The sequence below is a fragment of the Adiantum capillus-veneris genome, chromosome 6, assembly GCF_014529385.1.
Source record: "Adiantum capillus-veneris isolate H3 chromosome 6, ASM1452938v2, whole genome shotgun sequence".
Lineage (NCBI taxonomy): Eukaryota > Viridiplantae > Streptophyta > Polypodiopsida > Polypodiales > Pteridaceae > Adiantum > Adiantum capillus-veneris.
Genome location: NC_140936.1, coordinates 160,790,497 through 160,862,585, shown reverse-complemented (window position 1 = coordinate 160,862,585; position 72,089 = coordinate 160,790,497).

The window sequence follows — 72,089 nt, the reverse complement described above, 5'->3', positions numbered from 1 at the left end:
TCATTCTTTGCAAGCTACTAAGCAGAGCTATCTTTGGCACTTGAGTAGGATCAATAACTGTACAAAGCACACTACAATGTTTCTCTCGATCAATGGATAATCTCTCTTTAATAGCAACCATCCAAGCGATCGTTCTATGATTACCCTCCCAAACGTAGAATATTTTATTAGAGAGAACTTGAAGATTTGATCTTTTAGAAAGCTCAATTTTGAACTCATTATGTATATCAACCCATATTGGGTCCCATGAAGTAAGAAGGTCCTCTGCAAAAGATAATCATAGGCAGAAAAGCACACTCGACTACTATTTATGAGAACAACAAAAAACACCATAGAAACAGACAGTAGGAAAGACCAAAGCAAAGAAATGAAATACCTTTCACATAAGCTTCCTCCTTCTTGCAATCCCAAAGTAAAACAATAAAAGCTCCTTTTTCTTGCATGTAGCCCTCCTTTGCAAAAGCAACTTTCAATCCACTAACATCATCTCATAAGCCTCTCACCCTTGCATAAGGGATCAATCAACATAAAGGAATTGGTGGACAATCAAAACAACTAAACATGTGATTACATTGAAGAATATCTTGTCCTCTATGCATGTAAAGTTTGTGCTCTTCCCCTGTCTCAGTCTCTACTGCTACTTCATCTCTTACGACATAAGGCACTATTTGAAAACATGCCTCTTGTGGGGGCAAGAGATTCATCAACTTCATTTATGGAGCCAAGCCCCAAGTCCTGACTTTGCATCTCCTCCTCCTGTGTCTCCAAACCATCTGTCATATCTGTGACAGAGACTGCACTTATTTGATCACTGTTCTCAAAGATACTGGAAGCTTGAGTTGAAGAAAGTCGTCTCCCTCTGCGACCTCGTCCATGAATTGAAGGACTTGCAAAACAAAACCAAAAAAAATTTATTTACTTCACCAAAATTCCCTCTAGGTGTCCATGCCGACGCAGATGCCTAGAGGCAGTTCAAAGAATCAAAACTTTATCTTATCGGTCTCCACCTAAGCATCCATGTCGGCGTGGATTGCTAGAGGGGAGCTAACAGTTTTAAAAAAGGCATGATCAATTATAAAATTTTATCTTGAGAAATTCCCTCTAGACATCCATGTCGGCGTGGATAGCTTGAGGGAGCTTACTGAGTTTCATAAAACATGATTAAATTCAATGCGAGAATGAATCACTACCCCTAAACCAATGTCGCAAGAAACTCCTTCTAGCCATCCACGCCGGCGTGGATGGCTTCAGTTAGTTTTAAGAGAAGCTATGCAGCTCTGAAGATTTCTAGAGAGAGCTTATAAATAGGTAGATTTTCACATTCAAAACTCCTTCTAGCCATCCACGCGGCATGGATGGCTACAGTTAGTTTAGGCTTAGAATCACAATGATAAGAAATCCACATAGAAGTTTAGTTAATCCTTCTGTAGTGGTTTGGTTTATCCTGCTGCAATGTTAGAAAGCTTTACACAGAGCGTTACAGAAGGCTTCTGTATTCTTTAAAAGTGTCAATAATTTTAATTAAAACATTAGCCTTACAAACATTATCTAAAACATTGAAAAAAAAAACTACATGTAGCCATCCACGCCGGCGTAGATGGCTATAGGTAGTTTACAAAGGTACCTGGCAGGAGGTTTTCGGGCCAAGGTAGACTCCCTCCTCCCCATGGCGGAGGCAATATCAAAGAATTCGAGCTTGGTTCGATTTGTACTGCCGAACGGAGAGGGCTTGAGAGATTAGACAAAGATTAACTCATTCAGAGAGATATTGAAAGAGATTACCTAATATTAGCTAACACAGTAGGTCGGCCTCAGATGGCACCATCCAAGAAAGCCTCAATGGGCGCAAGTATGTAAGCAAGGTTGAAAGGGCACAGGCAAGGAGCGTGAAAGGGTGCAGGGAAGGAGCACTTGAGAGCAAGGAGCTTGAAAGGGCGCAAGGACTCTATCAATTCATTGCGTAGGAAAAAGGCCTGAGAGAGAGGCGCAACAGATGCGTTAAAAAATATATTAGGGGCCTGCTTGCATTAAAAAAATAGAGTAGGGGCCTACAGGCCCTTTTGACATAATGAAATCACGACCACTTCTTGGCCGGTTGGCAACCACGACCACCAGACGACCGGTTTTTGAGTTCTTAGCATGTAATTTGTCACAAATTACCTTGCAAAAAGGGCAATTATATCTAAAAATAATGAAGAAATTCATCTCCAAAGCCTATGTAACATACCTAAATTCTAGTTTTAGCATCTTGTATTGATAGACAGTCAGTCTTCTTATGAAAAGCTACAATTTTTTTTGCCCTTCAAGAAATTTAATCTCACGACCAAGGGTACTTTGAGAATTTTGGAAAACTTGAAGGGCACTTTTGGAATTTGTGACAAAATATTGGGGGTGATTTGGGAATTTTTGCAAATTATAGGGGTATTTTGGTAATTTTCCCTTTTATTAACTAAGAGCAGCCTTTTTGTTTCTGGCGCTAATTTTTGGTCAGCAATGGTCTAGTGATAGTCTCTTATACTTTTATTTTATTAACTAAGAGCACAACACAGATCCTCCTGATCCATCGTCACCCTATCACACTCGCTGGTCTCCATCTTATCAGACCTCAACATGAATGCCTATTACAATGGTGCAAATGGCAGCCATAAACTGACACACCCCCATCCCTCAAAGCTAAGCTCTTGTCGCATGCTCCGTCTATCGATCCCCCCATAGTACCGTGGTGTGGCTCCTTTTAATTGTATTGGTGACCTCTCTAACAAACTCAATAGGCAACCACTCTTTTTAGCACACAAAAACTTGTCTTAGAATTTAATAAACCAAAAACACTCAGCAGTGTGTAGACACCCTTAAATTTGGCATGGGATATTGTGCATGGGACATTTAACTCGGTAGGTGAAGTTCGGTTGTCATTAATATGCTCGATTGACTGAAAATCGTAAAACTCAAAGAGCTAAAAGCAGGCTCGCTTTTTCAGTGTTTTAAAAATTAAAAGCAGGCTCATTTTTTTAGTGTTTTTAAAACTAAAACAGGTTCTTTCTTAGTGTTTTTAAAACTAAAAGCAGACTCATTTTTTAAGCACTTTATATTTCATGTTGTGACTATATTACATAGTGAATTATTATTTCTAATATATATTTTATAAAATAGTAATTGTTGTTTGTGGGAACACGAAAGTGCAATATTTCTGGCGGCTTGTGGTTATGGATAGAATTTTAAGGATATCAATCTATTATATTTACACCCGCTGTATAAATCAGAACCATGCCACTGCTCTTTGATATTCTTACCTTCTACTAAACACACTATTAACCCATGGGGAGATGCATTACAGTTTTTGGTCCAGGGCGTGGACATAAGCTAGTGCTTATGTTTGATACCAGGATTTATTCTTTGACAGTTGCTTCTTTGCAAGAACATTTTGAACTTCATGATGCTAATTTCTGTCTTCGTTCACTAACATTATCTGGACCGTAAGTCAACGTAGAAGCTACTATATCATCAGATGGTGAGCAAACTTTTATGCTTGATCATGAACAACACCAGTTCTACAAGGTGGATATGAGAAGTGAGGATCAGATTGATTCTGGCATTGGAAGAGTTTCTCAAGACATGAAAGACAAGAAAGTACCTCTCTCTGAGATCAATGCGAGTGTTATTGACATGATTAAGTGCATGCCATTGCAAAGCAATTTATATATTGCCCTCTATCAAGCCAAGAAAGTGGTATGTACTGATGAGCTCCCAGCTCATTATGATGGTATATTGCTTTTGAATTACCGCGAGCTGGTAATTCTTCAGGTATGAGTGGTAGGAGCAAAGACATGATAGTCACATGTGGATAAAGTATGTCACTTGTAGCAGTGATAGTTTTAATGGCATTGCCAGATTTAGTAGATGCTCTGGGAATTTTCCCTGCATCAACATTGATTGTTCATTTTATTTGCGCTCAAATATGTTCAATGAGTCTCAATGGAGGGTCGGCTTGTTAAATCTAGTCCTAAAGGATTGATCTCTTCTCAGTATGGCACACTGGTATGCACTCATTGTGGACAAATTCCCGAATGTGTATCTATATGTCTTGCAATTATTTACTATTGTTTGCCTAGAGATAAGCATAATTGTACTAGGTGTGCTTTGCATCTTGGAGAACATAATCATCCATGTGCAGAAGAGAGGAGTCGGATGGTTGAAAGTCACATAGATGAAATGTTGCTTGATCGAGCAATTCGGGACCCTTTGGTGACTGCGAAACAATTGGAGTGGGCCACCACTCATGACCTTATCATGGAAAAGCTTATTGGAGCAGGTTCAGAGCAGGTTCAACTGCAAGTGCTATGATTGAAAATTTGGAATTTGATGAATTCTTTGACAACATGATTCCCCTGTCAAATAAAAGGAGAGTTGAACGAAGTTTGGAGTCTGCAAAAAGATCAAAGAATATCAATTCAAAAGGTCTTGAGGCAGTGCTTGACTTAAAAAGCAAGTGCAAATATCCTTTTATCCATAGTATTCTTTTTCCAGGCCAATTGGGTGATAAAGTACAACCTCATGTATTTCAAATGTCAATTAAGGGACCATGCAATGGAGTTGATTTGGTGAATCGCATGCGTCCTGGAAGTAATTTGGAGCGAATGTGGGTGCACTTTGATCATGTTCACCATGTTCAAGGATGGCCGACTATGTCAACGCATGTCTATGACCCTTATGTACGAGAGCTACTCACCATTGCAACTATTGAGTTTAGGATGGAAAATAAATATGCTCAGATTGAATTTTGGAAGATGCCGAACAATGTGGTTAAGCAACAGGGGTTTGATAAGCCAAAGTTCAGGGGATTTATGGCAGATGAAGCTAGTGCCAATTGGATTGCTGTGCGTACTGTTTATTTTGGAGGAGCAAAGAAGTCTACTCCAAACAAAGAGAGATCATGTTTGTTTCATTGGGAGCAAAGTATGGTTCGACATACTGTCAAGTGCATCCGTCCAGCATTTCAAGAGGAGCACAAGATTTTGTGTCGCAAGTGGAGAACTGCACCTACAGAGAATGCGGCTGAGCATTGTAAGGGAGAGCTTAGAAGATTTTGGAAAACAGGAATGGCCATTGAAGGGGAATTGCTTCATTGGAGACATGGTTGGCTTGGTGGGATGTACGAGTGCCTCATTGGGGGGAAAGATTTGTATCACAAGATGCTGCAGGTATCTTTGTCCCTAACACAAAATTCAAAACATGCTAGTATGTGTGCCTCGGTTGGTTACAAGGATCACATAAGTTTGTATGAGGCAGCATGTGCAGATATGGCTTTAGCTGTGCTTCAAAGTGTGAAATATAATGTCTATTTGAAAGGTGTTGGGAGCTCCACCGGTCTCGGAATTAAAGATTTGGCAGATCGCTTCATGAACCGACCTTCATCTACTATCGCGGCAGCTGGAAAGAAACTAGTTGACCTCACACATTCTTCAATGCATGAAATGGGTGTCAATAGTCCTGAAATGAATAGAAATATACTCCAAGAAAAGAGTATTAGAAAAAAGAGGCCAATTTTTGTTGATGCAAATATTGTCTTGGAGGAGGATAGCCATAGGCCAGAGTATGTTACGATGATAACTTCAATTGGTGGGCTTCAACACAAAAAAAATCTTCAAAGGATGTCCCATATCCTGAAGTAAATGTAGCAAAGTTAGTTGGGCAATAAGGAGAACAGAACCTGGGTGAAAGATGACTTGTTTTGGTGTGGTGTCAAAAGATGGAGATCGATGTGGGCGGTTCATTAATGACTGTTCAACGGATGCCAAAATAGGGGTGCCAGCTCCTTGTTTTTGGGGTCGCAAGAAATATCCTCCATCTGGTTCACAATTGGGAGGCCTTGTGTAAGGGTTCATTTGGTTTTGTAACTCCAATAACATGCACACATGGAAGGTTCACAACATAGTTGAAGGGCCACCAGGTCCAGCTCCCGGTGTGTGGGTGGTCGCAAAGGGTACAAATTTGCAACCTCAAGAGGTAACGCAATTGCAAGCCAATGGTTTTGTTTTGCAAGCAGGAGTTACATCAACATCAAGAATGCATGAAACGGTTCCATTGAACCAAAGAGTTGCTAGCAGCATCCGTCCCAAATTTAGAGATGGAAAGACTGTGAAATGGAGTCACGATTAACAAAGGAGTTTCATGGCAAGATTGAAGTGGGTAGAACCATGGCAGCAGAGTTGGTGCGAGAGGTCATTGTGGTTTGCAATGAAACACATTTTTTCTATGTTAATACTGTGGGGTCAAGTGCAAAGGGAGTGACATACTCTGTGACAATGTCAGATTTTCCTAGATGTACTTGCAAGGATTTTCAAAAGCGGAAAAGCAAGCGCCTTGAGTATATGCCATGTAAGCACATTTACTTCATATTTCTGCAAGTACTTGGACTTGACCCTCATGCTCATGAGTTCATGCATCAGGAGGCTTTAACGAAATTCGAGTTACTCCAAGCTTGGAGGTTCACGGGTGTTGATGCAGCCTTAAAGGTTTGTGGACCTTGCTATGGTTTTATAGAAGTAGATTTTTCGTTGATATGTGCTTATGGCTATTAAATTTTGCCCCAAATATTCTAGTGCGGCAGTATTTTTTTTGTTGCACTCTCCATTTTGATTTGTAGATGCAATATACCTCTTTGGTTAATTTCAATGTTGATGATAGGTTTTTGGCATGTGTTAGAGATGGAACAATTTAAAATTATTTTTATAGGTAAAGAAACTAAGTAGGGAGTATCTCTAACCAACAAAAATCCAAGATATTGTGGTGTGTGGTCGACTTTGCCTGCATGACCGAACCAAGTGTGCCTCTCTCTCATCCGGCACCTCCTTATATTACCATCAAGCAGTTACAACCATAACATGTCTGACCACACTAGGTGGCTGGACTCTACCTACACAACCACACACCACAATATATGCAACTAATATATTGCACAAGGATATAAAAAACATTGTAAGTTTTGCAAAGTTTATGGTTTGCTTAATTTTGTGTCAAAAAAAGTTGTTAGTTTTGCTCAGTTTATGGTTTGCTCGATTTTATTGGCTCAGATTTTGGGATTCCCCAGAACATGCTATACAGGAGATACAAAAGGTTAGGTTAGGGTTAATAGGCAACAAAGACTTCACTAGTTTGAATAATTACAAAAAATGAGGCTAAAAATGAATCCCATAATCATTTACTGCTAGTGAAGAAAATAAGAGTAATAGTAAGTGAGTGGCAGTAGCTAGTTTAGACTTTTTAGACTTAAGCCGAAGCAAGCTTCACAAAACTTCTTATGAGGTAAGGACTCCGACATCAGACGAATAATTACCAATATTACTGAAATTTTATACGAGACTAATACCAGTCAGATGGCCAAATAGGTATGTTCCAAGGGGAAACATATGTCATGAAAAAAAGAAGAGTTGCAATGTTACAGTATTCAAGAAGTGTGGGCACATAAGGAGGGTATTTAGTACAAATAGCAACAAAAAGAGGTTGCAATGAGGGTCTATATAAGACAGGCATATTCTACCACCGAATGCACTGTAACCGACTTGGGCACTCCTTATCACACTAACAGCTTGCAAGTTTCTTCCTTAGCTTGTCTTTAGTTTTGTCTTTATACTACATTAGCTATGGATTATATTCAAGAACAGGCATTAGCGATATCTCTTGCTCATCTGCAGCAGTCAAGACAGTCCATCCGAGAGACCACCATACTCTGTTATGAGCGTCTTCTATTCCCTCAATTTGGAACATGAGTTGCGCAAAAAAAATGGTGGACATATCAAAAGAGAGTGACACGGGTGATCCTTTGGGGTCGAGAACACTTCAGGAATAACATCCATTTGGCGATGGTCAAGGAAGCCCTAGGTATAGGGCCACGTTATTATTATGTGGGACACATAATGAAGCGAGGATTTTCTGATTGATTATATTTGCTAGCACATTTTCTACCACATCATAAAATATATTTATATCCCCATTTTGGCCTACCCTTACGGGGATACTTTAACCAAACACCCCATACTAGGGAGTTAGGAGTGATTTTAGTCAATTGTATCTTACCTTTGACTGAGCGTGCAAACCTTTGTTACTATCGTGACATCTGCTTGTGTGATCATGTAATGGATGGGTTAAATGAGATGTAAAGGTGAGAAAAGGAAAAAAGGTTTTATAGACTCAAAGCCTTGCCTTTTCAGTCCAATTTTTTGTAGTGAAGCATGAGTAAGGACCCATGCAATTTTGTGAGTGTGTGTGTGTGTGTGTGTGTGTACCTACCCATTCCCAGGCATCATATTCTAAGAGGTAGTAGACCCATAGAATATGGGCCTACTACCTCGACAAGAGAGAAAAAACTTTCGGAAAAAAAAGGGTTTTCTTTACGAAAATACTTATTGAAGAGTATTTTATTCTAGTTAATGAGACTAATCAAGTTTTGCAGGTCAAACTTAAGGCCGGACCATTTATGCATTTTTAAGAAATTTTAGATACATGGAACAAGGACTTTTTTAGAAAACCCATTATTGATAAACCTGGTAATCAGAGTGTTGATTTCTTCATACGCTGAAAAACTATTTGACGAGGCATACACTATAAGAAACACCATTCGTAGACATGTGTGTAAACAATTTTTAAAGGGTCTATTGCTTTTCCTTTTGGTAAATACAGAAGATTTGATTTTGAGATTTTCTCTTTTCCAGAAGAAACGAGTATAAAAACTACCCAAGAATGGGGGAGTTAAAGTAGTCTCGATATTCAAGAAGTGAGTCCTAGAGACAAACCATTTATCAAGCCTCTTTCTTCTATCTGAGAAGGTAGGTTTAATATTAAGACAGGTCGGATAAATCTCTCTAAGTGCCTCTTCAAACATGGGATTGTTCAGGCTACATAGGTCATCCATAAACCTAAATACATGAATAAAGTGTAAAAGTAATGAAGCCCTGCCAGGCTCACTCATGATTTTTAAGAGCCATTGGAATTCAAAGTGACAAAGATAAAGATTACACATAACAGGAGAGCAAGAAAATCTCATTGGGATCCCTAAAATCTGTTTATAGCAAGTATTCCCAATTTGGAGATAGCAATTATTAAGGAGCCAAAAGATATATTTATATAGATCGTCTTCTCTAAAAACGACAGATGTCGTCTTTTTAGATTTTTAAACCCAACCTATATTCTTTTTTGTCGAGATGCAAGTATAACCAAGTGTTACTCTGTAGGAGAAAGCAATGTTTATAAGATTTGATAGGGTATTAAACAGACCAGTAGACCCTGATAGAGGAATATTTTCATAACATTGTGTTATGTCTGCCGTAAAGATAGAGAAAATGTTTTTTGGGAGGTTAATAGAAACCTCGGATGCATTCTTTACAATCCAAAATGGGCAGCAGTCTAGATTCACAAATCATCTTAGATCATTACGCTTGATGGTGCAAATTGCTTCAATTTCTAATAGAATAAAGTTTAAGCAAAAGGTGATGTCGTTTGTAATAGATGAAAACAAGCTATTAGACGCATCAGAGATCCACCTAAAACCTATGTTATGAATTTTATATGTTGGGAAGAGTACAAGTATTTTCTGAGAGATAGGAAAATAGCCAAGTTCTGATAATTCATCATTTAGAAGTGTAGAAGTTCTAAGAGGAGAGGTATCAAGTTAAAAAAAATTCAACTCCATTGAGTCTGGAAAAAGCAGCATCAAATGCAAGTTTTTTACACATAAAGGAAGCAATGTTAGATGCTTTATCTAGGCCTATAATGAACCATCTCTCCTTAATATTAGAAATGGACGTTTTAATACTGGGATTTAGCCAAGAAGACTCAATAATTAATCACTCACGTGGTAAAAGACTATTCTTTTTCTAGAAGATTTCTTTAAGTGTAGTCAGCCAGGCATTCGAGTAGAGCCAAGAAGGCAAGCTGAGGATTTAGCGGAAATGGAGGGATATGATTCAAGCCCTTACCCAGGAGGCTCCTTACATGTGTATCAGCTATGATTTCTAAGTTCGAAGTACACACATGTATGCCAAAGTTAGTAAAAGACTTACAAAACTTAGGATACAAGTGATAAACAAAGACATGAACCTCTTCATTGTGGAGGAAATCATTAGAATAAATAAGATTTTTGATAGGTGGCAAGTACTTCGAACCAATCATAACATGTTTTAGCAATAGATCAGGTCCAAAAACATGTGTAAAGCATTCATTAAAAATAGATTGGGGAGTAAAAAATTCCAAAATCTTGCTAGTAAATAAGCAGTGTGTAAGTATTCTATTACGGAGGTAGGGAAATCCTGCCATAGGTGTTCCTTCGTACCTACACATCACATATCCAAAAGGTTTGGATTGGAAGGTTTCTCCCACGACCTCTAGAAAAGCTTTTAGCTCTCCCTCTACCAAATACAAAATCACTAGATGAGGGAGTCAAGAAAGAGGTGTAAGAAGCCGATGGGGAGACAAGAGTGTAGGGGTGTTTGGATACTTGTGTATTTTCATCATCAATATTCAATTTGATTTGCCCAACCATACCTTTGATTCCTTTATAGCCTCCATAAGTGGTTAACATTGTGCCACAACCTTCAGAGCCTAGCTCTTGGAGGGTGTTGCACATAAAAGATCTGTAATGTATAAAGGCGGTTTGAGCTAAGACCAGATCCCTAGCTTGTCCACCCAACCACGAACAAAATAGGGAAAGATGAAACTCTTCAGCTTTGTCAGGAAAGACATTTGGAAGATTGTTGAGGGCGTTTAGCCGTTAGGTGGTTATCTACGCTCACAGGTCTCTACCCTACAAACCTCGTTGGAGTTCTATGCTAGTTTTGGCGACAAAACATCACATATACATGGAGAGCATAAGGTGCTGACTCTACCTCTCATATCTGGTAGTCGTCGGATGACTGTGCGTGGCGTATCGGCTGCTGAAAGTCTTGTGCGCTCTAGGTGGATAGAGCTCTCTCTCACAAGTGAATAGTAGAAATGAGCTCTAAGTGGAGTGAAAAAATCTTATAATGGGGGTCCCAGAACCATTTTTCATGAAATTTGACATGTGCTCCTAAATTTTCGCGAAACGCGGTTTATACTCAAAAATTTCTCCATTTGGACTCCATTTGCTCTGTTTCTGAGAATTTTGACGATTCGGTCAAAATCTGGCCACAACACGCCTCCCGCTTCATTCTCATAATTGCACCGCCACTGCACTCTGGGTTGTTTTCTAGTCACTGATCATCCCCATCTTTTTTGTTTTTCATTACGATTGCATTTCACTAGCTTTTTGTATTTTTGAAGTTTTTTTGCCAAAAATTAGTAAATTTAAAAGGAAAATAGCAAAATCAACCCAGAAAAACCCCAAAAATCAAAATAAATCAAAAACTTCGTCCCGACACATTATGTACACTCACATGTAATTTCTATGGCCGGATTTCTCTGTTTTACCAATATTTTGCCCAAAAAATGGCTATTTTTATATATATATACATACACTTATCGGCCCCAATTTGGCGTTTGGCCTCATATCTCCGTAGATTAATGTTGTATAAGGGCATATGTACTTTGGTTAGTCTAATAAAATTTCACAATCAAACGTAAACCCCTCAAAAGTAGTCAAAACATGCCCTTTTTGCTGCTTTTTACTGTCATCGAGTCCGCATTGAGAATGCCTCCCCCCCCTCGTAATCGGAGTCCTCCCAGACGACAAGGTATCGCCTCGGGGTATATGATGTGCATGGGTTAAACAAAACGTGCTAATGCATGGCCTTGTAACATGGCCCTACCTGATGCATACGCGGTCAATGCATGGTAAAAGTAATCCTGTGCGAGAGGAGGGAATAAGCAAGACGCTTATTGGCATTCAACGTCGAGGTTTCCTGTTTGTTGTTGATTTGGTTGGTGGATTTTCTTTGCAAGTAAAAGTTGTAATTCTGCCGCTCTTTGTTTGATCGTCTTCTTTGCGAAGGTGCCCTGGTTTTCCGCTACTGTAGGTATGACCGTTGTGGTCTCCATGGAGAGAATTGTTGTGGCTGATGTGGCCGTAATCTTTTTCTCTTTTGCTTGCCATTTGTAGCCTTGTTTTGGATGTGTTTGTAGGTTTGTTGCCTCTTTTTTGGTCTTGGTGGCTTTTCTGTTGATCGTCATCCACACAGATTGATTTGCCGACGTCGTTTGTCTAGCTGCTGGTTTTGCTTGTACTGAAGGGAGTTCCTGTAGCATCACTAGCCTTTGCATCCCTACTGGATTGTCTGGCAACCTTGGCCTCAAAACTACAATTGGAGCAAAAAGTTCAACAGAACTTAGCCCATACACTTGGGGCTATTTTCTCAGCAAAATTGGCAGCTTACCTCAAAGTTGGCTCAGCCTTGAAACTAGTTGGCTCACACGTGAGGTTATGTGTTCACTCTCTAGACTTACTGATCAATGGGTCGTGATTGGGTTGGACAAGGCACTTAATACGGCATCCATTTTGTGTAAACAATTGACTTTTGCATCGGCTACTAATCGGCTCAATGGTAATGAGTTCCATAAACTCTGGGACTCACCTAGTAGGATTTCCACCCTACTCAATGAGGAGCTAAGCGGACTCGGCTATGAGACATGCTCTACAAAAATGCATGTCTTATTCCCACCTATAAAAATCACAAACATAATGGATCTTAGATGCATCCAATGGGGCGTTTACTAATATCACGTTCAATGTTACGGAGTGCTTAAATCTAATACTCCTCGAACTTTAAGCGATCTATGCTACGAAGAGGAGTGACTTAAAACAATTTCAGAATATTGAGTATTTTGTCCGTTTTGACTGGTAAAAAGTTCAGCAGAAGTTTTGATTAATCTACCCCAAGATATCTTTAATATCTTCACTGAGACATAACACAATGTTATGAGAATATACCACTTATTGGTACATTTGACCTTTTGGATGTTCTATGTGAATTAACCTCGCTAGCTTTTGCGCATAGAGCATCTCTTGGCTATAAGATTATTTCGCTTAGCAAAAAAGCATGATGGGTCAGGAACTCTAAGCTTAGGGATCCTCTTAATTTTGATGAAGCGAATCTTTGTCAATATAATACATGGATGGATCATCAATCATTGTTTCATTCAATTGGGTGATACTTGTTACAGGTAGATTATGGGCATCCCTATGGGATTCTCTTGCTCCCCGATCATGGGTAACCTATATCTTTTCTTTTGTGAATAGAAATGGGTATTGAAAATGATGGCTGATTCGGATAAGGTCAAACTACTCTCAAACTTTAATCACACCTTCCGTTTCATGGATGATCTACTTAGTATTAATAATCCTATGTTTTTAGAGTATCTGAGTGACATATAGATCCTTTCTTAAAAATTGAACCAACTCAGTTACAAACGGAACTCGGAAATGATAGGTGGTTTGTCACCCAGACTAACTACTTAAATATTCGTTTTACTCTGTCAACCCCCTTCATGGGTGACTATTCGACCTGCTGCTTTTGGAAACAAGATAATCTGAGTCTACTCGCCTCTGAATTTGTAAAGAAAAAGAGCAATAGACCGTTTAAAAATGCCTTGCACACATGTCTTGGCATGGTTTTTCTTATTGCTTACTCTTATTCTGATGTATTTCTCGCTTATGAGGAGTTGTGCACACTTATGCGTAAATTTTGCAGCAATGGATTTAAAGAAAGGGACTTAATTTCTTGTATTTGCAAATCCTTTTGTCTCACAACAGTGGCCTGGGGTCAAATTTGATCCAGCTACGTTGTGTACTCTAATTAGTAGTAGGCCCATACTCTATGGGCCTACTTCCTAACAGAGTATGGTGCCTCGGAATGGGTGGGTGCGCGCGCGCGCGCACACACACACACACACACACACTAGGTGTGTGACAAGGACCTTATGATATATATCTATATTTATAACTAGCTTTCTTTATTACTAAGCACCAATCAAAATGAAGGAATTGGTTTTTTTTTTAAAGGTGTTTTATCGTGAATGGATTTGTGGAAAGGCAACTATTGAGCATTTTTTTGCTAGAAAACAGGGCCAATTTTCGGAAGACTTGGGCTCGAGATATTTCTATTTGTTTTTATGGTATACCATGTGCTGCTTGTTTTTTATTCTCGTCGTATCACAAATACATGGGCATAATATGCATATGGGGTAGCTGTGCACCGTTGCTGGTTTTTCTGGGAAGGATTTGCATCACCATGTACTGGAGTTTCTTGCTGACGACGATGAAGGGGTGTTATGGGTGCATACGCCACTTGAGGATTGTATCTTTCCTACCATGAGTATCGTGACTCACCCGAGTTTGGTACAGAGTAGGACCCGCGGCTACTTATGAGGTGGCTAGCTGAGAACGAAGGCTGCCACCTTCTTAAACAGGTGAGTCTTTTTTGAAAGACTCACTTAGCTCTATTACTATTGTGCTTTACATTTTTTGATCACACACACACGCTAGGTCTCTGACATGGATCTTATGATATATATCTATGTTTATAACTACGCTTGCTTAATTACTAGCACCAATCAGAATGAAGGATTTGGTTTTTTTTTTTATAAAAGATGCTTTGTCGTGAATGGGTTTGTGGAAAGGCGACTACTGAGCATTTTTTTGGCTAGAAACCAGGGTCAATTTTTGGAAGACTTGGGCTCATGATATTTTTATTTGTTTTTATGGTATGCCATGTGCTGCTTGTTTGTTATTCTTGCCGTATCACAAATACATGGGCATAATACGCAGATGGGGTAGTTATGCATCATCGTTGGTTTTTTGGAAGGATTTGTGTCACCATGCTGGAGTTGCTCGCTGGCGACGATGAAGGGGTGTTATGGGTGTATATGCCACTTGAGGATTGTTTCTTTCCTGCCAGGAGTATGGTGATTCACCCGATTTTGGTATAGAGTAGGACCTACGGCTACTTATGAGGCAGCTAGCTGAGCATGAAGGTTGCTATCTTCTTGAATAGGTGAGTCTTTTTTGAAAGACTCACTTAGCTCCGTTACTGTTGTACTTTGTATTTTTTTAATCTTTTGCACTCTTTGTTCCTGCTCTGAGCAAAGAATATGGCAAAGGGGAAGGACAAATTAGTTGCAGTTGAGCATGCCTTTGCGTCTTCTCAACAGGTATATATGGGCAAAAAACAAACACACAGAATGTTATGGTTTCAATTTATCTGTATAGGTTTTTTCGTATGATCATATATTTCCTGCGTGCCGAACAAGCCTCGGGTGGGTTTATATTGGACTTTGCCAGGCTTATTTTGGTGGTTTACTTTCTTGACTGCTAGTGGATGAGTGTGAATCGAGGGTTTGTGAAAAGCGTACTGCTATTTGGACTGTGCCGATCATTGTTTTGTGAATGATAGCAATTGGTCCTCATCATTGAGGTTATTTTGAGATCTCAAAGTTCTAAGACCTTTCTTGGCTGTCCAAACTTGTTGATGAGTCTGACTGAATTTGTTTGACTACTACCACAACTTACCTCGGTATCAATATTGCTATAAGTAAGGTGTTTTACTTGGTTCATGTGTATCCTATCGCCAGCTAACCATACTCATTAACATGGTATGTTATGGCTGGTCATTGTATACCTTTTGAAGTAGCATAAGCCCTGCTACTACGGGCACCTATTGGAAGGTAACTAGGCTACTCCGTCAACAGAGGTATAGTTTCTAGGTGCGGATTGGTTATCAATTGTTTGGTAGATCTTTAGGTTCTGTTTTGGTGAATACTCTATTGCTTGTATTGTTCTTGACACAGTGGTCTCACACTGTTGTGGTGTTACTAAACAAGGGTCTGATTAATGGCTTATATTGGCTGATGTGATTCTATGTTTTGGAGACTCATACAGGTGGTGAGATAATGGCTGGAGAAGGGGTTTACTCCCATATGAATGACTTTTGGATACTTGTGGGTTCTCTCTGGAGATATACGTGACTAACCCCTAACTGTTGATGTATGCTTGTCTACTCTTTTGATCTATGCCAGCAGATGGTGAAACTCTCAATGCCTATCTATGGTGAATAGGGCATTGGGATTGATTATTACAGATGTGGCTTTATGCTACTCTTCCTAGTTTTTTGATCTTGGTATACTTATTGGTTAATCAATTATGCATTTTACTAGTATGATGAAGCTTGACTTTGTTGGAAATACGCTCATGGCCTTTGGATGGACTATTGTCCTATGCTCTAGCAGGTCCATCTATGCGTCAAGGTACTGGTTGGACTGACAAATCACATGTTTCTAATTTCCACCTAAGATTGTACACTGCGAATGGATGGACGCAATTTTTGTGCGAGCAATTTTTGGCAAGCGCTTTTAAAGAATTGGGCAAGCGGATTCCCAAAAGATTCTTTATCTACCTCTCTCTCTCTCTCTCTCTCTCTCTCTCTCTCTCTCTCTCTCTCTCTCTCTCTCTCCCCCTTTCTATCTCTCTCGGCTATTCCAGAGTCCAGAACCATTAGCTACATGCCTCTCACTCCCTTTTCAACTAAAATGTAATATTGAAGATTGCACGTTCAGAGCCAACTTACATTCAATCAAAAACATGATTTACCACCATGGTTGCATTCAATAGACTATTGATAAGACAAAGACAAGTGCCTTACACAATATGATGGTATATTTGATATAACAAACCCCAAAACTATGTGTTCCATTGCATCAAAAGTAAATACATATGGGGGGGAGGGATACATCATGGGTGAGGTGGACAAAAGAAGGGTGGTGGAGGACCATATGATCCTGGAGGAAACAAAGGTTGTGCCAATGGGGACAATGCACCAAATGATGTGGGAACTCCTCCAAATGGAAGAGGGTAGGAACCATATGTGGGGAGGCCTGTAGGTAGTGTGCGGGGCAATGGATCAACTCTGGGCGGGGCCTCAGATGTGGAGGCACTGAATGCACAGAGGGATGGTCCAGCTGCTGCAGGCCATGCCAAGACTGGGGCCATGAAAGTCGTATGTGGAAGTGCTATTGCCCCCGCGTGACTGCTGAGTGGTGTCGGCAAAGGTGGCTCCAATGGACAAATATACTCTGTCACCTGCTCTGGATGCTCAGTTACATGAGCTCTATCTACCCTACAAAACATCAATGCCGAGCCTAAATCGGAAGGTAGGCGTTGATCCGGCCCTAGAAAAGCACTAAAAACTGACCAATCCTTCTGACAACTGATGCAATGTCTATGTAGCAGTAAACATTGTGCTGCCAATGTCCCCACTCTTGCAAAATAGTCAAGCACAGCATCTCCCATGTTTGTGAAGGTACCTAGTAGCCACCTACAAAGCAACAAAAATCCTTAGAGTTTTTATACCTCTAATTTTTTAGGAACATGAAGTCAAAGCATCCAATAAGATTCTAGCACCTGGCAAACGCTGGACTCCTCTCAACACCTCTATGATAAGGCCTGCCCATATGATCAAGTGTCCATTGTGTGGGATCCGTACCTGGTAGCTTCTCCCACAACATGCTGTCATCTGCAGAGAAGCCACATACATTTGCTGCAATCTCTCCATCCGCTCGATCATACCTTGGAAGTTGACACCCGCCCTCTCTAGGGGTGAAAAAATGACTAGCAACAAAGTACCAACCTATGAATAACATTAACAATAAGATATTTTGAAATCTGAACACCACATATACTCATCAATATCAAAACAAAAATCAACATACCCCCTCTACATAGTCCTGAACAGTCGTGCAGCTAGACTCCAACAGTCGTATGTACAATATCCTCAACAATTGGAAATGAGGTCCCTCTTCTGCCTTCGAAGTGACAATGGACAGATCTTTTGCACGATATGTCGTCACAACCATGCCATCAACCCAAAGAAACTTGGTTGTGAGAAGGAATGCAACATCCACAAGCTCGCTATCCCACTAGTTCCATAAAGGAACTCCACCCGTGCTAGCTGCATGTGGCCTAGTGTGTATGGGAAAGGCCATGTACATCAATTGTATGCCACCCAATCTCAAGTTGGGGTTCATTTGCCCCGTTTTTGCTAGAGATCCCAAGAATCTACATAGTGATTGCATAGATCTGAACAAAAACTTTGCTAGCACTAAAATTGTGGCCATAACTAGGAACGCAAAATAGTGTGGCTTACCTGTCATTGCACAACACATCAGGAATAGCTTTTGCCAAACACTTTATACTTGCATGCACTACAAGGTGGCATGGCTCTACAAGCATATATGTATGCTCAACATAAGATTAAATATATCTTGCATGCGATGCTAAAGAGAACGACGCAAAATTAACCATTTTCACATACCTGGAGGGTTCTCTCCAACCACTCTGGCCATGTCCGATAGGTCCTCTGCAGCCCTCCCCTGTGATGGTGAAGATGGAGGTGACTCCTGGGTGCCCCCTACTGGTCTCAGAGTGAAGAAAAGTGTTGGTACAATGTGGCTCATGGCACCAAGGCTTTGAGCACTATCACTGACCTCTATAGAATGGTCCTCAACTACATGCTCGCTCTCACTATCACTGGAAGCCATAGCTCTCTTCCTTCTCTTCCCACGTTGCCGATCAGCCAAGGAGGCTTGCACGACCGATGTGGAGCTAATATTTGGGTCTTTCTTTGAGGCCAGTTTCTTTGTTTTGTAATGAGAGAGTGCATCCTCTATCACAACGGTTTTCTTTCGTGATGCATTATGCTCCACTATTAATTTAAAAATGAAGGTTATTGTGCCCATGTCATATTGCATGGCAAAGACAAAATCATTGTAAGATGCCTATATAAAGCGCTTCCTCTTTGGGTGGGTACTCCTTATCCGGATAATCCAGCCACCAAGGACACTTTCCCCATGCTCCCTTTGGCCGCAAGTCATCTATACATGCATCCGGATATAAGCCCGTCTCCTCTCTCTCCGACATGCACCATGCATCACTGGGGTGCTCGGGAATGTGGAAGACTAGAGCATCTCTCCACCATCTACAAGACAACAATTAATGTTTTGTGCCACCATGACAACATTAGTGTGTTCTACAAAACATACATAATGTGTCTAGCAAAGATATCCAACCTGTAGAACATGCATTGTGCCCTGCAAGCGAAGTGGGGTTGCTCTTCAGGATCTTGTGTGGACTTGATCCGTGCACTCCATTTATTGAAGGCTTTGCCAAAGTGGTTCCATCTGTATTTCTACAATGTGTGTGTGAGTGTGCAACCATGCCTCTCTTCAGCCTTCTTGTGTAGTTCTGCAACATGTTGATTCTTGCCTTTCATTTTCTCGGCCATCTCAAGCACTCTCCTGTAGCAAATAAAAGGACACAAGTTAGATCACCAACATACTAATTTGAGTTGATCCACCTTTCCAATTGCCACCAATACACGTGATAGCGAAGCCATTGGATCCTTGCCTTCTCCGTTATCCCTATGCCGTTCTCTTTCAAGGTTGCACCACCACCTTGGAGCAAGTCAATTAAGCGGCACTTCCTGGCATAAGAAAAGGGAGTCTTCTTTTTCATTGAAACATAATCAAAAGAGAAAGATATCAATTGACTTACAAACATTTACTTACTCTTGTGGGCTAATGAGTGCCCGCGCAACCTCTGCCACTCTAATGGTGTCATTTTGGTGGTCTTCTTGCCCCAGCCTGTAAATGATATACATTTTTGAAAAAAGTCGTTGCCATTTTTTGGATTTGCAATTGTTGCTATCTCAAGCCCTTTTCACATGAAATACTGCTCTTTTTGAGATATCACAAAAACGATACTTTGCTCGTATGCTTCAGGTGCCAATTCGTAGTCTAAGCTCCCTTTTGATGGCAGCCCTTCAATTTTACTATTGTACATAGCATTGCACTCTTCCTATCATTTGCAAAGGACACAATCCAAACATATATATTAAGAAATTATAATGAAATCACATGCTCATTTAGCATTGCTTTCAAGCATACCTTCCAAACGAGTTGAGCAAGGACAGTCATTGGCAATTTTAGCCACTTTGATTAGTTTGGACCCCTAAAGTTCAAAGCCCTCTCTACTGTCAGTTGCGCTCTTTTCAAAAAAATTTGCCAGAGTGAAGTTGGTCCGCCAGCCCTAGCTTTCTTATCATGAATATAACATGTGCTGTGGTGTGAGAAACTGAAACCCTTGTGGCATTGTTTAACACTCCGATGTAATACACATTGTCAAAAACAATAAGATGCATTTATATTCACAAGAAACAGTTGGATTTACTTGTTTATCATTCCCAAAACTAATAAAAACTCCACTGTCGCATGGGGTTGAAAATCAACAAGCACGCACTCTACCCCCGGTGCCTCCTCCATGGGGAGGTTGTTCTCATTCATCCATTGCATCCATGCCTCCAATCTGTGATTTCCACCCCAAACCACAAAGTACCTCTCAACCATGTGACTAAGCTCGAGGATTAGACGAAGCTCCTCGTCCAAGTCATATGACATTGCAAGATCTCTCGAAGTGTGACCACAACGAGAGAATTGCTTATGATCGTCCCGTGGAATCCGCTCACTTACAATAAATCTTGCCATGGTTGGTTGGTAGCTTTTATTTGCAATGGAGAGTTGCAAATCCACCACATGGTCATCATGCGTGGGGATGGCGGGGTTCGAAAGAAGTCGACATAGAGATAAGCGTGGAAGTTTGCCATCAGAGGGAGCTTTATGAAAATCCACCCAACCCAAATAAATATGCTTGTCGACCACATTTCCAAACGCTTCATTTCCTGTGTCTTTTGTTGTGGTAGCAGTTTCCACATGATGGCTCAATTCTCCACTTGATTGCGTTGTTCCACCCACATCGGTTACAATGGACACAATCCGATCTAGAGAGCTTACGTCTTGAGATTGTTAGCTCTCTTGAGTGCATCGTCGAGGGACTTCTTGCAATGTAGTAGCATAAACTTCATCTACGACACCATTGGTTTTTGATTGATTTCTTGTCCTCATAATTTAGCTAAATAAATAGAGATAAATAGAGAAAGTTATGGCTTATGAAAATTTGAGAGCTTCAAAGAGGAAAAGAGATGAAAAGTTAAGAGCTTGAGAGAAAGCAAGTAAGATCAAGTGAAAGCTTGACACAGACATGAGTTTAAGATACAGAAGTAGAGACAGAAGGATGGAGAGAAATGAGTTTAAGATAGAGAAATAGAGATTGAAGGATGGAGAGAAATGAGCTTAAGATAGAGAAGTAGAGATGGAGAGAACTTGAAAAAGAACTGTGAGATTGGCAAGCCTTTTATAAAGTTTCAAATAAAAAATATATATCTTTTTATTTTTTTAATGCAAGTGTGTGTGTTACGCATGCGTGGATGTGTGTGTGTGTGGCAAGTGCGCACGCATACACACGCGGGTGTGGCGGGTGCATGGATGTGTGTGTGTGTGTTGACACAACACACACACACACACACACACACACACACACACAAAAGCATGTGTGTGTTGGGCGGGATGGGAGGGTGACATGCATGGGCCACATGCTACCACACGGTGGTATGTGGCCCCTTGGCGCATGAGGACCTGCCCATGCGCCAAGGGCCATTGGGCCACGCGCCGCTCAACGGCCAAGTGACAGACCACGTGGCCACGAGGAGGCCACGCAGACCGCCTTGTGGCCACATGTACCGTCGACAATCAACAGTACACGTGCATGGCACGATGGACGCCATGCTGCCACATCGCCGACACGGTGGCCATGTGGCATGTCACATGTATTGCCATTGACGACGGTACACGTGACAGGCCACGTGGCCACGAGGCTGCCTGTGTGGTCGCCCCTTGGCCACGTGGTCTGCCACTCGACCATTGGGCAGCACGTGGCCCTCCAACAGCACTGGGCATCAAGTGTGCGTGGGCCACATGTTGCCACAAGCCACCGCATGGCAGTGTGTGGCCCACGCATGCAACCCGCGTCCTCCCCACACACACACACTCGACCCGTGTGTGTGTGTGTTGTGTCATACACACACACACACACACCCGCGTGCGTGCGTGTGTGTGCACGCGTGCTTGCCACAGGGCCACAAACTGCCACATGCACCAACGGGTGTTGGGCAGCGCGTGGCCCAAGGGTCCATCACTTTTCCTTGGCATATGGGGAAGGGGCCACGCGGGACCACACGCCATCGCGTGGTAGTGGTTGGCCCACGCATGCCACTTCCCCTCCCACACGGACACACACACATCACTTAGTGTGTGTGTGTGTGTGTGTGTGTGTGTGTGTGTGTGTAACACCGAGTGGTGTGTGTGTGTACACACACACACTTGATGTGTGTGTGTGCATGCGCATGTGTGTGTGTGTGTGTACCACATACACGTATGTGTGCACGCACGCTTGCCACACACACACTCATAGTTCCCTTCTTCAAACACACACGTACATATTTGCGTGTGCATTCACACACACACACACACAAATATTAAAAGAGATTTATATATTTTTATAAATTTTTGCTTTAATTTTTTGAAATTATTAAAATATTATTAAATTTAAATTTATAACGGCTATATTATTAGCCTTGAGTATATAAACAATTTGTTAGTTGCTATAATGAGATCTTATGCTTAATTACTTGCTTAGCTCATTAATATGGCGGGTTCTTTATTGTTTCTTTTTTTTTATAGCAAAACTCACAATTGTGAGTGAATTATATTTATCAACCCAAATAATTACAAGGTCTTGTCATGCTCGTGTTGAGCAATGATGTCATCCAGGGACCATAATTACATCGTCTATCAGGGCATCCATCCCACCCAACTCGCCCCCTTCTCCTTGATACATAGGGTCCCTTGTCATGTTCTTCTGAGATCTTTTAATTACCGATAGCCAAGATTTCCCCCCGTCCTAGGCATGCCCTCTGCTGTCAACAAGGCACAAGTAGTCCTAGACCAATCCTCTGAGTGTTGCTTGCGTCCGAGCGTCCATATTAGCACTTTGCTTTCTTGTATAATTTCTGTGAAGCTTGCCACCTCCATACCTCCTTCAAACACACGGCGGTTCCTTGTCTGCCATACATTATGTAAGAAGACGTACCTGACGATTTGAGTGCTGATGAGGATGGCAGGACCACTTGAATTCTTCCCTCCAAGGAAAAGATCAGTCTTGTAAAAACCGGTTTTCCATGTTCTTTGGACCCACTTACATATTTTCCCTGCGAGGCCTTTGATAGTTGGGCAATCCATGAAGAGGTGAGCCAGATCTTCACTAGCCATCCTGCACCCCAAGCATCGATCTAACCCAATCCCTCTTTCCTGAATCTTTACCCCCGTTGGTAGAGCACCCCAAATTACCTTCCACACAAATACCTTCATGTGTTGCGGAACCTTTGGCTTCCAGATGTTCTCCATTACTTGCTCCCACCTTTCCTCCGGCCATTGTTTTTTCCATATCTTGTTAAGGGGGCTAGACCCATTCTTCTTATGCATCATTGTCTTGGTAAACATCTTTAGGATGGGGTTTCCAGAGGAGACTACTTCCGGGCCATTCCAAGCATTCTAGTCAAACTTCGAATCAGAGATAGGCATCACTATATTGTCCAGCTCTTTCCTCACTTTGTGGACCAGCAAGACCTCCAAGCTATTCAGTTGGTACTGGGTAACCAAAAGGTCAATGGTTTTCCAACTCTTGTTGTCATTGTCCCAGAAGTGCCCCAGTCGATTTAGACCCTTATTACTCAGCTTCCTGGCTGTCTCTATCCAATATGGAATTTGTGGCGGATCTACAACTTTGGAAAGCCAGGGGGACAAATGCAAAATGGAGTTCTTGAAGTATTTGGTTTTTTCCCCCACTTTAAGACTCTTGCTGCTCTATTGCATTTTCTTACCAATTCTCCTGCACTGCCCCCAGTCTTAGGGTAGTCCACATCGGGGCTAACAGCTTGTCATGAATCTCCACCCCTCTCCACTTCTCCCTTTTCGAGCCAAGTTTAGCTGCTTCTTTGATCATGATAGCCCAATCTTGATCCTGTTTAGCCAAGGAAACAACAAATTTGGCGCAACAAGCTTCTGCATGGTCCACAGGGTTGAGAGTTCCGAGGCCTCCTTGATTCACCGGCCAAGCAACTGATTCCCAACGGGCCCACTGCCATGGCCTGGAGGATTTCGTGTTGTTTTTCCATAAAAACCTTTTCACTGGTTTTAGGAATTCTTTCCAGTGACACTTAGCCATCTTGAGTATCGGGCTAGTGAAGGCAATATAAGGAATCATAAAGGCATTTATCACTTTTATCCGACTTGGGAATGGGAGAAGAGCATACTCCCACCTACTCATTTTTGTTTTGATTTTTCCAAGCACCCACTCAAATCTTTGCTTGTGAGTTACGTCCACCCCCAAGGGGGCTCCCAGATGTCTGAAGATATTCCCTTTTGTGACAATCTCCCCAGACCAGTCAGAAGGGTCAAATGAGTCATTTTCTAATAGGGAGATCAGCCTTGACTTCTCTATATTACACTGGGACCCCGAAGCTACTGAGAATATTTGTACAATCTCCAGAGCTTTCCTCATGACCTAGGGGCGTGCCTTCAAGAAGAGGAGAGAATCGTCTGCAAAAAGTTTTGCTAGAGTTGGCTATTTCCTGGCAAAGCCAGGCCTTGCAACTCACCTTGTTCCGCACTAGCTTCGAGCTTTGTGATTAGAGGATGTGATCCTATTGTGAAAAGTAGGGGGGCCAGAGGGCATCCCTGCTTAATAGACCTTTTGACCTCAAAAGAGCCCACAAATCTATCGTTGAATAGGAGCTCTGACTGGCTTCCAACTCCCAATACACTAACCAGATGACAGAGGCGCAGCCCAAAGCCCAGAGCTTCCATGACGGCTTCTATATATGTCCATGTTATTCTGTCATAAGCCTTATCCAGGTCCAACTGTAGCAGTACAAACTCTTGCTTTGTGACAGTTGTGTACTCGATGCCCACCATTGCTGCCAAGATGTTATCGTAAATGGACCTTCCTTTGATGAACCCATGTTGATGGGGAGAGATGATCTTGGTTAGTATGGGGGCTAGTCTAAGGGCTACAACTTTAGCTATAATTTTGTAGGCCACCGACATCATCGTTATAGGGCGCCAGTGTTTCAATTGAGAGCAACATATTTGTTTGGGGATGGGTTTGATAAGCCCTCTCTTTACACTTATCTCCAACGACCCTTTGACAATGGCTTTATTGGCCAGCCTTGTGATTGGGACCTTGAGATCGTCCCAAAATTCTCCATAGAATTCCACCGTCATCCCATCCCAACCAGGGGACTTTTCCTTGCCAAGGGCTTGCAATGCTATTGAACATTCGTCTTCAAAAAATGCCCTTTCCAAGAAATTAGCTTCTGAGTGGGGAATCTTCTTCTTGACACTCTGAAGTAAGGACCCTTTGGCTTCTTCCACTTCTTGGGACTGGATCTCTGGCCGTCCAATGATTTGACTAAGATAGCTCAGCATCAAACCAGCCATCTCATCCTAGTTATGAACTGTTGTCCCTTTCTCATCATCGAGCGAGCGGACGTGGCCTCGACTCTTCTTGACTTTTAAAGCCCTAAAAAAAAAGCTTGATTAGAGGCTTCAGGTTGTAGGGAAGTCTCCCTGGAGAGAAGCCTTGCCTTTTTGATATCTTTTAACTGCTCATTAGCAAGGTTAGATTTGGCTTTGAGCCATCACTTGTGCTCATCCTCAGTAGCAAGCCCATTGGCTTTTTTGGAGGTAAGCACATGTACCTCTGTTGTAAGATGCAGAAGGAGTACCTCCCTAGTTTTCTTGATTCGGGGGCCCGAGGTTTTGATTGCTTTCTGGATGCTCCGAGCAAAGAGGTCCCACGCATTGTGTTTGTTGAGGGAGACATCTTTTTTGAGCTTACCTAGTGCTTTCTTGGTTATATTCCTAAGAAGAGGGTGTTTGAATAGGTGTTCCCCTGTTACCAACATATTTTTTTTGCCTCTTGGGGTTTGCTCCTCCCGTGTATTCCTCTTAAAATGTATGTGCAGAGGTATGTGATCTGATAGACTTTTTGTTGGGACTACCTTCATCTCCATCCACGATGGTATCCAGTCCGCTTGGTGTGAGTAATAGCATCTGTCCAGCCTGGAGGCAGTGCGGGCATACTGGAGGCTTGTGTAGGTGAACCCGGGCGTGCTTCTCCATGGGCCAATTTCCCATATATCAATCATCGCCCATTTTTTGCACAAACTTTGCCATTTAGACCTTTCCAAGCCAGCCAGCATACTGGAGGATCCTGTTCTATCCCTGCTCTTTTCTACCATATTGAAGTTGCCAACCAACAACCACTCACCTTCAATAGGAGTGTCTCTAAGATGCATCCATAGTTTAGCTCTGTCTTTTGCATTGCAAGGGCCGTACACATTCACAATGGTGAAGGGAAGCCCTTCCCATCTAATTCTAATCCCTAGGATTCTGCCAGATGGGTGGTTTAGAACCAACTTCGGCTCCAATTCTCTGTCTACAATGCTGAGGACACCACTGAAACCGTTACTTCCTTCTCCATAGAATACTAGTTTCTTTCCAAGCACCTGCTTTCTCTTGCTATGGGAATCTAAGTGGTGTTCTTGGATGGCCCAACAGTTGACTGCCTTCTCCTTTTTAATTCCCTCCCAGAATAGGGTACTCTTCTTACAGGTTTTCAACCCCTTTATGTTCCAAGATTGGATAGTGAGAGACTCCATCATTAATGAGGGGTTCATTGGGAGAGAGGAACGAATTCTTCAGCATCCAAATCATTCCCCCCCCCCCCCTCTCCTTGGTCTTAGGAGAATCCGGGGGTTCGAAGTCTGGGGATTTCTTTTCTTGAAGTGCTACAAATGGATTGTGCAGTGGGACAGTGAACCCCCCTCCTTTCGCCTCAAGTGTTCTCACTGCTTGAAGTACTTTGGAGTCTCTTGCCACTGCCTTCACCCTTTTGGATCTTTTCAGACCAGGGATTAAACAGCCATCACCATTTTCACTGTGATAAATTTCGGGGTAACAGCGGGAGTAATGATCTTATTATTATTGCATGCACCTTTGGAGATTCGTTGTATGGGAATCGATTCCTCCACAATCTTTTCCCGCATTTTTAAATCCATCATACCTTCTTTATCCTTCCCTGCATATTCCCCATTGTTACTATCTCCTTGCTTCTCCAACCCTTCCATTTGGGTTTCCATTTCGCTGGTGGCCTGTGCTGCTGGAGTTGCAATACCATTAGACTTCAAGAGGCAATCCTTGGCGAAGTGTCCAAAGTTGTTGCATTCAAAGCATGCTCCAAAGTATGTTCCAAAGTTGAGTAGAATAGTAACAAGCCCAGCTCCAACATTGATAACCATTCTCTTAGGTGGCGTGTTAGAAACATCCCAGCCTATACAAACCCCGTTTGAGGTTCTGCCAAACCCTCTCTTGCTAGGTATAAATAAGGGAGTGCCCAGTTGACTAGTGAACATCCTGAGATTATCCCACAGCCAGCTAGGCAGTCCCACAAACTCAACCCTAGACCGGATGAAACCCTTGTAGAGATTCAACTAAGTCGAACACTGGCTCCCAAGGCACCACACAGACCGTAGTCCTAATAAATACTAAGGGCCCTTTGTCGAGGATCTTTTCCACATCTGAGGCCTCTTTGAATCTCACTGAACAAAACCCTTTAGCTAGGTAAAAAGTACTTTCAACTGCTCCTCCATGACCAAGAATTTGAGGGCCCTGAAGCCATTGAATCATCTCAAACCTGTTCGGGATTCTTCCATTGAACCCAAATACCAGTGTTAGCTGAGCTTGCCTGGCCAACCGTTTTTTGATAAGTGTTGGTGGAATCGCTACAGTAATAGCCTCGGCAACCTCCACATGCTGTGGCAAAGACTTTCTCAAAGCAGAATAGGCCCGATCTGCCAACCCATCTTCAACCAGCCCACTGTGATCTGCATGGGAGCAATTTCTTTTGTTGTTGTTAGTGCAGGACTCCATCCTTTTGTTGACTTCCATGAGCTCTTGCTGAAGTCTAGCTCTTGTAATCTGCAGTTTTTCGATATCTCCTTCGCTCGACATCCCTTCTGATGATTCTTTTCCATAATCCTTAGGGTTAGGCCCTTTGAGAATGCTAGCAAATGAGATTCTTGGCCTACGAGCTGTAGATGCACTTGACGCCTTATTAACGTTCGTATAGATGGGACCCTGAGGGACCCCGTCTTTGAGGGTATTTACCTCAAATTTGAACCCTTACGCTGAGGCCATTTTTCCCCTTGTTTCCTCAAGAGGTACTTTTTTATCAAGACAGTTTTTTCATTCTTTGGCGAATTGGGACTCGAAATTGTCACATCCTCCAACGGTCTCCACACTGAGCCGTCACCTTCATCCATTGGCACGGCTAGCTCCATTTCGGGTATTTTACCCTCCGCTAGCATCTTTGAAAATTCGACGATATCGGGTTCCATAACCCCCGTTACCTTGGTTAACCTCAAGCTCGTAGGAGCAACGAGGCTTTAAAGCCCTTTATAACCAGACCTTCGGTGGGTGTAATAAGAACTACCACTAACAAGCCCAAGTGCTAAGTAGGAAGTCAAAAGGAAACATAAGCGATTATTAACTTAGGCATTTAGGCAAGACAAGCGATTATTAACTTAGTGAAATTATTAGCTTAGGACAGTTGTGAACACTTCAACAGCGTAGAAGAAGGCTCCCTCTCGTTTCAATTCACATGAGCCAAGCTTTTCGCCTCTCGTTACTCTCTCTCTCTGTTTTGCTTTGGCCAGCGCCCTCTTGATCTCGGCAGCAATCCCTACAGAGAGAAACTCCCTCCCTCCCTCTCTCTCTCTCTCTCTCTCTCTCTCTCTCTCTCTCTCTCTCTCTCTCTCGTTTTGCAGCAGGGCCACAGGGCTTGTCTCCCTAAGGTCCATGAACCAAAACCCAAACCCTGAACACCCAGTGTAGAATCGCGTAGGATGTCTGGTCGAAATTTACAGGTCGTCGTTTCTGAAAACTAGAGTGCCTAATGTGTAGCTCTACTCATTGCGAATGAGTGGATATGCTGAAATGCAAAAATAGACATCATATGCTCATCGAATCACTAGAAATAGCTTGCGGGTCAATTGCGCGAGGTCGGGCCGTACAGGCGCAATGTAAGTGTTGGCGCGTAGCTTTCTCCGAGGGCAACAAGCTGAACTTCTCCGCATTTGATTCCAACCACCAATGTGCGTGTCGCGTCAAGATAAACTCTCACTCTCTCTCGTACACAGAGTACGCTCAACTCACACAGACAAATTTATTAAAAATGACAAAAGGTTTTTTGCATTAAGGTCAAAAGTGTTATAAATACCTTACAATTTCAAACCCTAATGTTATGCAGGACCTGCGCTATGGTCTTAAGCGATGCAGAACCTACGCGATGATTTCCTACTTTATCTACACGATGCCAGTCGTGAGCAAAAATCGACCATTTCTGACAGTGAGCCATTTCACCGGCTTTTCACTACAGATTTGTTATGACAAACTTTCCGGTTCTTTATCAAGGTTCTTTATTGTTTCTTGACAAAGAACTTTCTTATCCTTTTTACAATGGTAAATTTATAATAACTGAATCATTTCTTTTAGAAATAATTTATTCAATGCAATTTACAACTTTAGATGCAGTGATAGAAGTTGGTGATATTGAGATGACTCTGCCTCTTGAAAGGACGTTCAACAATTTGGGTGAAATCATTTATGTACTGGATGATGGCTTTCACGTAAATACAAAGGCAACGTGTCCCATCAAGCACACTATCCAGGCTCACCCAGCACGACTCCCATTGCCATTGTGGATAGTCCGCTAGAGGTGCACTTCGCTCAGAAGGAGATAGTAGATTTTTGCACCCCACCTCAAGTTTTGCCTTCAAATAGCTTCAAAAGGAGTACAAGACAAAAACTTCTACAAGCCGAAAAGACGGGTACATTGACAAAGATTTTAATGCAAGTACAACAAGTGGAACAAGTTAGAGAGATTCCAAGGGCTTACAATGGTCATCTTGTTTTAGAATTTCCACCTACCATGGGGAGGTTGCACCATATGGATGCAACGAGCATAAGTATGATCCTCATTTGTGGCTGAAGCCACAAACGTCCAATATAGTTTTTCCGTGTGTAGTGCATCTTATTCATTGCCTAGTATCTTTGAAGTGCATGAATGAACAATGTGCCTGCTTAGTTAATTATTATATTCCAAATATAATTCATTACAATGGGTACATACAAAAGGCACTTGCACTCGGATAATATTGTAAGATTGGAGATAAGATCCTTACATGCCACTATCGTAAGGAAATTGATTTCTGTACTGCAACATGTGATTGTGTAGTATACTATGTCATGCCATTATATGAGATGGCCACTAGAGTCATGATTCATCCACCTGCCGCAAGGGATGCACAATCTCCTACAAAAGACAAAGGCAATAGATAATGATAAAGCATTCTTGAAGCAATGAGGCCATAAGCTGATGTATCAAGACCTGATATACTCAAAAACTAAACTGCCATTGCGCCTTATATTGCAACATTTCAAGGTGCAGAAGCCGCCCGGATATACAGAACCTTTGTTGCACATGGCCGTGGTAATGGCAATGGGCTTGGCTGAAGGCAGGGTGGTCAGTTGCAATTTTGGCAATTATCTTCTTGACACTATTGTTGTAGCAAACCTGAAAGGGTGTCAAAGAAGCAAAGCTTACATGAACGGCAGACCAATGCTGACATGTATTACCTATCAGGCACTGGCGATGATCGAGGATCTACCACCTGCCGAAGTGTAGATAGATCTGATCCACAGATCTAAAAGAGCTGTAAAACCCATGGCAGGACCCTCCACAAGGCCAAGACCAGAAGTTAAGCAGACAAAGTAGAGTGCACCTTTAAAATATTCTGATAGCAAAAAGATAGAGTCAGATGCTCAAAGCAGCAAAGAAGTGGGGTCCCAGCAGAGAGACACTCCTTCCGAGTACCAATCTTTAGAGGAGGAGCATGACAGCCAATATACGCTTGGATATACATGACTGCGAAAGAAAGTTGTGCATGTGGCTGAGGCTATTCCCATTACACATTCCAGGAGAACAATGGAAGAAGCTCGGGCATTGAGGGAAAGGCTCTGCCAACAAAAACATGATGTAAAATAAACCCAAGGAACAGAAATCGATGACGAGAAAAAGGAGGAAGATGCAAAAAATATTCCACTATTATGCAGGCAAACAACTGCTTTAGAAAGGATCAAGCAATAGAAGAGGCAGGAAGCTGAAGAAAAATGGGAGATTACCAGCGCCATGCGGCAGCAAATTCATAATGAACTCAAGCGAAAAATGGAGCAAAGAGAAAAAGAAGAATCCGAGAAGCCACGCATCGATGACCTAGAATCATTCGACAAAACTAACCGAAGCAAAAAAGAGGGAAATAACTTGCAAGAGGGGGAACAACAAGACACACAGGACCAACAAGGTCAGGACTTTGGTTTGCCCAAGGACACGGGGACACTTGCACAGATTGTGGAAACAAGGGAATATAAAATTGAAGGCTTGCCAGAGCAAGGAGCGGAGGAAAAGCAGACAAGACTAAAACCAGATCAAGAAACGGAGCCCACTACAACCTCCACTACTCTAGAATATCAAAAACAAAGAGGAAAGCAAACGGATGAGGCTGAACAATCGAATCGGGGCCAAAAAAGCCAGCAGAGGCCACGATCGCCTCGATCAGAAGCGGCAATGGAGAAAGGCACAAAGATAGTCAAGTCCTTTAACATTGACACTCACTTAGATCAGATCAAGCTGCAGTTTCAATGTCAAAGGTCTCTTTACAATCTACGAGAGCTGGAGTTAGAAGATACAAAGAAAGAAGCATCTAAGACGGCAGCAATGTCCTTGCAGCTCAAACAAAAAATAGAGACACTAGAGAAGGCACAACTCCACGTACAATCGGAGTTGCAAAGAGAAAAAGAAAATGCAGCCCACTATTACAAGGAGGTGCAACAGTTTAACGAGGCAAACTTCACACTGCAAGTCAAGCAACAACGTCTCAAAAAGGAGCTCACCAAAGAAAGAGAACAAAGTGAGAAGCTAGAAAGCTCGTATGCTGTGGTGAGTAGATCTCTAACTCAGCTTTTGGCCATACAAGAGACCCCCTCCTCCTCAACGACAACTGCAGGATCTGCCTCCTTAAATCAAGAAATCAAAGAATTGAAAGAAGCCCATAATCAAGAAAAATATGACTGACAGATCATGAGGCAGGACATAGGGCCCTATAACAAGCCAAGGACGAGGAAATCAAAGAATTAAAGTAGCAATTGGCTGAGGCAAGAGGGAACTTAGCAACTCTCAGAGCCAATCCAACAAAGCATCAGCAGGTCCCAGTGGAATTTGAGCAGGAGGGAGGATTTGAACCGTCCACGTCTAAGGCTCATCAAACAAAAGTGCCCACTACCTGCACAGGAAAAAGAACGCAGGAATCTGCAGATCCAACCACGACATCCACTTTGGAGTCGGCCAAAGATGAAATTCAGCGCTGGGTCTTAGAAGTTAAAGATCCCTTGCACAAAGCTTATATGCAGTATGAACTGAAAGTGCTAGAGTCAGCTGCCCTCCTCATGATTACTCCAGATGAGGTAGTGAAGAATCTTGGACATGAGATGATCGCCCTACCACTTATGCGGCAAGAGGTTAAATTATGGCAGCAAAAGATGCTCCCCGAACTCAAACCAAATAGCAGAAGGGACTGCAGGGAGGTTCCTATTATGGCACTTCAAATTCAGACAAGCATAGATAATCAACCCCTCTCGCGAAAGAAATGGTTTGATCAAAAGTCAACAGATGAAACCTATTATACAGGAATGCTCCTCAGCATCTTAGGATCGACCCCACTTACTGTCCCATCAACAGATCGCGATCCTGGGATAGTTTTTATATTTGGCAAAGCAAAAGACCGACAGTGCTAAACTACTTGGTAATCACAAAGCCTGTCAATAACAACCCACCATCAGAGCAGTACATGGTTCAAACTCTAAAAGCCGTTTGGAGAGGGGGAATAGGGAACACACCCAGCACACAAAATACTTGCCTCTCTATAGCCCAGGGATTCCACAGTACCCCTAACCTCTCAAATAGCACCTTCAAATTGGCTAATTTGCACCAACAACTCCACTCTAGCATACAAAACAACTACCTCACACCTTACAGAAAAACACCCACAACACAAATGCACCCACACTGCTCAACTCACCCTTTCTGACTCACAAAACACTCCTAATCTGCCCTCTCGGTAGCACATCTCGAGCTGCAGGCAAACCCTCTGCAAGCAATGGCCAATACACGAAGAGCGAGAGAAGAGGAGGGGGATGGGGAGAAGCAACACAAGAGACTGGAGCTAAACAAGTGGTATTATTGCATAGGGAGTAGTACAACCAACGTATGCAGCTTCAATGGCAAGCTTAGCAACACACAAGCTTCAAGCTTCCACTTGCTCACACAGGCAAAAAAGCCAACTGGTCCAAAGACCCTGGTCCAAAAAGACCCTAAAAAATGAACAAAAACCTCCTTTTATAGGGGTGTGCCGAGGAATCCCAAAAAAGAAAAATGGGGTGATCTTCCATGTCGTGCACTTCATTTGGAGTTCCTTTTAGCATTTGATTGCATTGCCAACACTTGGCATAGTTTTATTTTTGGACACCTTTGCATGCTACACCACTTGTCCTTATCCCTTCCATTTTGGCCGGCCGGATTCCCTTGGCCTTTGAATGCTCTTTAACATCCCTTGCCGACAACTCTTCCTATAGCGGGACCCCTCCCTAGTCAAGGAAATAGCGATGTCGCTATTGGGGGGGGGGGGGGGGGGGGGGTTGTACTACCTTCTCCTCAAAATATTTGGCCCCTTGCGGGCGTGGGCACCGCCCTTACTACCTGCCACATCATCATCAACCTCAACCGCCATGCGGCCACCCACAGGCACGCCATCTCCCTTGTACCGTCGGCTCGCCACCAAAATCACAGCCATATGCCACACCGCGCCCCGCGGAGCGCCCGGCAGTCTCGCTCCATCGCCGAGAGCTCACGAGCTCCCCTCACCCTCTTGCATACCAATGGGGGAGTCACGGTGCAGGTTATATAGTCCGGCATCATCGCCCGCCATCTCGCATGTGGGTTTTTTACATGACCGCCACGTGGCGACTCCACATACCTTGATCCTTTTGAACTTAAGAACAAACCCCTTTATTTTTGTAACAAAAAATCCTCTTTAGCCTGCCTTTGCCTGGCTCCCATTTTTTGCTCCCACCTCCTGCTGCCAAGCTGTAAAGCCCTTCTAAAACTCCATTTTCCCGGCTACAACCACACTCTCTATACCGCACTTCGACCCCTCGGCACCTTTAAACCAAGGCCTTCAAAAATGGAAAAAATCATCTGCAACCTGCTTTGGACAAAGACACCCAAACTTCCGAATGCCATATCTTTCTGCTCCGAACTCCGTTTGGCATGCCGTCACTTCCTGCTAGCTCCGTATGATGCACACCGTGCTCTAGAACTTCGTCGAGGCTCAAAATATGCCAGATGGCACATTCTCCAATGCGGCCAAGTGGGCTCAGACCCAGCCCCGAAAAAACTTCAAATGATCATATCTTGCAAACCATGACTCCGATCCGCAATCGAAAAGACGGGTAGGCTCCATGAATCGAGCTCTACACATCTATACCTCAAGTTCCACTTGGATCACCTGTCCCCAGCTGCCCTGTCCGGCAAAAATCTACAAACCACCAAAACTTCAACCTTCAATAAATTGGGCTCCGTAGCTCGGTTTGATGAACCGTCTGGACCTGCTCCTTCTGCACTTCAAGCTCTTCATTCTTGGACCCAAAGGCTACACTTTGCATCTCGCTCATCTGCTACCCAAATTAGCCCCTTATGGAGCCTTCCCTGGCCTATAAGATGCATCATGCATACACTTCCGCTGCCACCTGCTATCCCATGATTTTCCTAGATGCTTCATCCCTTTGCCATGCTTCTGCTTGCCTGTACACATCTGTCCATGCCACCTTCTACAGTCGACACACTTTGGCTGCACCACCATGATCAACATGATGAAGGCGATCCTAGATCTCGCCTGTCAGATGCTTGTAAAGATTGCCAAGATGCTCATCACCTGCATTACAGCTTTTAGTGATATCAAAGCAGTAGAGCATCCCTGGAAAATCTTTGTCGAAGGCACCCGAGGCATTTGCTGGAATATGGAGACAGAAATCCCAAGCAGGAATGTCATCATCGGATTATATGCAAGAGTCATGTTTTTGCCCTCTCATTACATGCAGACCTTTCAGAAGGCTTTCATGACAAGCTTCTTCGAAGTGGACTCTTCCATATTCAATCCCATGACAAAAAAAATTCCAGCCCGCCACATTGCCTACCATAGTACCCTCAGTAATAATCCCTTTAGAGAACTGGACACCAAAGTCGAGATTGAAGCAAGAGCTCATAAGTTCAAAAATCTCACTGCAACACTCGAGAGAAGGCAGTAGACTCGCTCAAAGACAGCTTGCACGAGGACGTGCAATGAATAGGAAGGGGGGAATGTTTGGTGGATACGGTGGATACATGCATATACACACCAAACCATGTAAACACTACTCGATTTTTCGAAGAAAGCCAACCTATGATGATTTGTAATTATGATGTAATCTGACAATACCATCTCAACCTCTCTGAGTCTACACCCTTGTAAGTCACTAGATGGCCGTGGGAAAGCTCCCTTAACTTTTAAGTCAGAACCCTTAGTTTTGAAAAAACGAGATAGCATTAGCTTGAAGATTCAAAAAAAGTGCACTATGGGAGCCTCTTACTGCTACAAATTGTAATCATCTTTTCTCTTGGACTGGTAATCAGAATTCGCTTCCGAATAGCACATTGCATTTCTTGTCTCTTGCTCTACAATCTAACTGTAATCATTTTCAATTTTGTTGTGGTTCGCAACGCTTGTTTGCGAGCTAAATGCATTGATTTGAAGGTTAAAATGGTTGTTTTTTCATGTTTTCACCATGGATAAGTGTTTCTATGCTTAAGGAGGACCTTTCCGAGTACATTTGTTTCAGCTTTCTGCACATTTTTTGTGATAGATCGTGTTTTATGTACCTTCCCAAATGGTGATATAACTTGGTAGGATTGAGCCCTTAAGTGTTGTGATACCTCTCCTTAAGTCTCGTTGCATTCCGAATTTGTTTGGATGCCGAAATGGCGTGATGACCTAGAGTGGTGCGATCGAATGCATACTGATTGTCTGACTAGGAAGTGGTTGATTTGCTTTTGTAGTAGATTGAGTAGCCCTCTTAGTTCACTTTGGTGAGATTGACACTCTCATTAAGTCTCTGTGCCCCATCCTGAGTCGCTTCCCTTGCATATTGACATTATGTTAGTATAAAAGAGCTATGCTGCAGACGTCCATCGTGGCGACCCGCTAACACATAGAATTTTCCATGAGGCTTTGTAATTGATCAACATTCACCTAGATCCCTTCCTTTGGTAGTATTTTCATGCTCTCTAGTATCTTAGCAGTACCCCCATGTTGAAGTATTATTGGCAGTCCTTGGCCCTGACGATTTCTTGCTGAGCTGTTTTCTTCTGTTGATCCACCTCCTTCTGAGCCTGGCCCATGTGTTTCTTCACTTTATTTTTGGTTTTGTCCCATCTTTTTCCTTTGACTCCTAGTTTTCCTTCTCTTGTTTTTATATGTCCCTCCAGCTCCCTCACATGCTCTTCTAGCTGTTTGTTTTTTCGTGCCAGCTTCTCCTTTTCCTCTTGGATTCTGGAGCTGGATGTCCCTCAACAATTATCTTGAATAAATGTTGTGCTTGGAGGATTATAGTGTTTATGGACATCATCATAGCTTTGAGTCGTGCCTCTAGTTCCACACTTGGGTTGGCCTCTTCCTCTTTTAGGGTTACCACTGACATTCTATCAATCTATCAAAGGGTACTATGCCTTGGAGGTCATCCAGTGCTTTGGTTTTGAGATGAGCTTGTGGATTTGGCATTTTGTCATAACATTCATCTTATGTTTTCATTAAGCTCACTCCATTAGGCTGCTCTATCTGTTGTGAAGAGTGTGTGCACGGAGGCATGTGTGCTCGACTTGTTGTGCGAGGAAGGAGAAATTAAAGAGTTTTGGGGATACATGCATTGGGGTATTCAATGTAGCCTTCCCCCTTGCATATTAAAACATTGCAAGGCCCTGTAGATATACATTTTTTGAGACAACTCTAGTCTTCCACATTTTCTATCCCTCATGATAGGCATATTAAGAATGTGACTTGCATATCCCAGATTGCAAATTGCATACTAAGTGACTTCTTCAAGATGGAAATCTTGTCTTTAGACTTCCCAAAAATGAGCATATCATCAACATAAAGTATTAAGATGATAAGTGAACAATTTTTCAACTTCAAGGTATACAAGCAGTGATCTTCCTGGGTCCTTTCATACCCTTGGGATTGCATGTAGTTGTCAAAATTCATGTGCCACTGCCTTGAGCCTTATTTTAGACCATATAATGCCTTATGCAATATACACACCAATTTTGTCCTTCGTAAGCTTCTCAGGTTTGACTTCAAAACCTGTTGGCTATTTCATATACAGATCCTCATTAAGATCCCTATGAAGAAATGTTGTCTTCACATCCATCTAGACTAATTCCATGTCTTCAGTGAGACTACTAGGCCAAGCACGAGATGCAATGTAGTCATCTTGACCACTAGAGAAAATCTTTTATTGAAATCCATGTTTTTTTCCCTTGAAACCCTTAGCAACCAATCTAGCCTTGTACTTAGGCTCATGATCCTCCATCGTGTACTTCTTCTTATACACCCATTTGCAAGGCAAGGCTTGTTTGTCCTCTGGCAAATCTTTTAGTTTCCAAGTTTCATTATCTATAATTAAATTGTACTCATATTACATTGCCTGCTTCGACTTCAAGTTATCTTCTTCCATCTTCATAGCCTCTTGGTAGCAAGTAGGCTCTTCGCAGTCAGTGACCAACAAATAGTCTAAATCTGGCTGAAAATGCTCAAGGGAACGAGAGACATGTGTAGATCTCTTCACTGCTTGATTGCTGGACTCTGTTCTCTCAAGAGAATCACTAGCTCTCTCTAGAGCACTACTAGCGATATGTACATCACTAGTAGACTAAGTTGTTTTTGTAAATTAGACTTGAGGCTATATCCTCAAATCTCACTATGCAATACTCAACCTCTTTCACAGGCTATCTATGCATCTTTGATTCATTAAAGATCACTTATGAGCTGCGAATAACTCTCCAAGGTTAGCAAACTTCATATCAGCATCTGCATCCACTTGTTAATCCACAAAAGCTTGACCAACTTCACCGCTTTGCAAACTTTCTTCATCAACTTCTGAACCCTCGATATTTGCAAACCCTCGATAAGGTTATCGTATTTGGCACCACTAGCTCTCTCTGTTTCCCATAATTGCAATGCTCACACAAACTAAAACTAGAATAATTTAATACAAGGATATAATCAAAATGTCGTAACTACTCCATTCCCTTCTGGCTCATATGACAAAGCCTGCTATGCCACAACTCAGTAGAAGGTAGCTCAACTACATAGATAGAGTTCTCTTTCATAGGCGAGACATACAAGGAATATAATGAGCTAGACTTTTGGCCCTTGAGCATGACCAACTTACCTTTTTTGATAATACAGGAGCCATTTCCAAACATTGTAGTGTATCCAAGATCATCAAGTTGTCCTATTGAAACCAAGCTCTTAGTTAGCTTTGGCACGTGGCTAATACCTCGTAGCATGAACTCGGTACCATTGCGTATATGCAACTTCACATCTCCAATCTTACATATCTCAAGATAATGAGAATCAACCACCTTAATGGAACCATGTGTACAAGCATAACTAGAGAACCACTTCTTATTAGTAACAAGAAAACTAGCACCTAAGTCAATAATCCAATTCTATGCATAGCATTTGTCAAGATCTAACAATGCCTCTAGACTCAAATCAAAAGTGAATTCTAGTACATCTGACGGTTGCGGCACGTCAAGAACAACATACACACATGGAACTCAACAAAATTGAGCTCCTATATCTTCACATTGCTCTTAGGAGGTGAAAAACTTACGACCATTGCTTTATCCTTCTCTATTTGTAGCAAATGACAATCCTTTTTCATGTGTCCTTTCTTGTGACAATGTAGCATTCAATGTTCCTTGTGCCACGTTGAAAGGGGGAAGAGGAAACACACCCAGCACACACATTGTTTGCCTCCCTATAGCCCATGGATTCCGCTGCACGCCTATCCACACAGAATCTTACACACAGACACACACTTTTCTCAAACGAACTTGCAAGTACACCCAAATCAATGCGCACACACTTGCACGGACCACAATCTACCTCACACCGATAAACACATCAATTTCTTGTTTCCCTTGCACACAATCACCTCTCTCTCTCTCTCTCTCTCTCTCTCTCTCTCTCTCTCTCTCTCTCTCTGCACATCACACCCTCAAGGGGGCACACCTGCCTACACACACCCGGAAACACCATGCAACAGAGCAGAAGAGAAGAGAGGGGAGGGGGAACAACATCAAAAGTAACACAACCAGAGCTTGCTTCTTCTTCAATTGATGGGCTATGGTGGAGCATACAACAAACAAAGCTCTCTCCATTTCTGTTTTGTCTGCCCTCCGAAATACAGCAGAGTACAAAAACTTAAATATCTGCTAATCGATCCAAAATTTGCCTATGTGCGTGAGACACAAAAATTGCTCAAAGCGCCGTTTTCGTTGTCCTTCATGGCCTGCCTTTACAAAAAACCAATTTTGCAAAAATTTTACATCAGCCTCCCTCATGTAGAGGTATGAAGTCTCTTGCACACTTTTCTTCTTACCAATGACCACATGTATTCCTCTACCCCAGTTGCCTTGCATGTCCTAAGAGCCTTTTTACATGTAAAAACCTTTTCTTCAAGCATGAAATCTCTATGCTTAGGCCTTCATAACCACATAAATATACACTTCCTGGATCTCCTTGCTTGCAATGGGCCTTTGTATCTGCTTTATCACCCATGCATGCACCTAAAAGCATACACATCATTGTCTGCATCCTCTGCTAGGGTCGACACACTTTGGTTGCACCATCATTGCCCAACCCCTCATTGAACATTTATGTTCAATCAAAAGAAGTCTTTATTCATCTACAAACTGTAAACACTCAAAAACATTGTGAGAACACACTAAAAACCATATATATAGTCTTCTTGTTTATTGTCGTCAACCCTCAAGTGGGTTGCCCAACCCCCGGCATCATAGCAAAGCCTCCACCTGGACCAAAGACGTAACCCTGAGTGCAACCATTCATTTGGAGTAGCCTCTTGTAAAACTGCACCCATGCACATAACCAATGGTGCATATAAAATGCACACATCAGTCCTTCACTGCTCCATGCATCCACAAGCATCTAGTCCACTTCAAATTGAGCACGATTATGCTCACCATCTTGTTCAATAGATGAATCATCCATATTGTCACCCGTCTCAAACCTATTTGGCATACCTTCCTAACATAGAAGATGGAAATCTCCTCTAAGAACTCTTGTACCTGTTGAATAGCCCACTACACAGCTATATCCACAAGCATACTCATCACTTGTGAAGCACATACCACTTTTATAAGCTTTTCCACATCCATAGCCTATGGCTCTTCACTTGGCACAATCAGCAACACCTGCTCTTCACTTGGCACAATCCATAGCCTGTGGCTCTTCACTTGGCACAATCAGCAACACCTGCTCTTCGATCAAAGGCTTCTCTACCTACATCAGCTTCATCTTCTCTTCTATACTTGTAGCAGCCTCAAGCACCTCCTCTTCAGGACCATCCAAGAAAGTAGAGACATACGGCTTCAATAACTCCTCTTGTATGTCATCTTCATGAACCAATTCTTCTAATACATGCTCTACTGTCATATTTAGAGACAAAAAAGAACGAGGCTCACCCCTTAGCATTTCATCATGGAGCATAGCATCAACAGACTCCTCCTTGTAGGAATGGTCATAACCCCTTTGTTCAGCTTCATCACCATCTGTCTCTGCCAAGCTCGAACATGGATCCACTTCATCTTCATCACAAGGTAGATTGGTCACCGTAGTAGCACTCTTCTTAGAAAATCCTCGTACCTATTGCACCACTGTAGCATACTCTATGGCTACCTTCATGAGCACGGCCACCAACATGGTACCGCACACCACTTTCACTCGCATGTCCTCTTTCATAGACTTCGACTCTTCAAATTTCTCTTCATTTACATTTCCAATACACATGACTTCATACACATAGTCAGGAATCTTTACTCTTACCGGCTTGACCTCATCAAAATCAGTTTTCTCTCCATAGGACGTGAAGTCTGCATACATGCTTTCCTCTTTGCTAGTCTCCCAAAACTCGGAGATTGTATCATCATCATCCTTGCCATAGGTTGACTCCATGTCTGGATCTTCATCCTCTTTCTGCTCCATGAAAAGTTGGCCACTGCCTTAGCTTTGCACACACTCTTTGTCCACTTTTGAGCTTTTGGTATCGGCAACCTGACTACCATCTACTACTTTTTCATGCACAATCTCAGTAAGAGCATGCTCCTTTACATCTTTATATTGCTCTAGAAACCCAACATCTACTACCTCTTTAGCACACCGACTCTCTTTGGCAAGAGGCTTATCCTCGTTTACAAGCTCGTCCACCATTGGCAGAGGCACATCATAAACTGGAAACCTCCAAGGAACATAACCAACCATAGGCCTTACCTCAATAGGCTCTATCCACACTTTGAACAATTGGCACCTCCTTTGATTGAACCATAGGACACTTTGCTTATTGTCGCAACATGCACATAATCAGCAAGCTTTAGTGAGCCCAGCTCTAGCTTTCGCTTCACTCTTTTGCTCTTCACTTTGGCCAAATAGACCATATCTTCATAGGTATTGGCTCCACACTCCACCTTGTCCTTGATCTTTGGATGCAAGCAGCTTCAGGTATAGGTTACCTTTGACCCCTAGTAGCAACCTCCAATTGCTTCCAACATGCTTCAAATTGCTCAAGAAAAATGTAAAAGTCTTCACTTACATCCTGACATACCGCCTTCAACCTAGCACCTGCTTCTTCAAGAGAGATCGTTTGCCGAAATCGCTTCAGAAACTGCATTTGTAGCTCTCACCATGAACTTTGATCACCATCACCTAGACAATTGAACCATGTCTTTGCTGGTCCTCGCAGCGATAATGATACCATTTGTAGCTTTTCCGCATCTGTCAATCTACGCATTGATATCATCCACAATTCAAAATCTGATGCCCAATCCTTTGGATCTTCAATATCTGTGAAAATGCGGCCAATGCTTGGCTTTGCCATCTCGATCAATTTGCAACTGCACTCTTTACTTTGACCATTCGCAAATCGTTTGGTGGCTTCAAACTCTTCTTTTAGCTTCTACCAAGGAGCATCAGATAGCTCCTCCGTGGGGGCACCACTGATGGAAAGGGGGGAGAGGGAACACACCCAGCACACACAATGTTTGCCTCTCTATAGTCCAGGGATTCTGTTGTACCCCTATCCACAAAAAATCTTACACACAGACAACACTTTTCTCAAAACGAACTCGCAAGTACACCCAAATCAATGCGCACACACTCGCGTGGACCACAATCTACCTCACACCCATAAACACATCAATTTCTTGATTCCCTTGCACACAATCACCTCTCTCTCTCTCTCTCTCTCTCTCTCTCTCTCTCTCTCTCTCTCTCTCTCTCTCTCTCTCTCTCTCTCTCTCTCTCTCTCTCTCTCTTTGCACATCACACCCTCGGGGGGGGGGGGGGGGGGGGGGGGGGGGGCACACCTGCCTACACACACTCGAAAACACCACGCAACAAAGCAGAAGAGAAGAGAGAGGAGGGGGAACAACACCAAAAGCAACACAACCAGAGCTTGCTTCTTCTTCAATTGATGGGCTATGGTGGCCTGTTTTTACAAAAAACCAGTTTTGCAAAAATTTTACAGACTAAGACATTTTTAGCCTCCCTCATGTAGAGGTGTGAAGTCTGTCACACGCTTTCCTTCTTACCATTGACCACATGTATTCCTCTACCCAAGTTGCCTTGCATGTCCTAAGGGCCTTTTCACATGTAAAAACCTTTTCTTCAAGCATAAAATATCTACGCTTAGGCCTTCATAACCACATAAAACATACACTTCATGTATGTCCTTGCTTGCAATGGGCCTTTGTATCTGCTTTATCACCCATGCATGCACCTAAAAGCATACACATCATTGTCTGCATCCTCTGCTAGGGTTGACACACTTTGGTTGCACCAAGTCCATGGCTCTTGCTACCTGCATTTTTGCAATCCTATGAACGATCAAGAATCTAGCCACTTCTTGTGGTTCTTCCATGAGTAGTAGATAACGTATGGCTAGTGTTTTACTAGCAGCAAATCATCTGGGAATTTTGGTGAAAAAGGCAGGAAGAATATGTGTTGTCATTATTGCAATGCTAATGATCGCTTGATAAAGCAATGTCCTAAGTTGTATGCAAAAGACCCCAAGAAGAGAGAGGTTGGATCTTCTACCAGTGCAGCTATTGTAGAATATTTTGTAAATGGAGATTGGGATGATGAGATGAAGATGCAAAATGGGCATTCACCATAGAGTGTACTTATGATCCTTTTGCCCATGATGCATGTATGTCAATTGCTACAAAGTCACATGTTTGGTACTTTCACAGCGGTGCTATAAAGCACATTACTTTACATCCTGACTTATTAACCTCTCTCAAGGCTGGCCCTCATGGGAATATGTGATGTATCCTATTTATCAGAGCATGTGCATGCTACACTACGAGCTAAGGGAGCTAAGGGATCATGGCCTTGTGTGAGATGGCTCTAAAATATTTGAAAATGGAAAAGTAAGAAGGCCGATTATCAATTAAAAAGAAGTTGTAAGGACCTTCTTTGAAACAAATTTATCAGTATAACTCACTAGAATTTGAAAAAGAAGGTAAAAATTTTGTTATACAAGGTGAGCATGATGTACAGAATAGTCCTTTCATATGTTCTCTTGAGTTGCAAAATCTTGTAAATAAAAGGTCTTGTGATGTATCTATACTTTGGTGTCGATATTTTGTAAATAAGGACTTTGATAAGGAAATGAAAGATTAGGTTTTTTATTCATATTTGTCTTCTTGTAGTGATTAAGTGATTTAAAACTCTTGCTAGAAGAATTTGAAGATGCTTTTCCTATTGATTTGTCAAAAGGTTTACCTCCTAAAAGAGGTGAAATAGATCATGCTATTGATTTAGTTAAAGATGCAAAGCTTGTCTATAAACCACCTTATAGATTAGGCCAAGCACAATAGAAAAGAAATTGCAAGACTATGTAGATGAAGGCTTTATTAAACCCAGCAATCCTCCATGGGGTTCGCCAATCTTATTGGTGAAGGAAAAAGATGGTTCGATGCAATTTTTTGTTGACTATAGAACACTAAATAATCTCACAATTAAGAAAAGGTTCCATATGCCTAGAATGGAAGATTTTTTTCATCGGTTAGATGGAGCCAAGTATTTTACCAATATTGACTTACGATTCGGCTATCATCAAGTTAGAATAAAGGGTGAAGATGTTGCAAAAACAGCCTTTAGAACTAAATATGGGCATTATGAGTTTTTGGTAATGCCTTTTGGACTTACCAATGCATTGACTACCTTTATGAAGCTGATGAATAGTCTTCTATGGCCCTATCAAGGTAAATTTATAATAGTCTTTCTTGATGATATCCTCATGTATAGCCATACTCAAGAGGAGTATTTAGAACATCTCAAAAAAGTATTCCAATTGCTCCAGAGAAAAATCTCTTTATGCAAAGGAATCCAAATGTGAATTCTTTGTTGAAGAAGTGAAATATCTTATTCATATCATTTCTAAAGATGGAATCAGGATGGATCCAAAAAAAGTTCAAGCTCTTTTACAATGGCCTGAACGTAAGAACCTAAAAGAGTTGTAGATATTCTTAGGAATATCTGGATTTTATTGTAGATTCATTAAGGATTATGTTAAGATAGTAGTCCCTATGATTGACCAACTCAAAGGAAAATAAGAAACCTTTGAGTATGCAAAAATCAAAGGTAGCAATAACTACAGCTCCAATTTTATACATAATGGATCTCAATAAACCTTTTGTGGTTGAGATAGATGCTAGTAACTTTGTTGTAGATGTGGTTCTAACTCAAGAGGGTCAACCAATAGCTTTTGAAAGTGAAAGTTTAGACCATGCACAACAAAATTATGCAGTATATGAGAGGGAGTTATATGCTATTGTCCATGTATTGGAAGAAATAGAAGCACTATTTATATGGTTCTAAGGTTATGATAGTGTTTGATCAAGAAATCATTAAATGGATTTCCAATCAAAATAGTATTGAAATGTTGTAAAGCCAGATGGGCTAAAATCGTACAAGAGTTTGATTGTGAGCTTAAGTATTGCAAAGAGAAATATAATGTGGTAGCAAATTCTCTTAGCAAGATGCCTATGATAAATGAATTGAGTTTTACTCGATTCAATAGTGATCTCCTTGAACCATTAAGAGAAATGTAAGGTCGATCCTGCATATTCCAAAACATGGGAAAATATTCAAAAAGGGAATCCAAAACAACAGGTTTCCACCCGATTTTCAATGAGAATGAAGCATCAATGGGTGCTTTAGAAGGACTCGAGTGGAAGAATTTTTCAAGAGATGATGGCTATTTACTCTACAAAGGTAGAGTAAGTGTCCCAAACAATGAAGAGATTAGGTGTGAGATACTCTGTGAGTGTCATGATAGTGATAGTCCAAGTGCGGGACACCCAGGCATAAACATGACTTATAGTCTTGTTAAGAGACAATTTATCATTCTGGAATGTATAAAGAAATCCTAGAATATGTAGTTAAATGTAGTAAATGCTAGATCAAAAAATTTGAAAGACTTAAGATGGGAGAAGTACTCCATCCATTAGACATTCCTTCAGGGAAATGGGAGAGTATTGCCATGGATTTTATAGTTGGATTACCTAGAACATGGAGGGGGCATAGGGGATAGATTAACTAAAATGGCTAGATTTATTCCAACCAAACAGATGTTAAAACTCTTGAATTGGCTAGATTATTTGTAGAAAATCTCTATCAACTATATGGTTTACCAGAAAACATTGTGTCTGATAGAGATAGGAAGTTTAATAGTCATGTTTGCAGAGATGCCTTTAAAAGGTTGGGGACGCTAAACTAAGCATGAGTATTGTTGAGCATCCTCAAATAGATGGTCAAACTTAAAGTGTTGATTAAATCCTAGAAGATATGCTACGAGCATATGTAAGTAAATGGCAAACTAATTGAGAAGAGTACTTACCTATAGTAGAGTTTGCATATAATAGTGCCAAGCACTTTTCCACTGGGTATAGTCCATTCATTCTAATGTATGAGTTTGAGCCTAAAGCTCCTTATGCAATAGGAAGTTTGGGTACCTAAAGGCTTTTTAGAATATATTAATGAAATGCTTAAACTTTCTAAAGATAGTATTCAAAAGGCTAAAGATAGAGCAAGAACATGCATTGATTTTCATAGAAGACCTCATACCTTTGATCAAGGAAGGGGAGCAAGTTTATTTGAAAGTGTCTAGAACGTCTGAAACCATGAAGATAGGATCATGTCCAAAACTATCTCAAAATATTGTGAACCTTTTACAATACTAAAGAGAATTGGAGATATGGCTTACAAACTCCAATTCCCAAAGACAAGCGACATACATCCAGTGTTCCACATTAGCAGACTGAAAAAGTTGGGTTAATCTAATAATCTTATTCAAGATGATCAAATAGTAAATACTCAATCTCTTCCACATGAGTCAGAGAGAATACTAAACACTAGAAAAGAAAGAACTAGAAATACATTTTATATGCTTATTTAAGTGGAAGGATTTTGCAGAAGAAAGTTCAACATGAGAGCGAGTAAACATTATTCAGAAAAGGTTCCCCAACTTCAGGATTATTCCTTCCAATGAAGTTTTTGAGGAAGAAAATTCTTAAAGGGAAGGAATGTGATGCATCCTATTGTTAGGGGCATGCACATATGATACACCATGAGAGCTAAGGGGTCTTGGCCTTGTGTGAGCGGCTCTCAAATATTTAAAAATGGAAAACTGAGAATGTCAAGTGTCAATTAAGAAGGAGTTGGCCAGGCGATCGTCTCAAGCTCATGAGGGGGGGAGAGAGGTGGAAGAGCTCGTACGTGTGTGTGTGTGTGTGTGTGTGTGTGTGTGTGTGTGTGTGTGTGTGTGTGTGTGTGTGTGTGTGTGTGTACCACCTTTTAATGTTTTTTTTTTTAACATGCCTATGAAAAGACTGTAATATGCATTGCCAATATCCCTAGACGCAAAAGGGAATTAAAAAACTAGAGCCACAGACAAAAGTGTGCTCATGTACATGCCTATGATAAGTTAATCATAAATTGAAAGCCTTTCCTAAACCCATAAGGCGAAAAAAACCAGTGTCGTAAAAGGTTCAGTAGAAGTTACCATTCATGTACATATTCCAGCATATGCAAGAGGAATATAACCATAACAACAAGTGAATCACAACACATCCAAACAATTCAAACAATAGTCCATACCAATGCCATAAGTCACCTGAGATTGAGTCGGAGAAGCCAGCTCCATAGTAGCCTGCTTATCCTTGCCTTTTTCCTTAGAGCCGACAACTTAACACTACACCCTTTGCGGGTAAAACCCTCACAATCCCAATGTACAGACAACTACTCACAAGTACACACGCACACCACAGAAGCACATAGTACCAATGCTAAGTGAGCATGGAAGCTCACCTTTTATAGAGTTTGAAGCTAGTGGCCTCATTCCTCCAAAGCAATATGGCGGGCCCAACATCATGAGGGTAGAGAATACAGCAGCGCCGCCATGTACACACACACACACACACACACAGTGCTTAGAGAGCGTTGTAACGCATACCTGTCAGGGGGGAGCCACCGTGATATTAAGCAGAAGAGGACAAGTTTACAAAGCCAAGAAACCCACTCAATGCTCATAACCCCTTTTAAGTACAAGGGTTAGGTACCATTAAGGTACCACCCACTAATATCCTTTTAGAAATTTTCAGTGAATTCAAGCCATTATTCACCCCAAGGTTCTCCAGTCTTAGCTAATTATACCAAGTAAATAGCAACATGCCACTCCTATAAATAGGAAGGTATTTTGTATAACTAACCATGTGTGTGTGTGTGTGTGTGTAGGGATAAATTTTTAAGACATACACCCTATAGTAGGGATCAATTTTTAACAGCTATCCTATTTCAAAGCACCTCCTAAAGACCCAGATTTTATCTCAATCACAGAGCCTAAAGGCCTCTGTAGCATTTTAGAGAAATCCAAGCCATAACCTAGCTGTTTTTTTTTTTGAAGAACTTTCTAATGTGATGTCTTTAATGAATAAGGACATAGTAAGGTAGAGGACTCCGGTAACCAGCAGAACGACCAGAGGAGTCTCAACCCATATGTTTGGATTTGGAAACTTTCCCCTATTTGAGATATAAACAGACTTAATCATCTCAACTGACATCATCATTTACAGTTGTCTCTCTTCAAATGTCATGGCCGACATATATTTTCACAAAGCCAGTAATCATATTCCAGTTTTATTCCTTGCTAAAAAAAGAATATACCAATTCCATCATGTGCTACCAGAAATTAAAAAGAAGGAGCAAATTTATTCTTCTCGGTATGGAAATCAAAAAGGCAAGAAAAGTATGTTTTGATAGTGTAGGCCAAAGTGTTATACTCAGAATCACAACCAGACCAACTGGGAAATTCTAAGCCCCCAAGAGAAGCATTAAGCCAAAACCAAAACAGTAATAGCCAGAGATTAGTAAGAGTACAACTAAAACACCAAAGAGCAACAACAGCATAGTCCAAAGACCAACTCTCGCGCTAGAGAGTACCCATTTTGCCATAAACCCACTTTAGATATCTAATCCCTAGTTGGAGATATCAAGTTTCATATTCTTTGTAACAGCATTATGCGGGTAAATTTGTAATGAAATCATCCTACTACTACCTGATATGATATGAAATGAGAGCAAATAAGGGCAAGTTCAATAGAGCAAAGCTTAGATTATTTTAAAGCAGGGGAACTAAACCATAACCAGGCAAGATATATCAAACTACCACATGTCAGCAATACTTTCAAGATGCAAATGGGGAGCAACCAATCTAGGTAGTGTAGTAAAAAGACCAGATATCTTTTGGGTATGTGATGAATGTTGGCAAATGTATTCAAGTTCAAAAAGAAAACAAGACATCATCAGGGTATCGGGATCTTTTCATTTTTCTAAAAATCTTTTCAAGATCTGGCAGCACCTTAGTACCCAGTAATTATACGACAGTGAGATTCCCATTTTTTTCAACAAAGATTTTAGTGCAAAAACAGCCCAGAATCAAAGCATACCATGACTAATCTGTCCAATTAGCAGGAATTGTAAATACAAAGAATACTATCTACTCAGGTTTATCACAACATCTTAACCAAACCAGCGCAGCCCTATCTAAAGGCTAGATGAGTGAAGAACACCACCAGATTAGATATAAAAATTAAATGACCTATAGATTCGGAGAAGATGATGACTCCACCACAGCTTTCTCCTTACTTTTAGGCATGTTGCAGTCTTACAAGTTTGAATGCACGGGCTGAAAACAGAGAACAAAGATGCTAAGTGAGTGTAGTACTCACCTATTCCAAATTAGTGAGGGTTTTATAGAGGTCGATGCCCAGCCGTAGCTTATGGGACCTAAAATTTGCCAGAATTTCTCGCAATCGAGGTAGCTCTTAAAGCCATGTCTCTTGGGATTTCATTAGCGCAAGCTTCTAGAGCATAGCGTGTGTCGAATCGTGAGTGTTGTAACCACGTACCTGTGAACACTCCATACTTGTGCAGAGGGTAACGTGTGATAGAGAAGATGTACGAGAATTTTTAATGTTTGTAGAGGGTTTACAACAGGTAGTAACGCTATACAGGTGTTTAATAAAGTAAGGCAATTTGAAAGTTAGGGTTTCTAGGCAGCAAATAAAAACTAGTCGAATAATTTCTAAAAAGAGGCTTCAAAACAATCACCTCTTATTTTACTGCCAGTAGTGAAATTTTGAGGACAAGTAATTTTGTAGCAGTAGCCAGTTGAACATATCATACTATTTTTGCTAAGTCAATACGTGGATCAAAACATTTTTATGAGGTATAATCTCCAAATTTGGATGGTCGCAGATGAAAAAATACTCATTGTACCGATGTTTCAAGAGAGACTATTATAGGTAGGACGGCCAGTTGGGTAAGTTTCTAGGAGAAACATATGTCAAGGAAACAACGATGAGTTACTGTGTTACAGGATTCAATAAGAGTTGGCAAGTAAAGTGGGCTTTTAGTACGGATAGTCATTGGGTAGAGGTTGCTATCTGGGTCTATATAAAACAAGCCTATTATACTTCAGAGTTCACTGTAACAGACTTGAGCAATTTTTAAGAGTTTAAATCAACAGTTTAAAAGTTTCTTCAATAACTTGTCTTAAGTCAAGTGAGTCCATCAGGAGAACCACCATACTCCGTTATGAGTGTCTTCTATTCCCTCTATTAAGAACATCGGTTGCGCAGACGAAATGGTGGACATATCAAAATAGAGTGACAGAGGTGACCCTTTGGGGTCAAGAACACTTCACGAACAATATCCATCTAGTGATGGTAAAGGAAGCCCTGGGCTTAGGGCCACAGTATTATTATGTGGAACATTTAATGAAACGTGGATTTTTCGAGCGGTTATATTTGTTACCGCGGTTTCTACCACATCGTAAGATATTTTTGTATCCCCATTTTGGCCTACCCCTAAGAGGATATTTTAACCACCTACCCCAAACCAGGGAGTTTAGTGTAATTTTAGTCAACCATATCTTACATTTGGTTGAGTGTCCAAACATGTGTTATTATTGTGACAGCTGTTTGTGTGATCATGTAATGGATGGGCTAATTGAGATGTAAAGGTGAAAAAAAGGGGTTTTATTGAATCTAAGCCATGCTCTTTCTGTCCAATTATGTAGTGAAGCATGAGAAAGGACTCATGCAATTTTGTGTGTGTGTGTGTGTGTGTGTGTGTGTGTGTGTGTGTGTGTGTGTGTGTGTGTGTGTGTGTGTGTGTGCCCACCCATTCTTAGGCACCATATTCTAAGAGGTAGTAGAACCATAGAATATGGGTCTACTACCTCAAACGGAGAAAAATAAATTTATTTCTATTTTTTAGAAGGAAACAGCGTCTCCTTCAAGAAGTGAGAAATTAATTTCTCAAGTGTATCTCATTCTGGTTTAATGAGACTAATCAAGTTCTGTAGGTCAAACTTAAGGCTGGACCAGTTATGAATTTTTAAGGAATTGCAGATACATGCAACTAGGTCTTTTCTATGAAACCCATCATTAATAAACTTGGTAATAAGAGTGTTGATTTCTTCATACGCTGAAAAAATGTTTGAAGAGTCATACATTATTAAAAATAGCATTCCTAAACAGGTGTGTAAAGAATTTTAAAGGGTCTATTGCTTTTTCTTTTTGTAAATTCAGAAGATACGATCTTGAGATTATCTCTTTTCCAGAAGAAATGAGTATAAAAACTACCCAAGAATGGGGGAGTTAGAGTAATCTCGATACTCAGGAAGTGCATCCTAGAGACGACCCATTTATCAAGCCTCATTATTCTATCAGAGAAAGTAGGTTCAATATTAAGACAGGGATATATATCTCTAAGTGTTTCTTCGAACATGGGATTGTTAAGGCTACACAGGTCATCCATAAACCTAAACGTATGAACAAAGTGTGTGAGTAACGAAGCCCTGGCAGGGTCACTTAACATTTTTAAGAGCCATTGGTATTTGAAGTGACAAAGATAAAGATTACACATAGCAGGAGAGCAAGAAAATCCCATTGGGATCCCTAAAATTTGTTATTAGCAAGTAATCCAAATTTGGAGACAGCAATTATTAAGGACCCAAAAGATATAACTATATAGATCATCTTCTCTAAAGACGACAGGTGTAGACATTTTAGATTTTTTCACCCAACATGTATTCTTTTTTGTTGAGATGCATGTATATCCAAAAGTCACTCTTTGGGAGAAAGCTATTTTTATAAGATTAGATAAGGTATTAAAAAGACTAATAGATCTTGTTAGTGGAATATTCTCATAACATAGTGTTATGTCAGCCGTAAAGATAGAGTAAATGTTTTCTGCAAGGTTAATAGAAACCTCTCCTGCATTCTTTACAATCTAAAAAGGGCAGTAGTCTAAATTCCCAAATCGTCTTAGCTCATTACACTTGATGGCACAAATTGCTTCAATTTCTAGTATAATAAAGTTTAAGCAAACGATGATGTCATTAGTAATACAAGAAAACAGGCTATTAGATGCATCAGAGATCCATCTAATTTATGTTTATGATTTTTATAAGTTGGGAAGAGTACAAGTGTTTTCAGAGAGTTAGTACAATAGCCAATTTCTGATAAATCATCATTTAGAAGTGTAGAAGTTCTAAGAGGAGAGGTATCAAGTTTAAAAAAATCAACACCATTGAGTCTGGAAAAGGTAGAATCAAAAGCAAGTATTTTACAAATAAAGGAAGCAGTGTTAGACGCTTTATCTAGGCCTATAATGAACCACCTCTCCTTAATATCAAAGATGGAAGTCTTAATAGTGGGAGTCAGCCAGGTAGTCTCAATACTTAGCCTCTCATGTGGCATAAGACTGATGTTTCTCCAGAAAATTTCTTTAAGTGTAGAGGTAAGCAGAAAGTGAACATCAACCTCTGGTTGGAGTTTTAAGGCCAAGTTGGCCAGGCATTCAAGTAGAGCCATGAAGGCAAGCTGAGGATTTAGTGGGAAAGGAGGAATCTGATTCAAGCCTTTACTTAAGAGTCTCCTCACAAGTGTATCAGATATGATTTCTAAGTTAGAAGTACAAACATGTAAGCCTAAGTTAGTAAAAGACTTACAAAACTTAGGATAAAGGTGACAAACACAAACAAGAACCTCTTCATTGTGGAGGAAATCATTAGAATAAATAGAGTTTTTGATAGATGGCAAGTATTTCCATCCTAACATCACATCTTTTAGCAATAGATTTGGTCCAAAAACGTGTCTAAAGCATTCATTAAAGATAGATTGGGGAGTAAAAAATTCCAAAATCTTGCTAGTAAACAAGTAGTGTGTAAATATTCTATTACATGCTTCTTCCTTTGGAGGTAGGTAAAGTCTGCCACACAGGCGTTCTTTCGTACATGCACATCACATATCCAAAAGATTTTGGATTGGTAGGTTTTTGCCACGGCCTCTGATATAACTTCTAGCCCTCCCTCTACCAAAAATAGGATCAATAGAGGAGGGAGTCAAGAAAGAGGTGTAAGAAGCCAACGCAAAGACAAGTGTGTTGGGGCGTTTGGATACTTGAGTATCATCATCATCAATATTAGGCTTGATTTGCCCAACCATACCTTTGATTCCTTTATAACCTCCATAAGTGGTTAACAGTGTGCCACAACCTTCAGAACCCAGCTCTTGGAGGGTGTCGCACATAATAGATGTGTAATGTATAAAGGCAATTTGAGCTAAGACCAGATCCCTACCTTGTCCACCAAGCCATAAACAGAAGAGGGAAAGATGACACTCTTCTGCTTCATCGGGAAAGATACTTGGAAGATTGTTGAGGGCGTACCAAATAGCATGGTCAAACCAAATGATGCTCGACTCACAAGCAGCTTTAGGATCTAAAAATCTACATGCACACTTAAGATAAGGTCTGAACACATTCCACACCATTCCAGTGTAGTAATCAGCATTATTTTTACTAAAGGTCATCACACCTTTGGTTCTTGCATATAAACTTGTATTAGATCCGCATTTTTTGTCGTCAAGGAAATTCGTATTGAAATGAGCTTTAATCATATCTCCTTTATCCAAGAGTTGTATCCCTTTAAGAACCTTAAGCTTGCATTCTTCAATAGTGACAGGTGTCAGGTTGGCAATAAAGACCCAGGTTTCCATAGAACCGGGAGCAAGAAACCCTTTATTCAGGAACAACCAAAGTCTGTGCTCTACAACCAAGGATTCTACTTCAATCGGCCATGATGGTCAAAAAGGAAAGGCCCTAGAGACTTTTGGAACCATATCTAAAAGGGAAGCCTCACTGAGTGAACAAAGGTCCTTTTGAAATTATTTTATAGCTTCCAACACCGCAGCATCTCTACAAAAGAGGCTGTTAGGAGGAGGGCCTATTGAAGTAAAGGGAGCAGTAACAAAGTTGGGACTTAGTCCGCAAAATTTTTTGAGAAGATTGGATAATTCAGAGCCTTTAGAAGAGAAGGAACCTAAATCTTGAATATGGGCTTTGTAAAGACTCGCCAAATTAGAAGTAAATTGCCCTCAATTTTATTCTTAATGAGGAGAGCGAGAACTTTCACCCATTGGTCAAAGGAAATAATCTGGACAAGTGACTGACTAGTATCTTTTGAGTCATCAAAAATTAATGCTGAAGCTTTGCTATCTTGGATACATTTCAGCACAAGTAGAGAAGCAAAGGAGAGGGGTTCCATAGGAAGAGTAAGACCTTGGGAAAGGGAGATAATATGCAAAGATTTCAATAACAAAAGTTAGATTAACACATCTTGGACGAGCAGAGTACCAATAGAGTTTATACAGAATGTAACTTCTATTTGAGTTTTACAGGCCTATGAAGATAGGGCCTAATCCTACGTGAGATATTAGGAAAGACACTTTCTAATTCTCTAGCAAGTCGTAATTTCTCCAAAATCAGAGCTCTTTTCACTGGGTCGAGCAGATCTTCATTCTTGCTGTGAGTTTTTGAGTATCTTGGTGGACAAAAATTTATAAAATAGTGAAATGACAAGGAAAAAGGATGTTAGAAAGAGAGTACGAAAACAGTTAGAATAATATGATAGTGCTAGCAACCTTTCACCAATCAGATCGAAGGGGACCGCTGAGACTGTGTGATAGCACCCCTGCCTATTAGAATATAATAAATTATACTGTAACAGGTGCTAAGAACTAGAACTAAGGTCTAAGAGAGAAAGAAAATTCAATCTCTCTTTTGCGTTTATTGTGTGTGTAGCAGTTCTAAATAGATGCATACACGTAAACAAACACTACATGTTCACATGCCAATAATTCTAAGCAAATACAATGGATTTGTACAATAATTTATTTGCTATTGAGAATATATTTTGTACAAGGCAGTGAAGAAAACAAAGTATATCATGGGAGAAAGTAATCCCTAAGTCTCGAGTGATACTGCTTCAAGGTAAAAGATAAGCCGCATGTCCTCAACACATAGGACAGTATGCTTTTATCAAAGAAGGTAGCCCTCACCTGCACCCATAGTAAACAAGAAAATGCTCGGTTAGCAATTGTTACTGTGTACAGGTGAGGCATGGGCATCCCAGTTGTTATCCATGTCCCAATGAAAAAAACAACAGTTCTCAATGTGTATTTTGTATTTTGTAAAAAGAATAGGAGTTTTTTAAGCCAAGTTTTTAAGAATAGTCCTTGGTTTTTAGCAAATCTTTCCTAGAGAGTGAGATTCCCATAATAAATGCTACCATTTATCAAAACAGTTCCAAATTTTTCAAAACATTCCGCTACCTATCTTAAGTTTAAAGTGTTTAAAAAGGTTCTCTCAATCAAACAATGTTTAAATATTTCTAAATCATTTTTAAAACAGATCAGGGATCTTGTACCCCATATGAGCAAGCACAAGTTAGCTCAAGACATACACCCTATAGTAGGGATCAGTTTTTAACAGCTATTCTATTTCGTTACACATGAACAAAGTCAGACCCAGATTTTATTTCAATCACAGAGCCTAAAGGCCTCTGTAGCATTTTAGAGAAAGCCAAGCCATGACCTAGCTGAATTTTTTTTTAAATAACTTTCTAATGTGATGTCTTTAATGAAAAACGACACAGTAAGGTACAGGACTTTAATAACCAGTAGAACGACCAGAGGAGTCCCAACCCATATATTTGGATTTTGAAATTTTTCCCTATTTGAGATACGAACAGATTTAATCATCTCAACTGACATCATTATTTATAGCTGTCTCTCTTCAAATGTCATGGCCGACATATTTTTTCACAAAGCCAATAATCATATTCCGATTTTATTCCCTGCTAAAAAAGAATAATACCAATACTATCATAAAAAGAAGCAGCAAATTTATTCTTCTCGGTATGGAAATCAAAACAGCAGGAAAAGTATGTTTTGATAGTGTAGGCCAAAGTGCTATACTCTGAATCACAACCAGACCAGTTGAGCAAGTCTAAGCCCCCAAGAGAAGCATCAAGCCAAAACCAGAACAGTAATGGCCAAAGATTAGTAAGAGTACAGCTAAAAAGCTAGAGACCAACAACAGCATAGTCCAAAGACCAACTCTCACGCTAGAGAGTACCCATTTTTCCATAAACCCACTTTAGATATTTGATCCCTAGCTAGAGATATCAAGTTTCATATTCTTTGTAACAGCATTATGCGGGTAAATTTGTAATGCAATCATCCTACTACTAACTGATATGATATGAAATGAGAGCAAATAAGGGCAAGTTCAATAGAGCAAAGCTTAGATTATTTTAAAGCAGGGGAACTAAACCATAACCATGCAAGATATATCAAGCTACCACATGTCAGCAACACTTTCAAGATGCAAATGGTGAGCAACCGATCTAGGTAATGTAGTAAAAAGACTAGATATCTTTTGGGTATGTGAGATGAATGTCGACAAATGTATTCAAGTTCAAAAAGAAAACAAGACATCATCAGGGTATGTGATGCTTTTCATTTTCTAAAAATCTTTTCAAGATTAGGCAACACCTCAGTACCCAGTAATCATACGACAGTGAGATTCCCATTTTTTTCAACAGAGATTTTAGTGCAAAAATAGCCCAGAATCAGAGCATACCATCACTAATCTGTCCAATTAGCAAGAATTATAAATACAAAGAGTACTATCTAGACTCAGGTTTATCACAACATCTTAACCAAACCAGCCCAGCCCTATCTAAAGGCTAGATGAGGGAAGAACACCATCAGATTAGATATAAAAATTAAATGACCTGTAGACTCGGAGAAGATGACGACTCCACCACAGCTTTCTCCTTACTTTACGGCATGTTGCAGTCTTAAATGTTTAAATGCACAAGCTGAAAACAGAGAACAAAGATGCTACGTGAGTGTAGTACTCACCTATTCCAAATTAGTGAGGGTTTTATAGAGGTCGATGCCCAGCCGTAGCTGATGGGACCTAAAATTTTCCAGAACTTCCTGCAATCGAGGTAGCTCTTAAAGCCATGTCTCCTGGGATTTCATTAGTGCAAGCTTCTATAGAGCATAGCGTGTGTTGAATCATGAGTGTTGTAACCACGTACCTATGAACACTCCATACTCGTGCAGAGGGTAACGTGTGATAGAGAAGATGTACAAGCATTTTTAATGTTTGCAGAGGGTTCACAACAGGTAGTAACACTATACAGGTGTTTAATAAAGTAAGGCAATTTGAAAGTTAGGGTTTCTAGGCAGCAAATAAAAACTAGTTGAATAATTTCTAAAAAGAGGCTTCAAAAGAATCACCTCTTATTTTAGTGCCAGTAGTGAAATTTGAGAATAAGTAGTTTTGTAGCAGTAACCAATTGAACATATCATACTATTTTTGCTAAGTCGATGTGCGGCTCGAGAAATTCTTGAGGTATAGTCTCCAAATCTGGATGGTTGCATACGAAAATACTCATAGCATCGATATTTTAAGAGAGACTATTATAGGTAGGATGGCCAGTTCGGTAAATTTCTAGGAGAAACATATGTCAAGAAAACAACGATCAGTTGATGTGTTACGGGATCCAATAAGAGTTGGCAAGTAAAGTGGGCTTTTAGAACGGATAGTCACTGGGTAGAGGTTGCTTATGTCGGTCTATATATAAGACAAGCGTATTATACTTCAGAGTGCACTGCATAGACTTGAGAATTTTTTTAAAGTTCAAATCAACAGTTTACAATTTTCTTTGATAACTTGTCTTAAGCTATGTCGTATACTTCATCAGCGATGACTTACAGCCAAGATCAGGTATTAGCGATAACCCTTGCTCATCTGTAGCAGTCAAGTGAGTCCATCAGGAGAAACACCATACTCCGTTATGAGTTTCTTCTATTCCCTCTATTAGGAACATCAGTTGCGCAGACGAAATGGTGGACATATCAAAATAGAGTGACACGAGTGACCTTTGGGATCGAGAACACTTCAGGAACAATATTCATCTAGGGATGGTAAAGGAAGGCCTGGGCTTAGGGCCTGGGCTTAGGGCCATAGTATTATTATGTGGAACATTTAATGAAGCGTGGATTTTTCGAGCGGTTATATTTGTTACTGCAATTTCTACCACATCGTAAGATATTTTTGTATCCCCATTTTGGCCTACCCCTAAGAGGATATTTTGACCACTCACTTCAAACCAATGAGTTTATTGTAATTTTAGCCAACCGTATCTTACCTTTGGCTGAGCGTCCAAACATGTGTTATTATTGTGACAGTTGTTGGTGTGATCATGTAATGGATGGGCTAATTGAGATGTAAAGGTGAAAAAAAGGGGTTTTATTGAATCTTAGCCATGCTCTTTCTGTCCAATTATGTAGTGAAGCATGAGAAAGGACTCATGCAATTGTGTGTGTGTGTGTGTGTGTGTGTGTGTGTGTGTGTGTGTGACATCTGCATACTAGCAAAGGTACTCATCCAAATGGAATTTTCTTAGCATACCTTCCCAATGTATTCATTTGAAAAACAATTTAGCCCTAAACTGATAAGACAAGCACAAGTACCAGGTTTTCACCAAAAAATATTCCTTCATGCATGTTTATCAAACAAACCTTTGAGGTGTTTTACATACCAAGCAACCACAAATCCAATTGTCAAAGAACCATTTCATACTAATATAATTTCCAGCCCCTTAATGTGGTTACTTGCACCATATTCATTTTATCATAACAAAACCTATCAAGACCAGAGTCGCCCATCCAAACCGCAAGCAAACCCATGCCATAAGCACATCACAACACATTTAGAAATGTCCATAAGTTCTCAATTACCAAGCAAAGACGTATTACTTTCAAAACTTAACCCATCAAGCCAAAGACCTCCACCTAAGAAGAAGAAGCCACAAAATGGACCTCCAAAGCTTGTTGCTTTTCTTTCACTTTAGCCATAGCGTAACACACTCAAAGTACAATCACTCAAACAATGCTACCACACCACAACAACAACAACCAATAGAATGTATACAAGCCTGCTAAGTGAGGGAAACCCTTACCTTTGTATAGGATTGAAGGATCGGGCTGAGAGTAAACCACTGCTCGTAAAACCGAATGCAGCTTTACAACTCAATTATTTGTCAAAAGGAATTTTTCCATAATTGGGGCCATGTTTAATGCCAACAAACAACCTCCAAAATAGGGCGGAATCAAGCACTTGCAGATCCAACTCATCACGCATACACATGCAGGCAAGTGAAATTACCCGCTTTGACACTTAACTCTACTTCTACATAGAGCCATAAGATAATGCTAATAAAGTGAGGCCAACATAATGTAAACCCAAAAAGGACATACACATGTGGTTATGAAAAAGGTCCAGGGCCGGCCACCATGTAATTACAAGCTACACAAGATGTGAGCTAAGCAAGCCTATGGATAAGAAAAGCCTTAAAATTTCTCACATCCAGATTTGTGTGTGTGTGTGTGTGTGTGTGTGTGTGTGTGTGTGTGTGTGTGTGTGTGTGTGTGTGTGTGTGTGTGTGTGTGTGTGTGTGTGTGTGTGTGTGTGTGTGTGTGTGTGTGTGTGTGTGTGTGTGTGTGTGTGGGTGGGTGGGTGGGTGGGTGGCTTGCTACACATGCTTGCTACTCTGAGGATTTTTTAATGAAACATTTGTCGAATCCTAATAGAATTTGGTCACTTGTGCAAACAATACCTCTTCTCCAGCCAAGGGAGTTGGAAATATTGTGCTAACTACAGAGGTGATAACAGAGCACGCGGCTAACTGAGTATGATTACTCACCTTAAGAGTCTATTTATACCAATTGATGCTCCTCTACAGAAGATGCGACACATGAGTTGGACAGGTTTTACCCACAATCAAGGATGCTTGCACGGGCAAATACCACGGGATCCCCCACAGCCCAAGATCCGAAGGTTTACAGGCGAGATGCTCCATACTGCATACTATAGTCGGCAGCAGACCCACACCCCAATACCTAAGCGGTGGCGTGCAGCAGAGGCAAGAAGACTAAAAGCAGTGAATACTACCACGCTACAGAGTAAAAATTAGTACAATGAAAAGAAAGTGTTCAAGTGAAATGCAAAGCCAGGTCAGACAGCCCACCTCACCACAAGGTAAATAGATAGCATCTATTCCCATAGTCAAAGCCCGGTCCGTAGACTTGTAGCGAGTAAATTGTATCAGGCCTTGGATATACATACACAGCAGGTATATACACCTGCTATACCAACCCTACATTAAGCTTTAGCAATCCACTAGTGTAAAATATGCGCCGATCTACAATGTGAGAGTATAACCAATTTCGGGTACACTTTTCTATTTCCAATTTGGCTTAGGAGTCAAAAAGTGGGTTTATACTAGATGGTTGGTCATATATTAAACTTAAGTCCAGAGTATCTTTTCCGCAGTTAGCAATCTTCAGCTATTTTTCTTACCTGATGTATTTAGTAAATTATGGCATACAGTCACGACCAGGTTTTTTCCATAGCAACTGCACATCTCTTTATGTCAAATGAATCTACACGGCGAGCAACATTACTCCGTTATGAACTTCATCTATTTTTGCAGTTAGGAACATCTATTTCCCAAACAAAGTGGTGGACATATCAGGACCGAGTGACACGAGTGACCCTTTGGGGTCGTGAACATTTCAAGAACAATATCCGATTGGCGATGGTTACTGAGGCACTGGGCCTAGGCCAAAGTATTATTACATCGAGCATTCAATAAAGCCAGGCTTTTCAGATTGGCTATATCTGCTAGACCAGTTTCTACCTCCTCATAAGATTTTCTTGTACCGTAGTTATGGTCATCAACTAAGAGGATATTTTAACTGTACTCACCGTACTCGGGAGTATGGGGTAGCCTTGGAGACTCGTATCATACCTTTGGCTGAGCGTCCAAACACTTGCTTCTACTGTGACAGCTGTTTGTGTGATCATGTAATGGGCGGCATAATAGAGATGTAGATGAAGGGCTCCTGAAATAATCATCAGCTAAGCTTTTTTTTGTCCAATGAAAGCTTTTGTGTGTGTGTGTGTGTGTGGGTGGGTGGGTGGGTGGCTTGCTACACATGCTTGCTACTCTGAGGATTTCTTAATGAAACATTTGTCGAATCCTAATAGAATTTGGTCACTTGTGCAAACAATACCTCTTCTCCAGCCAAGGGAGTTGGAAATATTGTGCTAACTACTATAAATGATAGTTCTTTCACATTTATTGATGCAATTCATTTACCATGTATCGATAGAACCTTCTGTCTATTTCTACACTTGTAAGACTTGGTCTTATTGTCAAATTTCTAGATGACAGTACAATTCATGATCTCAGTACTGGTGATGAAATTGCTGCATGTGGCATTTTGTGTTGTGGGTTGTATAAGCTCACTTTTTATGAAAAGTATGGGTAGAATTTTGCAAAAAATTTGGCATGCTTGTTTTGGGCATCTGAACTTTGCCAATTTTCTATGTTTGCAAAAATATGATATGGTTTCTTCTTTGCCACCTCTTGAAGCACCTTCTAAGCATGTTCATAAAAATTGTGTTTTGGGTAAGATGCAATGTTCAAATTTTCCAAAGGATGGTCTAATAAGGGATACATGCAGGTTATAACTTGTGCATAGTGATGTTTGTGGGCCTATGCAAACTCCATCCTTGGGTGATTACTTTGTACAAACAATCTTTGGTTATGGTTGAAAATGTCTCTAAATGTACAAACAATCTTTGGTTATGGTTGAAAATGTCTCTAGATGTACTATGGGTGCCCTCCATTCAAATTGAGGGGGGGATTACTTTGTAGAACAATCTTTGGTTATGGTTGAAAATGTCTCTAAATGTATTATGGGCACCCTCCATTCAAATTGAGGGGGGATTATAAATCTCATGAGTTTAATGCATTTTTGGATAGTCGTGGGATAAAACACTGATGTAGTAAAATGGTGTTGCTAAAAGAATAAACAAGTTGCTTACAAACATGGCACAATTTATGGTCAAGAGTCAAGCTTCACCACATTCGTTTTGGCTTGAGGTTTTCATGTGTGCTACTTATGTACTTAACATGCATCCTACCAAAGCCTTGTAGTGTAAGACTCCTTATGAAGCATGGCATGACAAGAAGCCATCTATGATCACATGCACGTCTTTGATTGCTCAGCTTATGCTTTGGTACCACAAAATCACTGCTAAAAATTGGATGATAAGGCTATCAAATTCATTTTTGTTGGTCATAGTCTTAAAAACAAGGGTTGAAGGTTGTACCATCCGCAAAAAGAACATATCTTAGTTTCACGAGATCTTGCATTTTTCCAAGATTCTGTTTAGCCCTTTTTATTTGTACCTGAGACACTAATATAGCTCACAATATATTTATGACATTATGTTGCCTCTTTTTAATGGTGGAAACTTGTATCTAAGTTCCAATGCGGCAAATGTACAGCCTATGGGGTTCCCAAAAATTTCAAGAATCAACCTATTATTGATGCAGATGTACTTGATGCTCATTTGATGTGGAAATGGCTTATAATGATGTACTTGATGCTCATTTGATGTGGAATTGCCTAAATGGTTGGTGCATACTTTGTCTGACAATAAATTGGATGCACCGGTCTAATTATACTTGTTCAAGTTCTTGCCATGCATCGTATGCACCACCAAAGAGGAATCTCTTTCTTTTGATGAAGGAGAGAATTTAAAAAATTGGATGGCTACAAAGAAAAAATATATGATGCACTTATAGAAAATCAAACATGGATTTTATGTGATTTGCCTCCTAGAAAAAAGGCCATTGGTACAAAGTGGGTTTACAAGTTAAAATGTAAGCCGGATGGTGAGATTTATTGTTACAAGGTGAGACTTGCTGTGCAAAAGGTTATACACAACAGAAAGGCATTGACTATAAAGAGACTTTTACTCCCACTTGTCATATGACTAAAGTTCATTTTCTATGTGTATCGGTAGCCTATTTTGGATGGAATGTACATCAACATCAATCAAACATTGTTACTACTTTCTTGAATGGCAATATGTTTTAGGAAGTATATGTAACACAGCCTCATGGTTTTGTTAAGAAAAGAAAAGAAACAAAAGAGTGAAAATGCAAGAAATCTGCATATGAATTGAGGCAGTCTCCTTGTGCTTGGTAGGAGAAAAATGACCCTTATTTGGTTAAACAAGGCTTTTGTCACAGTCCAACTGAAAGCACTTTTTATGTCAAACATGAGGGTGATATATATCTCATCGTCATTTTGTATGTAGATAATTTGTTCATTACTGGTCCAAAGGAGACACACATTGTTGAATTCAAGGCTAAATTGAATGCTACTTTCAAGATGAAAGACTTGAGGTTCTCCATCATTACTTGGGCATACAATTTAAGCAGTACGATGGAGGTATTTATTTGTGTCAATCCAGATACATAGAGATATTATTATGTAAGTTTCAACTTGAGGAACTTAAACCTATTGCTACTTCAATGGAGACGGGTTTGAAATTGATTCTTCGTGATGCAGAGATCTTGTGGATGTCACTCTTTATCAACAGATTCCTTATGTATGTATGCAATACTAAGCCAAATATTCAGTTTGCACTCTCAGAGGTCAGCAAGATTTATGCATAGCCCATGTTGTAAGCATTGGTGGGTTTTCAAAAGGATCTTTCACTACTTGAGTGGCACTTTACATCTTGTTGTTTCATCCCAAGGGGGATCATTGCCACCAAGTTTTCATGCTTTTTTGAACTTAGATTGGGCTAGTTGTTATGACACACAAGTGTCCACAAGCGTTTTCTATTTCATGCTCAACACCTCATGAACATCATGGTTGAGCAAGAAGCAACCTAGTGTGGCCACTTCTAGTTGTGAGGTGGAGTACAGGATGGTCTTCATAGCTATGGTTGAGTGTGTGTGGTTGAGATGACATATGGTTGATTTGGGTGTTGGATAGGAGGTTGCCATTATCAACCTACGCTCAAAGTCCAAAAACATTGGCAATTGCAAGGAACCCAGCTTTTCTTGCTCACACAAAGCACATTGAGGTGCATTATCACTATGTCAAGGAAAGACTCTCCGCAGGAGATCCATGTACCTAGTTGACATTTGGGACTGATATTTGACCAATAAATCTTTGATAACTAGTGGAACAAATTTTCCAAAAGAGACCACAAAAAAGTGCAAAAAGTTAATCAAAACACCAAAATTCTGCTAGATAGCCAAAAACTGCAAGGCAGACACCAACGTTTTTTTTTGTTGGGCAAAAGTGATTCAATTTCAAAAGATTTGGCGAAGACCATCACCATAACAAGACTATAAGTTAACCAAATCTCATGTCAAAATGAGGTCAAACATGGATCGTGATCCATGCACCTCATCATGATTTTGGGCTGAAGTGGGTAACTGATACAATTTGAAACACATTTCCCAAAAGAACCATTGGCAAAAAAGTTTACAAAAGAGGTGAAAAAGGCTAAAAATAGCAGATAGTTGGAAACCGCCACAACAGACTTAAGAATTCACTTTTGGCTGACAAAAACTAGTTCAAATCCAGAACCTTTGATACCCTAGCATCCAATAAACATGCTGATCCTAATGGTACCAAGGAAAGGTAATTTGGCTTCCCAACATGGATCACGAATCGTGTACCTTTCTTGAAGTCTTGAACAAGGATTGGACCAGTGAGGAGCTTAAACCATTTTGAACAAAAGTTCCCAAAGCAAGGAAGTGAAAAGAAGTCCAAAAGGGGGTCAAAAGGGGGCAAAATGAGTTCATATAAAAAAGGACCAAAACAGGGCTAGGGTTTGACTTTTGTCCACACTAACCCAAATTTTACAAAAAGTATATACTTGAGATCTTTATACCAAGGGCTAGGTGTGGAATCAATACCATCCCATTTTGCCACTGACGTACATGGATCATGTTCCTCTAAGACATACTGACACCAAAATTTCTCCACAACCTGAGATAGTCTCAAAGACCCTAGTTGTCTTTTCAAAATTGAAATTGGACTTGAGTTGTGGGTGTTCAAATAAAATTGTGAATTTGGTGAAAGTTAGGGATAAATTTTGTCAATTGTAAGCTTGGACTAATAGAGTGTTGTAAACTCATAGCCATCAAGCATTTTTTACAGCCGTGCAGGAGCTAGAGGGTGCGAACATAAAGCAGCTAATGAGGTAACAAGGTTGGGGTTTTGCAAGTCATTTCTTCATGAATTAGCAATGAGGAAGGTTGTACCAGAATATAAACCCTAGCCTAAGAGACCAAGTGAGCAACATTTCAACCAAAGAGAGTGTGAATCAAAAAACCATTGCATCCGCTAGAAACCTCTATAGAGGAAGGTCTATCAGATACATCATCTGAAAGATCATACACCATAATGGCCGAGGGATTCAATATGGTGAGCTTTGAGGAAGGAATCTTCATAGGGGAAGATCCTTCTAGGCCAACATTGGATGTTAAGCTATTATATCTAAAATTTCAGTATGAGAACGAGCTAAAAGCTAAAATCTATAAGGATGGTATGGACCGCAACTGTGTTAAATTGGAGAACAAACCAAGCTTGCTCAAGGACCTTGTAGATGTGGACTATAATGGAGATAGATACTTTGACCGGGAAGGAACAATGTATCTAGTCATACATAACCCCTTCATTGTGGACAAATGGGGGTTGACTGACACCAAGGACAAAGTAGATGAGTGATTAGTGGATGAACCACCCAAGTTGGATAAGCAAAACGTTGTGTGCTTAGACGTGTTAATGAGACGGAACGGATCAATACAGACAACACTTACATGGGGTTGTATAAATTCAATGATGGAGAACAAACACTCTATTATAGATGTGATAAACCCCGCATTGAGGAGCTGATCGATCATAAGAGACTATATGTTTTTACATACACAGAGGGGAGAAATATCCAAGTGATCATTAAGCATGGTCCTAAATACTCTCCTATAGATCCTAAGGAGTTAAAATGGTATACGTACTTTGGTGGACCACTCCATCAATATTATGTAGCCCTCAAACAAGTTAGACCCACAACGACCCAAACAAGACCAGAAATTGGATATGTAAGTCCAGTAAGAACGAGAGTGGAAGATTCAACTGGTCGCCAACGATTTTGAATGTAGGACCCATGGGATCATTGGGGTCTAGAATGTCCTTGAACACACAAAGGGACAGTGGAGCACCTGATTTGACTTTCACAACTATACAGCCCCTCCGATTTTTACACAAGATCAAACAAAATGACCAAATGAAAGAGTAGTAGAGAGGACATCGATTATAGTTCCAAGGGGAGAATACAAAGCTAGAGAAACCCTATCAAAAGGACCGGGAGTGGCTAGAATGGTTGCCAAAACTAGACACATGCAACCATCTCAAGTGGCCAAGTGTGTACCCAAAAATTATAGTGGGTTGGGGGATTCGTATGCACATGATTCAATCTTCAAACAAGTGTTGAGGGCGGAGCAGGTAACCGATTTTCATGCTCAGTACGAAGGATTTGGATTGACATTAGTTCCAGCTGCTAAAGAGAGATGATTTTTCAAACATAGCACATCTCTTACATGAATTTTTAGAGGAGTCCTCAAAAAGGGGAATCAAGCACTACACAATGTCCCAGATTTATGCTTTCGGACAGAAAAAGAAGGAGAGAGTGAAGGAAGCTTTGCTTCGCTTCAAACAATACATATTTAGAGATGTCCTGTGAGAGAGTTACCACAAGATGAGAGGCTATCAGTTCTCTTCATAGAGGGCTTGGTGAACGTAACTCTAAAAAAGGACCTACATTTAAAAGGATGCATGACGTTTGAGCAAGTCACTAGAAAAGCTCTATATCTAGTTGACAATTGCACGGCTTACGGAGAGATGACTGAAGACACAGACAACATGACTAGTAGTGGCTCTTCTCCAAAGAGTGAATCTGCAACAAAGTAAGATGTTCAAACTCCTACAATGTAGAGCTTTGGACATATGTCTCTTGAGATAACTCTAGCATTCCACTCTTTATGTCTCTCTTGATAGGCATACCAACAAAGTGATTATCATCTACCAAATCCTTCATATCAAACTAAGTGATTTTTGTTGGAGCAAAGGCCCCTGTGCCTTGCCCGAGCACCTAGGTAATGGGTTCCCACCCACTTCTATACATTTATATACTTAGAGAGTGTATAGGGGGTTGCTCACTATTTGAGTCTCCCCACCCATATCATTGTGTTCATGTGTGCCTTCTTCTCTCTCATTCTCTATTTCTCTCTCTCTCTCTCTCTCTCTCTCTCTCTCTCTCTCTCTCTCTCTCTCTCTCTCTCTCTCTCTCTCTCTCTCTCTCTCTCTCTCTCTCTCTCTCTCTCTCTCTCTCTCTCTCTCTCTCTCTCTCTCTCTTTTCTCTCACCGATCCTCAACAAGTGGTATCAGAGCTCAGGATCCCGGCATTGGCCCCTCCCCATCCTACGTGTGCAACCCTCCCAAGCAAGCAAGGTTGCAAGATTCATGGTTCTACTAGTGAGTAGTGATTGTGTGTGGAGAGTCAATCAAGCAAAGCAAAAAATCAAGCAGAGATTTGGCAATCAAAGGGCATCAAGCAATGCTTGCAAGAAAACACAAAGTAACAAGTTTGGAAGCAAGTGGAAAAGTTGCGAGATGCTACAAGCTCAGAATTGAGCTCTCAGCAGGAAAGTCGATCAAGCGTGCAGGGTATCGGCCAAGCAAGTGAAAATTGAGCAAGTCTGAAAAAGTCTAGGGCAAAATAAGTGTAGGAGAGAAAACGAGTAGCACTGCTGACTCAAGCATAAGGTAGCATTAAATTTGAAAAATTAAAAGCGGTAGAACAATCACAGTAGTGCAACTTTTGTTTTAGCCTTGTTGGAGCATTGGAAAGGCTAGCAAGTAGCAAGGCAAGGTAGCATCTCGGTAGCATATCATTAGAAGTGAGAGGGGGAGCATCCAATGCTCAACTTTGCGAGCGTCTTTCTTTGGAAAGTGTTATGAAAGTCTATATCAACAGGAGTGAAGGTCTTAGCCAGAGGGATTGGAGCCACAAGGCAGCGTGGAAGCAAGTAGAAAGCGTTGTGTGTAAATTTCTATGACAAGCTTTGAAGTAGAGGTTTGCAAGAAGACAAGCAATTGGCTACAATTTTCTCATCACAATTGTGTGTAGGAGCTTTGTGCTTGGTTTGGAAGACATTTGGTTGAGCACGTATCACTCCCATGTATGTGATTGTGAATGTATGTGCATGTTGGTTGAGCATAGCACTCCCAAGTATTGACGACAGCTTTTGACACACATAGGTGTCCATGGCATGTATGGAATTGTGTTCATTAGCTACAATAGCTAATCAGTTTGCCAGTAGTGTTGCTTTGTAGAGTGACCACTTACAAGTGTCATTCTCTTTGGGAAAATACATTGTTGTAGGCTCCCAGTTACGTGGGAGCTTCTTTGCATTCATCCACAGTTTTCCTTGCATTCGTTGCCAATCACTTTGGCATTGCATATGCTCATGGCTTGCAAATTTTTAGTGAGGATGGTTATCATGGCATTGTTGTGTTCAGTGAAACTTGGTTGTCTATGCTTTATGCCGGTTTTTCCAGTGATTGTGTCATTCACTACAGACTAGTTTTATGGTTTTTTATGACATTGTGCTACCAGATATTTTTTGTCATGCGTCGAGGATTCCACACATGGTTTTCTCTTGGGTGTCAGAGTGGTATTGGCAGGAGGTTTGTCCTCGGGTGGGAGATTATCTTTACTCTCAGTTGGAGTGCAATTTGATCCGCATTTTGTTTCTCATGATTTTGAGTAGGAAATTGTTGTTGGATATTTGGGTTTGATAGTCGTTTTAATGCCGAAACTCTGGCAAATTTTTCCCAACAATTTTATGTGCATGTTTTTATGTGATCCAGGTCGTGATTCCAGGTTGCACTAAGGGATTTCATGTGGTATTCTCTGCCGCCTTGATACCGCACTGGGTGAGCCTGGTGATTAGCTTACAGGTCTGTAGTGTCTTGTATAGCAAGTACAACTCATGTATTGACATTAGGAGAGTCTTATACTGATTGATCTTGGTTGAGGGATTCCTAGATTGTTTGCCATTATGTTTGCATCATACCATTGCATTTTGGCATTGTTTATTTCCTCATGTTTTGGTGACATTTTGCTACAGTTACAGAGGTGACGCTACCAATTTTTTGCCAAATTTTATGCATTTTGTGACAGGTGTTAGATAGCTGTTTTAGCCAAGTTTTGGCTTGTGCCTATGTGGATGGTCATTTTTCTTGTGCTCTCATTGCGCATGGTCACTATTTATACATGACTGGTTCTTGGTTTTTGGTAGAGCGTTATGCACTTCATGCGATCTTCATCATAGTGTTGGTGGCAGGTGTTTGATCAGTTGATATTCTTTTGCGTTGTGTTGAGTGGTTATGCTCTTGTGGAAAATGCATTTACACTTTGTGTGGGCTGATCTATAGACTAGTTTTACGCTCAAATATGGCATCTTGTAGTGATGATTTGTCATTGGATACACAGTTGGTGTATCAAGCAGACCTTAGAGGTGCATACATGTGATTTGCTTGCATTGTTGCAAACCAGGGTACATGAGGAGATGTTGTTTCACGCATTGGAGATAGTGGAGGTTTCCATTGGTTGTTTTTGAGAGTATAAGTGTGGTAGACACTCCTACTTCCACAGGTACACCCAAACATGCATGGACTTTGTCTCACAATCGGCAGCTAGGACAACAGTGCTTTATGCCATGTTACTCCTTGCAAGGAGTGGTTTAGCACATTTTTTGCTCTGAGATAGGATGGTGTTCATGTTATGGATAACATTCATATGCACTTTCCCAGTGGAAATATGTTTGTGCTCCATGATGTTCAATATGTGTTTGATGCTCATAGGAGTTTGATCTCCATCTTGCAGCTCAAAGATCATGGGTGTCATGTCCAACCGATTCATGTGTCTTACTTGATCAGGAGAGGTTTGCTTGTGATAGCGTGAGGCCATCATGGTGCTCATTTCACTATTTTCTATGTTCCTGGTGTCAAAGATTCCATAGTCTCAGTGAGTTTGTTGCCATGCGGACATTTGCAGTCTAGGCAAGTACACTTTGTTGATTACCAGTGTAACACTTCGCTTGTTGTGTATACAGGGTCTAAAGATAGACATGTAGAGTAGGATAGTTCTTTGAGTGGACGACTAGAGCAGTCACCAATGGTGGAGATAGATTTCAATGCTTTTCTAGTCAAGGAGTACAACAATGAGTCACATGTGCGAGACTGTGCAATCTCAGTGACTTTGTAGACATGTACTCAGCAGGCGACAAGACATGTGTCTTTTGTAGACGAGCTCAATTATATGTAGGACATGTATGCAAATATACAGTTGGAGTGGCATTGCTCTAGTGAGACACAACAGGTGTTGTTAGAGTTTGTACGGACAGAGGTAGAGTGGGTCTGCTTCCTAGAAACATAGACAAATATTGATGACATGGAGTTCTTTGATATGCTTATGCTAGATGCTGACATGGTTATTCTAGCCAAGGTTTTATAAATTTCATCAACATTTGGGACACTCATGTATGACCTTTTGAGGTTGAGACCCAAGATAGAGGTTTCAGTGGGAGCATCTGCAGTTGGCATTGTTAGTTGTTTGATGACAGACACTAGCATGATGCATTGTGGAGCATTGTAGGTTATCAACGGATACTTTGTGCAAAACTTGCATGCAGGCTCTAGTAGTGTTGCATACACTTCCTTGGTGCTAGAGCGGATACAACTGCATGCACATCTATGGAGCAAGCCAGTGCATGTAGGTTAAGAGAGACTCTCACCTGTTTTTCTTATACATAGTCATTATACTAGGTTCTCTTGCTTAAAGGCACATTGGCTTTTGAGTGGGATAATGGTGTTGCAAAGGCCCGTGAAACAAAAAAATGCAATAGAACATACCAAAAATGTCGCTCTATGGTCTAAGAACACTCTCCTATGGTCAAAACGTTAAAAAACAGTGATTTAAGCACTCAAATTCGAAGATCGGGCTCACTAACGCGTAGTCGCAAACCTCAACCAAATCGACAATGCTTAACTTAATTGAAAGAGCGTGGAAAGAGGAACACAATGCAATTTTTGAAGTAAAAAATGGATTACCCAATCATTAGAAAAGTTGATTACAAGTGGGAGCAGCTTCGTAGCTTGAGTGTACATTTTTAGAGCTTCTTTCTTCTCTAAAAGATAAGCCTTTTTTCACATTATAGTTATTGACCTTTAATACCTAGGGCTTTTGAAATGGCCAGTGGATAGCTCACATGGATCTTTACAATTCTCATGATAGAATTACAACTCGGAATCAACCTACTACTTTGGAATCAAGATTTACACAGAGTATCACCACACTAGCTTGAAAATATAATAGAGTATGTGTCCGGACAGGAGGGTGCCTGTTCGGTTAATCCGCTACCATTCCCACCTTCCTAGCTCATGTCATCCCTTGACACCACCATTTGCAGTCTTGTCATAGGGTTTTCAACTTTGTCTTCAAGGTTGGTTCTTTGCTAGGGAAGTGTTTTGTCTTGGATGACGCTCATCCCTTCCTTGAGTGCTTTGTATCTTTTGTGTCTTGTTGATGCATAATTGGACTTCAATTTTCGAGGAAAGTTTGCATTTTTTTGCACATTCTTCTTTTGTTTTTGCAACTTTTGGTATTGCATACGAT